Below are 72,089 nucleotides of genomic sequence, written 5' to 3'. Positions count from 1 at the left end.
TCAAACTTTGGTTCAATTTCTATAACTATAACAATCTTATTTCAAGTGATGATCTTACTTGAACTTGTTTTCGTGTCATGATTCTGCTTCAAGAACTTCGAGCCATTCAAGGATCCATTGAAGCTAGATCCATTTTTCTCTTTTCCAGTAGGTTTATCCAAAGAACTTAAGGTAGTAATGATGTTCATAACATCATTCGATTCATACATATAAAGCTATCTTATTCGAAGGTTTAAACTTGTAATCACTAGAACATAGTTTAGTTAATTCTAAACTTGTTCGCAAACAAAAGTTAATCCTTCTAACTTGACTTTTAAAATCAACTAAACACATGTTCTATATCTATATGATATGATAACTTAATGATTTAAAACCTGGAAACACGAAAAACACCGTAAAACCGGATTTACGCCGTCGTAGTAACACCGCGGGCTGTTTTGGGTTAGTTAATTAAAAACTATGATAAACTTTGATTTTAAAGTTGTTATTCTGAGAAAATGATTTTTATTATGAACATGAAACTATATCCAAAAATTATGATTAAACTCAAAGTGGAAGTATGTTTTCTAAAATGGTCATCTAGACGTCGTTCTTTCGACTGAAATGACTACCTTTACAAAAACGACTTGTAACTTATTTTTCCGACTATAAACCTATACTTTTCTGTTTAGATTCATAAAATAGAGTTCAATATGAAACCATAGCAATTTGATTCACTCAAAACGGATTTAAAATGAAGAAGTTATGGGTAAAACAAGATTGGATAATTTTTCTCATTTTAGCTACGTGAAAATTGGTAACAAATCTATTCCAACCATAACTTAATCAACTTGTATTGTATATTATGTAATCTTGAGATACCATAGACACGTATGCAATGTTTCGACCTATCATGTCGACACATCTATATATATTTCGGAACAACCATAGACACTCTATATGTGAATGTTGGAGTTAGCTATACAGGGTTGAGGTTGATTCCAAAATATATATAGTTTGAGTTGTGATCAATACTGAGATACGTATACACTGGGTCGTGGATTGATTCAAGATAATATTTATCGATTTATTTCTGTACATCTAACTGTGGACAACTAGTTGTAGGTTACTAACGAGGACAGCTGACTTAATAAACTTAAAACATCAAAATATATTAAAAGTGTTGTAAATATATTTTGAACATACTTTGATATATATGTATCTATTGTTATAGGTTCGTGAATCAACCAGTGGCCAAGTCTTACTTCCCGACGAAGTAAAAATCTGTGAAAGTGAGTTATAGTCCCACTTTTAAAATCTAATATTTTTGGGATGAGAATACATGCAGGTTTTATAAATGATTTACAAAATAGACACAAGTACGTGAAACTACATTCTATGGTTGAATTATCGAAATCGAATATGCCCCTTTTTATTAAGTCTGGTAATCTAAGAATTAGGGAACAGACACCCTAATTGACGCGAATCCTAAAGATAGATCTATTGGGCCTAACAAACCCCATCCAAAGTACCGGATGCTTTAGTACTTCGAAATTTATATCATATCCGAAGGGTGTCCCGGAATGATGGGGATATTCTTATATATGCATCTTGTTAATGTCGGTTACCAGGTGTTCACCATATGAATGATTTTTATCTCTATGTATGGGATGCGTATTGAAATATGAAATCTTGTGGTCTATTGTTACGATTTGATATATATAGGTTAAACCTATAACTCACCAACATTTTTGTTGACGTTTAAAGCATGTTTATTCTCAGGTGAATATTAAGAGCTTCCGCTGTTGCATACTAAAATAAGGACAAGATTTGGAGTCCATGTTTGTATGATATTGTGTAAAAACTGCATTCAAGAAACTGATTTCGATGTAACATATTTGTATTGTAAACCATTATGTAATGGTCGTGTGTAAACAGGATATTTTAGATTATCATTATTTGATAATCTACGTAAAGCTTTTTAAACCTTTATTTATGAAATAAAGGTTATGGTTTGTTTTAAAAATGAATGCAGTCTTTGAAAAACGTCTCATATAGAGGTCAAAACCTCACAACGAAATCAATTAATATGGAACGTTTTTAATCAATAAGAACGGGACATTTCATTACGGGTCCGGAGATTATACAAGAAACTACCGAGAAGATCATCCAAATTCAACAACGGTTGAAAACCGCCCAAAGTCGACAAAAGAGCTACGCTGACATTAAAAGAAAAGATATAGAATTTGAAATTGGAGAGATGGTCATTCTTAAAGTTGCACCTTGGAAAGGCGTTGTTCGATTTGGTAAACGAGGGAAATTAAATCCAAGGTATATTGGACCATTCAAGATTATTGATCGTGTCGGACCAGTAGCTTACCGACTTGAGTTACCTCAACAACTCGTGGCTGTACATAACACTTTCCACGTCTCGAATTTGAAGAAATGTTTTGCTAAAGAAGATCTCACTATTCCGTTAGATGAAATCCAAATCAACGAAAAACTCCAATTCATCAAAGAACCCGTCGAAATAATGGATCGTGAGGTTAAAAGACTTAAGCAAAACAAGATACCAATTGTTAAGGTTCGATGGAATGCTCGTAGAGGACCCGAGTTCACCTGGGAGCGTGAAGATTAGATGAAAAAGAAATACCCGCATCTATTTCCAGAAGATTCGTCAACACCTTCAACAACTTAAAATTTCGAGACGAAATTTATTTAACGGGTAGGTACTGTAGTGACCCGAACATTTCCATGTTTATATATATTAATTGAGATTGATATTTACATGATTAAATGTTTCCAACATGTTAAGCAATCAAACTTGTTAAGACTTGATTAATTGAAATATGTTTCATATAGACAATTGACCACCCAAGTTGACCGGCGATTCACGAACGTTAAAACTTGTAAAAACGACATGACGATATATATATATATGGATATAAATATGTTAACATGAGATTATGATAAGTAAGTATCTCTATAAGTATATTAACAATGAGTTATATACATATAAACAAGACTACTAACTTAAGGATTTCGAAACGAGACATATATGTAACGATTATCGTTGTAACGACATTTAAATGTATATATATCATATTAAAATATATTAATATATCATAATATCATGATAATATAATAATTTAACATCTCATTAGATATAATAAACAATGGGTTAACAACATTAATTGAGATCGTTAACTTAAAGGTTTCAAAACAACACTTACATGTAACGACTAACGATGACTTAACGACTCAGTTAAAATGTATATACATGTAGTGTATTTAGCTGTATTAAAATACTTTTGGAAGACTTCAAGACATATATCAAAACACTCATACTTAACGAAAATGGTTACAGTTACTTTTCCATTCTTTTCTTTCATCAAGAATTCTAGTCGTATTCTTACCCGTATTATACACAGCTTCAAAACGTACTTACTATGAGTATATACCAATAGGAACTAGCATGGGATTCCACTCTTGATTATGTCATGTATGACTAATCAATTTTAACTTCTACCATGAGCTAGTCAACTAACTAGAACTCCTTTTAACCCCACTCACCACTCACCAATTACCACTCATCATTCACTCCATTTCACTTCCAATTCTCTTTCTAATTCTCTCTCAACACACACACACTATTATGAATGTATTTTTCCAGTAGTTAATCATCATCTTCATCAAAAATCACTTCAAGACTCAAGCTATAATCATCATAGGAAGAACACTTCAAGAACACTTCAAAAATCCCTTCAAGTTTACTAATTTACTTCCAATCTTTCTAATCCATTCCAAGTAATCATCTAAGATCAAGAAACCTTTGTTATATATAGTAGGTTATCTTTCTTATTCAAGGTAATATTCATATTCAAACTTTGATTCAATTTCTATAACTATAGACTATCTTAATTCGAGTAAAAATCTTACTTGAACTTGTTTTTGTGTCATGATCCTACTTCAAGAACTTTCAAGCCATCCAAGATCCTTTGAAGCTAGATCATTTCTTGTCACTTCCAGTAGGTTTACCTACTAAACTTGAGGTAGTAATGATGTTCATAACATCATTCGATTCACATATATAAAACTATCTTATTCGAAGGTATAAACTCGTAATCACTAGAACATAGTTTAGTTAATTCTAAACTTGTTTGCAAACAAAAGTTAATCCTTCTAACTTGACTTTTAAAATTAACTACACACATGTTCTATATCTATATGATATGCTAACTTAATGATTTAAAACCTGGAAACACGAAAAACACCGTAAAACCGGATTTACGCCGTCGTAGTAACACCGCTGGCTGTTTTGGGTTAGTTAATTAAAAACTATGATAAACTTTGATTTAAAAGTTGTTATTCTGAGAAAATGATTTTTATTATGAACATGAAACTATATCTAAAAATTATGGTTAAACTCAAAGTGGAAGTATGTTTTCTAAAATGGTCATCTAGACGTCGTTCTTTCGACTGAAATGACTACCTTTACAAAAATGACTTGTAACTTATTTTTCCGACTATAAACCTATACTTTTCTGTTTAGATTCATAAAATAGAGTTCAATATGAAACCATAGCAATTTGATTCACTCAAAACGGATTTAAATTGAAGAAGTTATGGGTAAAACAAGATTGGATAATTTTTCTCATTTTAGCTACGTGAAAATTGGTAACAAATCTATTCCAACCATAACTTAATCAACTTGTATTGTATATTATGTAATCTTGAGATACCATAGACACGTATACAATGTTTCGACCTATCATGTCGACACATCTATATATATTTCGGAACAACCATAGACACTCTATATGTGAATGTTGGAGTTAGCTATACAGGGTTGAGGTTGATTCCAAAATATATATAGTTTGAGTTGTGATCAATACTGAGATACGTATACACTGGGTCGTGGATTGATTCAAGATAATATTTATCGATTTATTTCTGTACATCTAACTGTGGACAACTAGTTGTAGGTTACTAACGAGGACAGCTGACTTAATAAACTTAAAACATCAAAATATATTAAAAGTGTTGTAAATATATTTTAAACATACTTTGATATATATGTATATATTGTTATAGGTTTGTGAATCAACCAGTGGCCAAGTCTTACTTCCCGACGAAGTAAAAATCTGTGAAAGTGAGTTATAGTCCCACTTTTAAAATCTAATATTTTTGGGATGAGAATACATGCAGGTTTTATAAATGATTTACAAAATAGACACAAGTACGTGAAACTACATTCTATGGTTGAATTATCGAAATCGAATATGCCCCTTTTTATTAAGTCTGGTAATCTAAGAATTAGGAAACAGACACCCTAATTGACGCGAATCCTAAAGATAGATCTATTGGGCCTAACAAACCCCATCCAAAGTACCGGATGCTTTAGTACTTCGAAATTTATATCATATCCGAAGGGTGTCCCGGAATGATGGGGATATTCTTATATATATGCATCTTGTTAATGTCGGTTACCAGGTGTTCACCATATGAATGATTTTTATCTCTATGTATGGGATGTGTATTGAAATATGAAATCTTGTGGTCTATTGTTACGATTTGATGTATATAGGTTAAACCTATAACTCACCAACATTTTTGTTGACGTTTAAAGCATGTTTATTCTCAGGTGAATACTAAGAGCTTCCGCTGTTGCATACTAAAATAAGGACAAGATTTGGAGTCCATGTTTGTATGATATTGTGTAAAAACTGCATTCAAGAAACTGATTTTGATGTAACATATTTGTATTGTAAACCATTATGTAATGGTCGTGTGTAAACAGGATATTTTAGATTATCATTATTTGATAATCTACGTAAAGCTTTTTAAACCTTTATTTATGAAATAAAGGTTATGGTTTGTTTTAAAAATGAATGCAGTCTTTGAAAAACGTCTCATATAGAGGTCAAAACCTCGCAACGAAATCAATTAATATGAAACGTTTTTAATCAATAAGAACGGGACATTTCACCATAGACACGTATGCAAATGTTTTGACATATCATATCGATCTATGTGTATATATTATTTGGAACAACCATAGACACTCTGTATGCAGTAATGTGGGAGTTAGCTATACAGGGTTAGGGTTGATTCCAAAAATATATAAACTTTAAGTTGTGATCCAGCCTGAGATGTGTATACACTGGGTCGTGGATTGATTCAAGATAATATATATCAATTTTTTTCTGTACATCTAACGTTGGACAACTAGTTGTAGGTTACTAACGAGGACAGCTGACTTAATAAACTTAAAACATCAAAATGTATTAAAAGTGTTGTAAATATATTTTGAATATACTTTGATATATATGTACATATTTGTTATAGGTTCGTGAATCGACCAGTGGCCAAGTCTTACTTCCCGACGAAGTAAAAATCTGTGAAAGTGAGTTATAGTCCCACTTTTAAAATCTAATATTTTTGGGATGAGAATAAATGCAGGTTTTATAAATGATTTACAAAATAGACACAAGTACGTGAAACTACATTCTATGGTTGAATTATCGAAATCGAATATGCCCCTTTTTATTAAGTCTGGTAATCTAAGAATTAGGGAACAGACACCCTAATTGACGCGAATCCTAAAGATAGATCAATTGGGCCTAACAAACCCCATCCAAAGTACCAGATGCTTTAGTACTTCGAAATTTATATCATATCCGAAGGGTGTCCCGGAATGATGGGGATATTCTTATATATATGCATCTTGTTAATGTCGGTTACCAGGTGTTCACCATATGAATGATTTTTATCTCTATGTATGGGATGTGTATTGAAATATGAAATCTTGTTGTCTATTGTTACGATTTGATATATATAGGTTAAACCTATAACTCACCAACATTTTTGTTGACGTTTAAAGCATGTTTATTCTCATGTGAATACTAAGAGCTTCCGCTGTTGCATACTAAAATAAGGACAAGATTTGGAGTCCATGTTTGTATGATATTGTGTAAAAACTGCATTCAAGAAACTGATTTCGATGTAACATATTTGTATTGTAAACCATTATGTAATGGTCGTGTGTAAACAGGATATTTTAGATTATCATTATTTGATAATCTACGTAAAGCTTTTTAAACCTTTATTTATGAAATAAAGGTTATGGTTTGTTTTAAAAATGAATGCAGTCTTTGAAAAACGTCTCATATAGAGGTCAAAACCTCGCAACGAAATCAATTAATATGAAACGTTTTTAATCAATAAGAACGGGACATTTCACCATAGACACGTATGCAAATATTTTGACATATCATATCGATCTATGTGTATATATTATTTGGAACAACCATAGACACTCTATATGCAGTAATGTGGGAGTTAGCTATACAGGGTTAGGGTTGATTCCAAAAATATATAAACTTTAAGTTGTGATCTAGCCTGAGATGTGTATACACTGGGTCGTGGATTGATTCAAGATAATATATATCAATTTTTTTCTGTACATCTAACGTTGGACAACTAGTTGTAGGTTACTAACGAGGACAGCTGACTTAATAAACTTAAAACATCAAAATGTATTAAAAGTGTTGTAAATATATTTTGAATATACTTTGATATATATGTACATATTTGTTATAGGTGCGTAAATCGACTAGTGGCCAAGTCTTACTTCCCGACGAAGTAAAAATCTGTGAAAGTGAGTTATAGTCCCACTTTTAAAATCTAATATTTTTGGGATGAGAATACATGCAGGTTTTATAAATGATTTACAAAATAGACACAAGTACGTGAAACTACATTCTATGGTTGAATTATCGAAATCGAATATGCCCCTTTTTATTAAGTCTGGTAATCTAAGAATTAGGGAACAGACACCCTAATTGACACGAATCCTAAAGATAGATCTATTGGGCCTAACAAACCCCATCCAAAGTACCGGATGCTTTAGTACTTCGAAATTTATATCATATCCGAAGGGTGTCCCGGAATGATGGGGATATTCTTATATATGCATCTTGTTAATGTCGATTACCAGGTGTTCACTATATGAATAATTTTTATCTCTATGTATGGGATGTATATTGAAATATGAAATCTTGTGGTCTATTGTTACGATTTGATATATATAGGTTAAACCTATAACTCACCAACATTTTTTTGTTGACGTTTTAAGCATGTTTATTCTCAGGTGATTAATAAGAGATTCCGCTGTCGCATACTTAAATAAGGACAAGATTTGGAGTCCATGCTTGTATGATATTGTGTAAAAATTGAATTCAAGAAATTGATTTCGATGTAACATATTTGTATTGTAAACCATTATGTCATAGTCGTGTGTAAACATGATATTTTAGATTATCATTATTTGATAATCTACGTAAAGCTTTTTAAACCTTTATTGATGAAATAAAGGTTATGGTTTGTTTTAAAATGAATGCAGTCTTTAAAAAACGTCTCATATAGAGGTCAAAACCTCGCAACGAAATCAATTAATATGGAACATTTTTAATCAATAAGAACGGGACATTTCAGATATAACGTGTTCTACATGGTTTTGGCTTGTGCTATATGAAAGATGTTTTGAATTTCTTTAATGCTAATTAACTTGATTTGTTGTTTTGTTTGTTTAGTTTTGTTGTGTTTTTTGTAGACTAGAGCTTCATGATCAAACCCAAAATCAAAGAAGCAAAAAGCCCCGGCAATTGTAGATGAGGAAACAAGTGAAGAAGAACATGTTGGTGAAGAGGAAGAAATGGATATTGACAACCGGCAGTTAAATGTCCGTGGATCCATGGATCAATGCAGTTTTAAGGCATCCGGAATATCATGAACGGATGAAGGCACTTCTACACAAAGACGTATATCTGGGGAAATATATCGATTGGACACCATTAGAAGAAGCCGGCGAATATCAAAATTTTCGCAACCTTTTCCGAGTAACGTATCAAGGCCATCGAATATATGCATGGGAAAACCTGTTCAGAATGCAAGAAAGAGTATACCCACTTTTAGTCAAAGAATTCGTTGGTTCACTTAGGGTTGATTACACGTCACCAACATCCGGTACCTTTATGAGATTTCGTCTTGGAGGGCAAGACCGAACATTAACACTGCTACAATTTGTAAAGGCGTTGGACATCTATGAAGGGTTGCCACATCAATTAATGCAAAATTACTTTAATCAATGTATATACTATGTTTCTTCTTTTAATCATTCAGAAGCATGGGTGGATATGAGCAATAGCACATGTAGTGCAAGCAAGCAAACTTGTAGCAAGCTACGTACCTACGAGCATCGATGCGTCCAAAGATTCATTTCAAGTACCATAAACTGTCGAAAAGACTGTAGCGAAAAAGTTACCAACTTGGATATCTGGTACATTCACGCGATAATGGATCACTCCCATGTTCATATTCCTCAAATGATTCTCACTTTCTTTCTCGAAGAATGGAAAAAGATTACACCAATCATGGGCGGCCATTTTGTAACCAGGATTGCCCAACATTTTCGTATCAATACAAGTGGGTTAGAGGAGAAACATATGATTGCCTTTGATAGAGTAAGCTATACAAGGGAAAACATTTTGACGAGGGGGTCAAACAGCCTTCTAACTAGGTATGTGGATCTCGTGAACAGGCAACCAGAGAAACCACAACCGCAGCCAGATCCACAGCCAAATGTTGGAAGTAGTTCGGGTCCGGGAAATGATTGGAAGGCTTACATGGTGCGACAGTTTTCGGATTTGAGACTCCATAATGATCAAAACACCCAAAAGGTAATTGATCACTACGATACAGGTAACAGGGATATGCAACATTACATTGATGTAGGGAATGATCGGACGTGGTACATTCAAGTGGGGCAGCAAAATCAGCTTAACTGGATACATGAACAGACTGTGTCATATGCTGCAGATCCCGCTAACTATACCCCATCTCCTTGGCCTGCATACGAACCATGGGTTCGAATAGGTGATCCATATCCTGCGCCTTATCCTCCTCCTCCTAACCCGCCTACTGAAGACACCGCTGTCGTCCCTGCTCAAGCAACTTATCAGGGGTACAACCCCTCAATATTTCAGGACGACGACGCGGGAAACCAAAATGAAGGCGGAGCTGGCCCAAGTAACTGTTTTTGGGGATTCTTTTGAAGTTGACATGATTATTGGTGAAGTATGTGAACGGTTTGATTGATGTTGGTTTGTTTCAAAAACAATTTATCTTTATGTTTGGTGTGTAATAACTTGATAGTATTTTGGATGATTGTAATTTGAATAATTTAGATAATTATAAGTGGGGTTTTTAGTACATGGAGTACACCCCCATTTATTTGTGTGAATCATATGTTTGCTTTGTTTGAATTGATACAGGTGAGAATTGTGCAATATGCTGCATTTTTATAAAGACTGGCAGTAAGTTCAGCACATACTTGATTGATGATTGTTTTGTGGTTGCAAGAAGCGGATGATGTTCTTATGCTGGCATTCAGTTCAGCGCCATCATCCCGTGAACTTCGGTTTTAGACCTTGAAAGTAATAAACTCTCTTACACTATTTAACCCTCTTGAATTTAAATTTTTCTGATTTCATGTAACGAGGGCGATACATGAACTCAATTGTGGGGAGGAAGTTATAAATTCTTTCGAGTTTTTGATTTTGGTTAAAAAGGCTTAAAATGGTGAAAAATTTTAAACTTTTATCTTCATAAATTCAAATTTTGTTTAAAATTTGTAGATTTTAAAACTAGGTGTATACACCGAAATTATTATCACAAAACAAATTAAGAAACAACCAAATGATTGAGTTTATTTTGTTAAAAATCATAAAACTAGTAGTCATATAAAAGATATAATCATCATGCTATACCACATTCTGAATGAAAAAGAATTATCAAGTAATTTGTTGTTCTAACAATCTAATCCAATGCTCATCTATGTAAGGATTGTGAAGGAAGTCAAGTCTTCCAATATGACACACTTGCAAACTTATGTTAGAAGATGTAGTCCAGAACAGCTGTAGGTTGACGAAAAATCTTAAAAAGTCATCTCTATCATCGGCTGGAAATCCACCTCACCTCAGCATCAAATTGGGTTTTTGGTGGTCAGACTTATCCTAACCATGAGATGGATCTGTCTCGTACAATGGGGGGGCACATTGCAAATTAGCTTTTAAGACTAATGAATCTAATCCCCAGATGGATGATCTCCAGAAAGATCAACCGCATCTATGTTGACTCCGGCCAACATACATATGCCATAAAAAATTGAGGTGTGCAAACTCATGGTTCACCGATGATATTTGGACATGATATAGTTTCTTCTAAACCTTATGCTATTTTATGAACTATATTGTGTAAAACCATTTTTAGGACATCCGGTTTCAAGTTCCATGATACTTCCATCATGGGGGCGAGTAGCTTGCTAAGCGCCGACTGAGGCTTCGGTTTTCAGTTACCCTCAACCGGACTTTGAGGTTAAAACCGAAAAACTTGTTAGTGTAAAAACTAACATGTCTAATTTTCAAAATATAAAAGGTTTTTCGCAAAGGTCACAATTTCTCTAAGGATCCAAATTTTTAAGAAATGTGGACTTTAAAACCCACCTTTCGACTTTGGTGTGATTTCATTTCGTGTGTGTGTGTATTACATTGTGAAACGCGTGAGTTTGATTCGTGTGTGAAATAAAAGTGTGAGTGTGTATATATTGTGACCCGAGTATGATTCCCATATAGTGTGAGTTATTGTGTTACTAAATAACTTGTGTATCTTTTGTACTATATCGAGTGAGTGTGATTCCCATTTTTATGTTCTCAATTAAATAAGTGTGTTTACTGTAGTAAATTTCGATTTCTTGTAAGTCTTGCTTGAGGACAAGCAAGGTTTAAGTGTGGGGATTTTGATAACGCAAAAATTATACATGTTTATTGCCGTTATTTCGATCCAAAGTTGTTCCATTTGTATGTAATTGTTGTACGTATGTATTGTAACTCGTATATATTTGTAAAAGTCCATTGTGAATGAATAAATGAAGACCAACAGCAAAAATAGAGTTAAAACGAAGATTGAACGCGTAAAACAGCCCGAAACCACTGAGACAGGTCCAAATGCGGCGCATCTATGCACCAAATAACTCCCGACAGTTTCAGATGCAGAGCATGAAGACTTCTGGACCAAAACAGCCTCAGATGCGGCGCATCTGAGATGGATGCAGCGCATCCAAGCCAGATGCGGCGCATCTATCCCAGATGCGGTGCATCTGCTTCCCTGCTGACAGTCCTGAGTGCAGAATCGAGCTGGAATCTACTGAACGTAAACAGATGCGGCGCATCCCAAAGAGATGCGGCGCATCTTGTCAATTTCTGGCCATTTTACCTAACTTTTTAGCCTATTTAAGAGAGCCTTTGGTTACATACTTCATATACCTTCACTACTACGTTCAAGGAAGGCTGCAAGTCAATCTCCACTCTTTCAACATCAAGATTAAGATAGGATCATTCATCACTATTGGTACTTTTGTTCTATATCTTTTAAACATGAATTTAAATTGTATTTACTGTTTCATTAGTTCTACTATGATTATGTTAGGCTAAAAGCTTTGTGTGTTTGCTTCAATGTAAGATTTATGGCTTAGGATTGTTCTATACTTTGATGTTATGCTAGTTACACATATGTTTGATTGATTAAATTATCTAGTTCAACCGTAAGAACCATTGTTATGCTTGTTTGGTCCATGACTTCAATTATATAGATTGCAAACCTATTAATGTGAGTTAACTAAGAAAACAATCTATACTTCAATACACCTAGTAATCTAGATGATAAGATGCATAAACTTAAGTGATTTTGTTATGTGTTTAATTCGGTAATTGAATAAGTTCCAAAGCAACATAGTTATGAAATTACCTCAAGTGATTGCTGTAATTTAGGTTTCACGTGAGTTTAACCAGGTTGAATCTAGTTAGTTAATCAATCTAAATCACCATGTTCTTTCAAAAGATCTATAGTTGTAATCATCCTTGTATCCTAGTTCAATTATGTAAGTTATGACTTGGTTTATGTGAATTTATCAAAGACCATAGCTTATACTTCAACACCTAGTGATCTAGCCACCTATATGTGAGTATAGGATGTTAATTGAACGATATTTAGGATATACAATCATGTAGTTTACTTAGAGTGATTTTAGTAAACTAGGTTTTATGTGAATTCAACCACGAAAGAATCTTGTTGATTAAACATAGCTCTTAAGTTTATAGAAATTGTGAAATTGATATAAACTGCTCTATTGTAACTATTACATAACGGTTTTAATTATAAAAGAACAATCCCTGTCATTTATCAAGCATAGAAGTAAACACCGCATTCTCATTCTTGTTAATTACTATATTTATTTACTGTTTCGTTAAACGAAAATACAACTTCAAACACAAAACATCCCTTTTAGAATAATTAATCGTGGTAAAATCTTAAAAACAAACTTCTCCCTGTGGATCGAACTGGTCAATTTACTTGCTAGTTACTGCATGATCGGGTTTTAGTTGCCTGTATTATGTGTTAATTATTAAGCATATTGTCTTCATTTTAAAGGTTACATCTTGACACATCAATCATCATCTGACACGTGTCCCCGAACAATTCGGAGATCTGTCACTATAAATAGACCCCTTTGGTCGTCATTTTCTACATTCAGACATTCTGATAACTTGTGAGCAGAGACTTCACCTTTCTCTCTCACATAGTACTTTCTCTCACTAGAAGTCATCCGGCTAGCAGCTTTACGCTCAGCGGACAAAAGATTGATTAAGCCACCCCACAAGTTTCTACACTTGTGAACCGGGTCTGCAGGGATTATTTCCCGAAGGTAAACATCAATCGACAACACTCCCCCACTCTTAGCTAGATGCTTCTAGTATTATGCTAACACAATAAGCCTTACCTCATAAGGAAATAGGTGTTAACATTACACTATACATTCGGTATCTTTGATATTTTGTGTGATACTGACTTGTTTCCTTGTGCAGCAAGGTTACAGAATCTAGTTCAAAGGAATTGAATTGTGTTTGAATTCAAATTCATACAGAATCTGACTACCGAGTTAGATACCGAATCAGAATCTCGGTATCACTTAATTCATTGGTTTTAAGTGTTCTAAGGCTACAAATCTTATGGTTACCGAATCTATACTGAATCTGGGTGTGTTACTTGTATTTCTGATCAGTTTCTGATACAGATTCTGGTTTACCGACTCTGCTACAGTACAGAATCTGTACCGAATCTGCTATAGTACCGAATCAGATACCGAATCTGACATTCTTGTTAGATTGTTGTGATTTTTCATTCTAGATTTGTGTAATACCGAATCTTTACCGAATCTACCTCATTTTCAAGATGTCTACTCAAGATACTTTGATCATTGGATCAGATTCCTGTCCTCCAATGTTGTTTGATGGCAAGTACACTCAGTGGCTTCACCGAATCACTCAGTACATAGACTATAAGGGTGAGAAAGCAAAGTACATATGGGCTTCTCTGAGAGATGGTCCAGTTGTAGATTATCATCCGGATACTCGTATGCCAATTCCAGTCTATGAACTTTTTGGTGATAAACGTGAGAGAGCTCAGGGTGACATAGAGGCAAAGAACATTGTTATGCAAGCTATCCCGTATGAGTTGTTTGAAAATGTTGATAGCAACACCACAGCAAAAGATATATGGGATTAGATCAAACAACGGCAAAGAAGTTATGACATGTCAGATGTTACTAAACTGAATAAGGCTATGGGATTTTATGAAGATTTCAAGCAGGAACCTGATGAACCACTCAAGGATACCTACCATCGTTTCAATGGTGTTCTCAATGAGTTGAAAAGGTGCAAGGTCATAAAAGTAAATGCTGAAGTCAACATGAAATTTCTCAAAAAGCTCAATGTTGATTGGCTTTCTTATGGAACCATTGTTCGATCTACCAAAGAGATTGACAAGTTGACTATTCATGAGCTTGTTGGAGTTCTTGTGCATTACCAACCTGAAGTGTCTAAACTTCAAGAAGGAAGGAAAGAGTCATCTCCAAGTGATCCTCTTGCTCTCATTGCCAAAAATAAGAGCAAATCATTTACGACTTCCAAAAGTTTGGCCAAGAAAGTGCTTGTTGAAGAATCAACTAATTCTGAAGAGTTGAATCTTTCTGATGTTGATGATTCTCACCTTGAATTAGTCAAAATGACAGCCATGTTTACAAAAGCCTTGAACAAACACAAATTCAAAGGAAAATCAAGCAATCAACGCAAGAACTCATCGTCTTCCTTGTGACGACCCGGGAATTTCCGACCAAATTTAAACTTGATCTTTATATGATTTCGACACGATAAGCAAAGTCTATTAAACTGAGTCTCGAAAACCCTGAACTGTTTACATAGAATCATTTGACCTTTGACCATTTCCAACGATTCACGAACAGTTATTGGTACATAAAAATGTATATATATATATTATAAACATAAATATAAGAATATATATATATATATATATATATATATATATATATATATATATATATATATAACATAAATATAAGAATATATATATATATATATATATATATATATATATATATATATATATATATATATAATACTTTGATTAAATACATCATACTTTAATAAATGGTATTATTAATACGATTGTTATCATTAATAATATTAATGTTATTAAAACAAATAAAATTTATTATTATTATTTATTTTTATTAGTCTTTATTAATAATATTATTATTACTAATATCATTACTTTTACTTGTATTATTAATAGCATTAATATTATTATTAATAATATCAATATAACCATTATCATAACTATTAGTATAATTACTCAGAATATTATTAAAATTATGATAATTATTATTAACAAGTGTTATTATGTTTTTATTATTAATAATTCCGTATTATTAGTATCAATTATTAACAGAATATTTATTTTTAATATATTTATAATTATTTACTATTAATATTAAATATAATATATTATATATATATTACATAGGAACAGAATCAGATATATCTGATACAAACGCGTAATACCAGATATCCATCCCTTTCATCTATATTTTTCTTTTTTTCTTTCTTCTTTTTCTCGTTTCTGTGTTCCTTCACCTAAAAATCTGTTTTCTTAATTGATGCCAGATCGATATCAACTAGTACTGAATCAAACTAAATTCCAAATTTTGTTAGAAGTCTGTTTCACCTTTATTTTATTTTCTTGTTTCTTCTGCTTGATTTACCTGAACGAATAATTACATGTGAACCTTTAATTATTATAAAGTGTGATTACATCCTGTATTAAATTGATTCTTCAATCCATGATTTGTACGAACCAGGAAGCATTCAACAACATAATCCAAAATCTGTTTAGGGTTGCTATCCTCTTTTAATTATTTTTTTATTTATTTTCTTTTCTTTATGACCCGACTAAACCTTCTGTCGATTGCCACCGCCCACAAATCCCCATCTTGCAAACAAAAACACACTTGATATCATTCTTATTTTTCTGTCTGGAATAACCATCACAAACTAATTTGCAGCCTTCTTCGTTGTTTGCACCATCTCTCTTTTCTTTCGATCAAACATCACCACTTTCATGAACCACGAACCACCAATTCATTTAATTGCTGCTACTTTTATCTTCTGTACAACCAAACTGCTCGACACCTTCTATTTTCTTTCTTTCTGCTACGTAAATTTCCTACTGCAGTTGATATTAAATGTTACTCGAATATTACTACCTTTCTTTTTCACTTTTGGCCGTTGTCAATGTTATTCCCATTCTATGTATTCATTCCAGAATTCAAGATAACAATGAGATAAATAATGATGAAACAAAGCTAGTAAAGGTTTCTGTGTCTTTTTATAATGAACGATGATGATGATGGTTAATAACAATATTTATGTTTAATTGCACACTCCCTTTTCTTTAATTGCCGACACCTATAACATCACATACAACCCACTTACAATTTATATTAGTTTTGCAAAAATTCCTTTACTTTTTCAATTGGCCGACAATATCTATAAAAAAAAAGAAAGATAACTTTACTCGATTAGTATATTAGAGAAGTGGGTATCATGGCATGTTGTGATTAATTAATCTGCTATTGTTTCCTTTTTGAACAAAACACAAAACCCTACGGTATTTACTCGACTGCTAGTGTATGATCCAATTGTTTTTTACTGGATCTTATATTCGTTGGATCTTAAATAAGTTTAGATATTGGGTTGTCAAAGTAATTGGGCTCTTGAAGAAAACTTGGCCCACGAAATACCAATACATCCGTTTCTTGTTCGATGTCTTTTCTTTTTCCTAGTTAACGATGAAGGTGAAAGGTTATTATGATCATGATGGGTATCATGACGAATTTGCGATCAAATAATGATGAATGATGATATACGATAATAATAATAATAATAGATTTGATGATGAAGTGAAAGTGATGAGAGTTATGATGAAACGGAGATGGAACGATGATTTTGTAGATGTTAATGATAAAGATAATGATATATGATGATCCGTGGGTGATGATGAAAATAACGATGATGATGATGATCTAGGTTATGGTAATTGATGATGATGACTCGTTGATGATAATAATGGTGATTGAAGGAAGATGATGAGAATCGAAAATGGGATAAATAGAATTTAAATCGTGTATTAATCAGAAATAAATGGCTAGCACAGGTGGTTTGGTTGAAGTGTCCTGTGGTAGGATGTCGCGGGTTCGATACTCTGTGTTGGCAAAAAAATTTTAGAGCTTGTTTCTAAGGTAGTTTTAATATTATTATTATTATTATTATTATTATTATTATTATTATTATTATTATTATTATTATTATTATTATTATTATTATTATTATTATTATTATTATTATTATTATTATTATTATTGTTGTTGTTATTAATGATAAGTTAATTATTTTTGTTGCCATCATTATCATTAATATAATTAATATTACTATCATTATTGTTATTACTAAGAAATATCATTAAATATTATTAGTATTATTAATATTATTATTATTATTAATTTTATCATTTTAGTATTAATATAAGTATTATTATCATTATTATAATTATGATTATTATTATTATTATTATGAAAATAATAAAATTCATTATTATTATTATTAGTAACATATGTATTATTATAGATATTAGCATTATTATTAACATGATTATTATTATTAATATTGTTATTATTATCATCGTTATTAATATTTCTACTAAAATTATTATTTTGTTTTCATTAAAACTATTATTATTATTGTTATCAGTATTGTCTATATCATTATTATTCAAAATAATTACGATTATGAAAATAAAGGTTTTAAAGATCTTATTGAGATTATAAGTATGTTTTAATTATATTAACAATATTTATATAAATATTCATATATAAAAAAATTAGGTTTCTTTATTAAAATACTAACCAAATATATAATTAATATAACTATATAAATATTAAACATTTTAAATATATACACAAATTAAATGTATATGTTATATATTGTAAAATATAATGTATAAACTTGTCCAAATACAATTATATATTTTAAAATATATACAAATGATATAGGTTCGTGAATCCGAGGCCAACCCTGCATTGTTAAATATCGTCCTATGTATTTTTACTAAAAAATAAAGTATGGTGAGTTCATTTGCTCCCTTTTACTCTTTATATTTTTGGGACTGAGAATACATGCGCTGTTTTTACAACTGCTTTATTTAATGCTTTTGAAATATATTTTGGACTGCGAATACATGAAATGTTTTTTTATAAATGTTTGACGAGATAGACACAAGCAAAACATTCCTCGAATGAATTATTATGCAGACAGAAGTTCTGCGGATTATTATTGAATTATGTGGACATGATAATTGCCACCATTGAATTATGTGGACATGATAATTGCCACCATTGAATTATGTGGACATGATAATTGTCACCATTGAATTATGTGGACATGATAATTGCCTCCATTGAATTATGTGGACATGATAATTGCCACCAGTTGATGTGAATGTTATATATCGAGAGAATGATTTTATACACAGGTTATGTATATGTTATTTTTGTGCACAAGATATGTGTATGGTTACTATGATTTATGAAAATGGTTTCGTACACGAGAAAGATGTACTGTATTTAAAAGATATAGCATGTACATTACATGTGGGTATAGGATTCGGGCCCATTTGTACCATGCAAGATTTAAATTTTGTGATCTATCAAAATGATGAATTTTATTGATTTATGATAAACTTATGAACTCACCAACCTTTTGGTTGACACTTTAAAGTATGTTTATTCTCAGGTATAAAAGAAATCTTCCGCTGTGCATTTGCTCATTTTAAGGACATTACTTGGAGTCGATCATCGCTCCGGGATCAAATGTTGATGACTTCGTCCAGTTGGATTAGGACGGGGCATTTCAGTTGGTATCAGAGCGGTGGTCTTAGCGAACTAGGTCTTGCATTAGTGTGTCTAACTGATAGTTGTTTAGATACATTAGTGAGTCTGGACTTCGACCGCGTCTGCATGTCAAAAGTTTTGCTTATCATTTAGTGTTGAAAAATTATTTGCTTATCATCCTTAAAGTATAGACACATATTACTGCCTTTATTGCATAGACAGTGTATAGATAAATTCATATCTTAGCGTATCTGTTATTGTTGCCTTTGCTTGATAGCTTCCGTATATTCCTCTATAACTTATGGGATTTTAGTATTATATATGCATATGTAAATTATGTATTGCAGGGTACTAATCTACATCCTATAATCTATTTCTTATCAAAAATCCTTCATCTGATTGTACGGGATGAATCCTGAAACCAGTTCGAGTCCCTCAGATTCCGATAGCTATTCCACCAGCTATTCCGACATGGATTTCCACTCGAGCTCTGAAAGAAGTGTAACAGGAATGAATCAACCAATTAGCCATCATCTATTCTGGATGAATTGGATATGGGTTTGTAGTCGACTTAATCAATGGAGACGCGAAGAAGGCGATCCTTTCCACCAACCAAATTACCCTCTTGACGATGAACCTGAAGCACTTACCGGCGAATCTGTTCGAGACACCATTTTCCACACTCATTTTCAGAGTATCTCGTCACGATTATATTCTATCTAAAAATTCTAAACCTTATTCACCCGCTCGTTCCGACCGACAATCATCCCGAAATAATAGAAGAAGTCAACGAACTTCGCACTCGAGTAATCAATTTGGAGAATATGGTGCAAAATTTACCAGCTTCAGCAACAACACCGGCACCAATAGTACCATCAATAACAGTACTAGTACCATCAACAATCCATGTCTCAACATCTCATTCTGTACCTCGAGTATAAACATCGTACTATGTATCGTTCTATCTATTTTATCTTCGTTCGACATGGCGATTATGTAATCTCTATTGTTTTAGAGATTATATATTATTCTTCTAATGGTAAATCAAATGATTTTAATATCATTTTGACTCATTAAATCCATGATTATATCTGAAGGAAATATATATCTATATATCTTTTCATAAAGATTGTAATTAAAAATTCGTTCGTACAAAACTGTTAATGATAAAAATATTTTAACGGGTAGGTAATACCCAAGGAATATTTAGATTTCACATTAATAAGTTACACTGTACATACTTCGAATTTGATTCAACGATCATTTACTATCCGATTTACAACCACCGATATACGTATCCGTTCACCAAAGAATAACTATTTTCATTCAAATTCAATTTCAAATTTGGATTTTGACTTACCAGAATCCAACAAGTGGCATAATGAAGAAAACATTTAACATAATAAAATTTGTTAGAAATAAACAAATTAACTATGAGAAATTTTGTTAAGAATCCACGCTAACAAAATCCTAGCTAACTGTTTCTAGCTAACTGTTAATCCCTTATAACAATTAATTCTCGCAATTTTATTTATCGTCATTTAATTTCTTTTATTTACTTTACGCACTTTATTTATCGTTATTTAATTTCTGTTATTTATTTTACGCACTTTAAATATCGGGACACGTATAGAAAGTTTTGACATATTATATCGACGCATTTATATATATTATTTGGAATAACCATAGACACTCTATATGCATTAATGAACGAGTTCTCTATACAAGGTTGAGGTTGATTCTACAATAATATATATAATTTGAGTTGTGATCGAGTCTGAGACATGTACACGGGTCACGATAAGTATTAATTAATTCGAATATTATATATTAAACTATATATAAATTATTGAATTGCTAACTGTGGACTATCAACTGTGAACTAATAACATTGGACAATTAAAATGAATTAAAATATTGATTATAACATATGAAACTAAATAATTCTTCAAGTTTGCCACTTGGTTTCATCTTAAACCTCATTTGTATCTTGACGATTATAATCTGCGTTCAAACCTTTCATAATTCTTGAAAACAACTCAATCGAGAGGATGAACCAACCGTACTTCATCTACGGAAGAAAAGATTGATACATATAGTTATGCCTCCGAAAACACTCAGAACCTGAGTAAACGTTTAACACGTATCTGTGCTAACTCCTTTGGCATTGTTATTATCGAAAATAACATTGCAATTCTTTTTCAAATTAGCCAAATTTGTCACAGCTTCAACAAATCAATTTCGACTTTGCATTCGAGTAAACTCTACTATAACTTTGATATATAAGTTTACCTTTCATCATCGTTACCGGAGAACCATTTGTATTCCACCACATTAGCGATAAACTTACCAGCAACTTCATCGGTCTTTGACTTTTCGAAAAATCATTACTGTTCTTTGAAACTCTATCATGTACTCATCTACATCTTGTAACAATAATTGCCATACCAATTATCGAGAATCAGCAATCAGTACTTTGAAAACTCACAGCATATCTACATCAACCGTTATATGTATAACATTTATCTCTTAGGATTATGATCTTTCATTCTAAAATTCTGAAAAGCCGTCTACAAAGCAATACTCTGAATGTTGAAAAAGCTGAATGAAGCAGTAGAAACTGTAGACAACCGTAAACGACCTTAACCGTCAGAAGTTTGATGATAAAGAATGGAGTGTTAGGAACGCTCGATAGAAAATTTAGTACCGAAAAGCGGATTATGAGAAACTATGAAAGAAGTTGTGGACAAATCACAAGGAATAAGTTTGACTTCAAAGAATCTAGATGATTCAATGTCTGCTGAAGTCTTTAGAGAATATATTGCTCCGAAGTCATGTTAAAATCTTGCGGAAAATTTTTCATCACCATCCTTCGATATTAGAAATTCCAAGATATCATCGTATCTTTTATTATAAATATCCTCCATATTTCTGAAGATATTTTCATAACTGTTCTTATCTGAAATCATTAATCTCATCGTGCTATCAGTGTTACATCATATAGAAACTGTTAGTTTCTATATTCTGTAAACTTTCGAGTTTAAAATACGAATATTTTGAAGTAGTGTTGGGAACTGATGCATGAGTTAGTATAATATAATGACACTTGATCAACGTGATTATATTACAGTAAGTCATGCTGAGTTTCTAATGAAATGTGATGATGGTTCACAGTAGATTATACCATCATCATGTGTCATATTACATAACTCTTACATTCTGCTTAACTTCTGAACATATCAAGAAAAGGTATTCTTGATGGTTCTATCTTCTGTGATGTTGATAAATTTGAAAAACAAATCGTGCTATTATGTTCTTTCTTAGAACATTAAGTTCATTCGAAACCCTATATCTACAAATTCTGGACCATTATTCGCTTGACTTGAAGTCGGGAAGAGAAAACAAAAGCATAGAGCTTTGAAATATAAGAGAGAATATAAAGCCCGATAACAACACATAAATTACAAACCGTGCATATCAATGTTTATCGCAACATAAAGACATAGGAGAATTAAAAACATTATAATCCTAAAGGCGAAGTAGAAGAAAGCAGATTCCTCTGATAGAAGTTAGAAAAGGAGAATGATTGTTGCGATAGTAAGGATGAGGACAAGGATCAGAACTGGATTGGATTAAGCATTTTCACAATCTTTTGGATGTATGAAACAAGAAGGAAAGTATAGGAATGGTGAGAATAATGGAACAGAGGAGTTTAATTTATAATGGAAATATCAGACAGAGTAATCGAAGCAGATCACCGTATTAAATTAGAGAGATCTTAATTTCCTTATTCGCCGAAGAATCAAATCTTTTAGATTTCGAAGATTTTCTTTATATCCCTTGAATTCCAGAATTCAACCATGACTAGTCAAAAGTTATGATGAAACTTGTCTTTCTCATTTCACTCTTTTGCGATAGTTTCATTCGTATTCTTAGAATAATCGAATTATTTTATCATTATTATTCAATGCTGATAAACCTCTAATTATCAACTCATATTGGTCATAAAAACATTTTTATTGTTAGCCATGACCACCTCACTCAAATTTCGGGACGAAATTTCTTTAACAAGTAGGTACTGTGACGACCCGGGAATTTTCGACCAAATTTAAACTTGATCTTTATATGATTTCGACACGATAAGCAAAGTCTATTAAACTTAGTCTCGAAAACCCTGAACTGTTTACATAGAATCATTTGACCTTTGACCATTTCCAACGATTCACGAATAGTTATTGGTACATAAAAATGTATATATATATATTATAAACATAAATATAAGAATATATATAAATATATATATATATATATATATATATATATATATATATATATATATATATATATATATAAAATACTTTGATTAAATACATCATACTTTAATAAATGGTATTATTAATACGATTGTTATCATTAATAATATTAATGTTATTAAAACAAATAAAATTTATTATTATTATTTATTTTTATTAGTCTTTATTAATAATATTATTATTACTAATATCATTACTTTTACTTGTATTATTAATAGAATTAATATTATTATTAATAATATCAATATAACCATTATCATAACTATTAGTATAATTACTCAGAATATTATTAAAATTATGATAATTATTAGTAACAAGTGTTATTATGTTTTTATTATTAATAATTTCGTATTATTAGTATCAATTATTAACAGAATATTTATTTTTAATATATTTATAATTATTTACTATTAATATTAAATATAATATATTATAGATATATATATTACATAGGAACAGAATCAGATATATCTGATACAAACGCGTAATACCAGATATCCATCCCTTTCATCTATATTTTTCTTTTTTTTTCTTTCTTCTTTTTCTCGTTTCTGTGTTCCTTCACCTAAAAATCTATTTTCTTAATTGATGCCAGATCGATATCAACTAGTACTGAATCAAACTAAATTCCAAATTTTGTTAGAAGTCTGTTTCACCTTTATTTTATTTTCTTGTTTCTTCTGCTTGATTTACCTGAACGAATAATTACATGTGAACCTTTAATTACTATAAAGTGTGATTACATCCTGTATTAAATTGATTCTTCAATCCATGATTTGTACGAACCAGGAAGCATTCAACAACATAATCTAAAATCTGTTTAGGGTTGCTATCCTCTTTTAATTATTTTTTTATTTATTTTCTTTTCTTTATGACCCGACTAAACCTTCTGTCGATTGCCACCGCCCACAAATCCCCATCTTGCGAACAAAAACACACTTGATATCATTCTTATTTTTCTGTCTGGAATAACCATCACAAACCAATTTACAGCCTTCTTCATTGTTTGCACCATCTCTCTTTTCTTTCGATCAAACATCACCACTTTCATGAACCACGAACCACCAATTCATTTAATTGCTGCTACTTCTATCTTCTGTACAACCAAACTGCTCGACACCTTCTGTTTTCTTTCTTTCTGCTACGTAAATTTCCTACTGCAGCTGCTATTAAATGTTACTCGAATATTACTACCTTTCTTTTTCACTTTTGGCCGTTGTCGATGTTATTCCTATTCTATGTATTCGTTCCAGACTGCAAGATAACAAAGAGATAAATAATGATGAAACAAAGCTAGTAAAGGTTTCTGTGTCTTTTTATAATGAACGATGATGATGATGGTTAATAACAATATTTATGTTTGATTGCACACTCCCTTTTCTTTAATTGCCGACACCTATAACATAACATACAACCCACTTGCAATTTATATTAGTTTTGCAAAAATTCCTTTACTTTTTCAATTGGCCGACAATATCTATAAAAAAAAAGAAAGATAACTTTACTTGATTAGTTTATTAGAGAAGTGGGTATCATGGCATGTTGTGATTAATTAATCTGCTATTGCTTCCTTTTTAAACAAAACACAAAACCCTACGGTATTTACTCGACTGCTAGTGTATGATCAAATTGTTTTTACTGGATCTTATATTCGTTGGATCTTAAATAAGTTTAGATATTGGGTTGTCAAAGTAATTGGGCTCTTGAAGAAAAGTTGGCCCACGAAATACCAATACATCCGTTTCCTGTTCGATCTCTTTTCTTTTTCCTAGTTAACGATGAAGGTGAAAGGTTATTATGATCATGATGGGTATCATGACGAATCTGCGATCAAATAATGATGAATGATGATATACGATAATAATAATAATAATAATAGATTTGATGATGAAGTGAAAGTGATGAGAGTTATGATGAAACGGAGATGGAACGATGATGTTGTAGATGTTAATGATAAAGATAATGATATATGATGATCCGTGGGTGATGATGAAAATAACGACGATGATGATGATCTAGGTTATTGTGATGACCCGGAAATTTCCGATCAAATTTAAACTTTAATCTTTATATGTTTCCGACAAGATAAGCAAAATCTCTAATGTTGAGTCTCAAAAACTTTGAACTGTGTTCATGAATTCATTTGACTTCAACCATTTCCAACGATTCACGAACCACTGTGTGTAAATAAATATAAACATATATATATATACAATTATAAGTGTACATATCGCATTTTGAATTTATAAAAGTACACTTAATTAATTGGAATTAAAATATACCATAATAAATAGAATAATTAAATTACTATTATATATATATATATATATATATATATATATGATATTATTGATTTCTATAAATGATTATTATTATATTGTAAGGAATAAATAATAAATATTTAATATATGTTATTATATATATGTAGTATATAATTATTAAATGTTACCTGATTAATAAATTATAATATTATTATATTTAATTACAAATTAAAATATAAATGTTATCGTAATATTAGTACATCTATTTTCATTATTAATATTAGTATTAATATTAATATTAATATTAAAGTTAGTATATTACTATTTGATATAATATATGAAATTGATACAACTAATTTGTTATATCATTATAATTAGTAGTAAGATTTTAATTTTTAGATATGTTGATTATTTATTATCTATTATTATTATCTTTATCAATATTATTATTATTAATAACAGTAGTATTATTATAGTTATAGTTAATAGAAAATAATACAATATATTATGATTATTAGTGTCATTATTATTTATAATTATTATTAGTAATATAATTATTATTATTCGTATTAATATATTTATTAAGTATATAAATTATATAGAAATTTAATATCATACAAACTGGTTGCCTGTATCTAGCCTTCTGTATCTGATGTTGTCTCATGCCTTTGATCTAATCACAAATCGAATATAAACCCAGCTACACAACAAATTTAATTAGACTTTGTAAACAAACTTTATCTATTTTCTTCCTTTACTGTTCTATTCGAACGACTCCTGTCTTCATTCAATTATCCATCGATTTCAATTCACAGTCAAAATCCAAAGTTTGTACAAATCAAATTTCCAGTTTTAATTTTATCTGAATCTGTTAGAAGTCTCATTCAACTTTTATTTATTTTATTTATATTTTTTTTTGTACCTCAACATTCAATCTGTCGACACCAGGATCGCTACAAAACAATATTTATTACTACTCAAATCATTCAATAGATTGTTACACGTTCCTTTCAATCTCGTTCAATCTACTAGTAAACATTTTATCATAAACACACACTTATAAAGATGAAGAAAACAAAATAAAAACACACCCTACAAACCTTTTCATCGATCACCATATCAACCCATATTCCTCAAACGATTGTGTACGTCGAATAATATCTTCGTAAACCCAACACCACTTAAACCCGATACCACTACCAAAAACCAACTAATCTTGCACTGCTACTGCAGCCATCGTTATAGTTTGAAGGATTATTGTTGCTACTTTCTTTTGTTTCTTTTCTCTCTCTCACACTCCCTTTCTTCAATTCATCACAAACCGCCAACCATTAAATTACAACTTCTGCAAATCAGTTTCTGTAAAAGATCATCACGAAACCATCTAACTTGATCACCATAAGACGACCATGAATTGCCATGACCTCAAACCACCTTGAAACCACTAAACCGCCACCTTTATTTGTCTCTTTCTCTATATATCTCTCTACAATTCTTCACCAAAACCGCCATCTACAACTTCTTCAAACCTGCTACAAAACACCTTCAATTATTTCCATCAATTATCTACAATGTTACTTCTATTTTTTTTTGATTGATCAATCACACAATAATCCCATATATGAATGGTAGCTTCTGCCGCTGCTCACTTTAATTCTGCTTATATCCCAGCTTTTGTTACCTCATTTTGTTTTATGAATATAGGCGAATAAGATGATGATGATAAACTTATGGAATTGATAATGATAGAACAATGGAGAAAGAAGATATTCTGTTGTTATGATAAAACAATGTTGCTGTTATAGTGCTCCTACTTTCACTTTATAGCCGACACCTTTATATGAAATTAAGCTACTTGATTGTTTAAAAGAAATAGGGATGACTTGTTCCAACATATTTTGGCCACCGAATATTTTGATGGTGGGGCTACGTTAATATATTTTTTTTTGGTCGAGCAGCCAGCAAGTGGAAACCAAACTGCTCCCAAGATTTTTTTTTGGACTACGAAGCTTAGTTGGGCAGGTGACTTGTTTACTTAGGCCGTTAGGTATTAGGCTTAATTAAAAGAGGTTTAATAATTCTTTGTGGGCCGTTAATGGGTCACTATGTTTCAATTAGATCGAAACCCAATTTAAATTAGATGACAATGATGATGAACGTGCAATGATGATAATATAATAACGATCGTGATTTTAAATGATGATGATATTGGTTCTGTGATGCTACACGACGATGATATGATGTATGATGAAGATATTGATGATGATGGTTAGTTAATGAAGAAGGTGAAGGGATAAGTTAGGTATACGGATTATATATATATTAGCATCCGATAACATAAAAGAAGAAAAACAAATATGGACGATTGGTGAGTAGGGTTTATGTTATACTAGAGGTCGAGGGTTCGAAACTGGGCAGTGGCAGTTTATTTTTCTCTTTTTAGAAGCTTGCTTATCATTTAAGGTATTATTATTATTATTATTATTATTATTATTATTATTATTATTATTATTATTATTATTATTATTATTATTATTATTATTATCATTATTATTATTATTATAACTACTAGTATTATTATTAGTAGTATTATCATTATAATCAAAAACAACTTTCATTACTATCATTGATATTATGTTAATCAAATAAACATTTCGTATATAAAAATATACTTTTAGTAATATTAACTATAAGTAAGCATTAATCACAGTAACATTTTCATATAGATATTCATATATAATAAATTAAATATTTTAATATGATATTAATCAAATATATATTAAATTAGTCATTATAAATATATATATATATATATATATATACACAAATTAAATATATATATAATATATAAAATAAGTTATAATATATGAGATTGTTCAATTACGATCATAGGTATTAATATACCTATAAATGATATAGGTTCGTGAATCCGAGGCCAACCCTATACTTTTTCAATGTCGTTCCATGTATTTTTACTACAAAATACAATAGGTGAGTTTCATTTGATTCCCTTTTTACTCTTTGCATTTTTGGGACTGAGAATACATGCGCTTTTATAAACGTTTGACTCAATAGACACAAGTACCTTAATTGCATTCTATGATAGAATTATCTGGGATTGGGGTTGATTATTATGACACGCATTAGCCCCCGATTCCCGTTAGAGCGTATGAGCTCCCGAGCCGGGTGGATGGTTTATTATTTATGACATTTTGGCACCGGTTGTCCTATATTTTATAAACATGTGTTCAGCCGTGGGGCGTAAAGACCGACACAGAGGTTCTATATTTTGAAGGCACATGTATTCAGCCGTGGGGTGAAAGACCGGCACAGATGGTTACTATTATATTTTGAATCCTCACCAGGTGTTCTTCATATGAAAGATATTTTTTTGTGCAGTTGGAATGGGACTTCTGCACATTTTATAATATTTAAAATCTTGTGGTCTATTAAAAATGATGAAAATGAAATGATTACTATAAATTAATGAACTCACCAACCTTTTGGTTGACACTTGAAAGCATGTTTATTCTCAGGTTTGAAAGAAATCTTCCGCTGTGCATTAGGTCATTTTAAGGATATTACTTGGAGTCATTCATGACATATTTCAAAAGATGTTGCATTCGATTCATTGAAGTTCATTAGAGATTATTAAGTAAATGACGGATTAGGTCATTTATAGTTTGATATTATGAAATGGTATGCATACCTGTCAACTTTCGATGTAATGAAAGTTTATCTTTTAAAAACGAATGCAATGTTTGTAAAATGTATCATTTAGAGGTCAAGTACCTCGCGATGTAATCAACTATTATGAATCGTTTATAATCAATATGGACTTCGTCCGGATGGATTAGGACGGGGCGTTAAAGTTATGGTAATTGATGATGATGACTCATTGATGATAATAATGGTGATTGAAGGAAGATGATGAGAATCGAAAATGGGATAAATAGAATTTAAATCGTGTATTAATCAGAAAAAATGGCTAGCACAGGTGGTTTGGTTGAAGTGTCCTGTGGTAGGATGTCGCGGGTTCGATAATCTGTGTTGGCAAATTTTTTTTAGAGCTTGTTTCTAAGGTAGTTTTAATATTATTATTATTATTATTATTATTATTATTATTATTATTATTATTATTATTATTATTATTATTATTATTATTATTAATGATAAGTTAATTATTTTTGTTGCCATCATTATCATTAATATAATTAATATTACTATCATTATTGTTATTACTAAGAAATATCATTAAATATTATTAGTATTATTAATATTATTATTATTATTATTAATTTTATCATTTTATTATTAATATAAGTATTATTATCATTATTATAATTATGATTATTATTATTATTATGAAAATAATAAAATTCATTAATATTATTATTACTAACATATGTATTATTATAGATATTAGCATTATTATTAACATGATTATTATTATTAATATTGTTATTATTATCATCGTTATTAATATTTCTACTAAAATTATTATTTTGTTTTCATTAAAACTATTATTATTATTGTTATCAGTATTGTCTATATCATTATTATTCAAAATAATTACGATTATGAAAATAAAGGTTTTAAAGATCTTATTGAGATTATAAGTATGTTTTAATTATATTAACAATATTTATATAAATATTCATATATAAAAAAAATTAGGTTTCTTTATTAAAATACTAACCAAATATATAATTAATATAACTATATAAATATTAAACATTTTAAATATATACACAAATTAAATGTATATGTTATATAATGTAAAATATAATGTATAAACTTGTCCAAATACAATTATATATTTTAATATATATACAAATGATATAGGTTCGTGAATCCGAGGCCAACCCTGCATTGTTAAATGTCGTCCTATGTATTTTTACTACAAAATACAGTATGGTGAGTTCATTTGCTCCCTTTTACTCTTTATATTTTTGGGACTGAGAATACATGCGCTGTTTTTACAACTGCTTTATTTAATGCTTTTGAAATATATTTTGGACTGCGAATACATGAAATGTTTTTTATAAATGTTTGACGAGATAGACACAAGCAAAACATTTTTCGAATGAATTATTATGCAGACAGAAGTTCTGTAGATTATTATTGAATTATGTGGACATGATAATTGCCACCATTGAATTATGTGGACATGATAATTGCCACCATTGAATTATGTGGACATGATAATTATCACCATTGAATTATGTGGACATGATAATTGCCACCATTGAATTATGTGGACATGATAATTGCCACCAGTTGATGTGAATTTATATATCGAGAGAATGATTTTATACACTGGTTATGTGTATGTTATTTTTGTGCACAAGATATGTGTATGGTTACTATGATTTATGAAAATGGTTTCGTACACGAGAAAGATGTACTGTATTTAAAAGATATAGCATGTACATTACAGGTGGGTATAGGATTCGGGCCCATTTGTACCATGTAAGATTTAAATTTTGTGATCTATCAAAATGATGAATTTTATTGATTTATGATAAACTTATGAACTCACCAACCTTTTGGTTGACACTTTAAAGTATGTTTATTCTCAGGTATAAAAGAAATCTTCCGCTGTGCATTTGCTCATTTTAAGGACATTACTTGGATTCGATCATCGCTCTGGGATCAAATGTTGATGACTTCGTCCAGTTGCTCCCTTTTACTCTTTATATTTTTGGGACTGAGAATACATGCGCTGTTTTTACAACTGCTTTATTTAATGCTTTTGAAATATATTTTGGACTGCGAATACATGAAATATTTTTTTATAAATGTTTGACGAGATAGACACAAGCAAAACATTCCTCGAATTAATTATTATGCAGACAGAATGTGATGGCCCCGTCAAAACACTTAACGGCTCCGTCACTTGGTCCCACAGCTTGATCGAACTTAAATGAATTTAATAAATGACATTGCATTCTTTTATATCAAAAGTTTCCCAAAAAGGAAAGCATACCAAAATATGCAGTTTAAAAGTAACCCAACATATTAATAATCCAAAGTTGACACAAAAACATTGTCAACAACCCACAAGTATTAATTATTTAAAAACCGAATGCAAGCCAAAGTTTCATAAATTTTTTCATAAAAATCTGCCCAAATGCATGCAGACTCTTCTAAACACAGCGGAAGCATCACATAAACTCAAGTACCTGTGAAAACATGCGAGTAAACTGTCAACACAAAGGTTGAGTGAATTATAGGTTTAAATAATTGAATAAACTTTAGACCACAAGATTTAAAAATGTTAGTAAACATTAAAAATCATTCCATTATCAATGAGCCACCTGGTAATCACTTAACCCTTTATTTACCCTTGCCAAACACAATAAAAATATACACTGGACAGTGTATCTACAACAAAATACGAAGTACTAAACATTTCGATTATAAATTGCTAGCGCGACTAGCTCAAAATGGGGTTGTCAAACCCGATAGATCTATCCGTAGGATTTGCGTTCACCGGTAGAAACCAATGATTACAGTTACCAGACTAGGGAATATTTTTGTCCAACTCACAATGAATAATTTAAATTTAATTGTCACTTGTGTCTAAACATGAAATAAAATGCATGTAATCACATCCCAAAAATATACTTCGAAAAGTATGTAAAAACGGGACTATAACTCACCTTAAAAGTAATGAAGTAACCAACACAATTAAGCGAACATCAAATGTAGTACAGTGATCAGGAATGATCACAACGCCGACCTATAAATAAAGCAGGTCGATATAAATAACTAACTTAGGTCAAGTCTTAGTATGATAGCTATTGTACATGTTGCAAGTAGTCATAGAACAATACTCAATATGCATCGGTTTGATTGGAACAGCTTACGGACACACACTTTCTATTTTTAGAAAGTTTCTATTTTTAGCAGGTTTCCATTTTTGGAAAGTTTCTATTTTTGGAAAGTTTCTATTTTTGGAAAGTTTATAAGTTAGGAAAGTTTCCTTAATTAGAAAGTCAACAAAAGTCAACTGAAAGTCAAAGTCAACCGAAAGTCAACTCAAAAGTCAACCTTGGTCAAACATAGTCAACGTAAATTTTAAAAGTGTAAGTTATAATAATAATATAAGTTATAACGTTTATTAAAGTTAAATCTGTCTAATTATATCATAACATAAGTTTAATTAAATTAAAATGAATTATTAAAGTTAATATAAGTTTAAACGATATAATCAATATAACATAAGTATTTAATGAATTAATTAAATATTAGTCATAATGTAAGTATTATTAATTAATAATAAATTTTAAATCATATCATAAGTATTATTAATTAATAATGAATTATTAATCATATCATAAGTTTCTAATTATAATTATTAAATCATAAGTATTTAATAATTAAATTATAATTAAATAATAACTAAGTCTTATAATAATTAAATAATTATTTAATCCTTATTATAAGTCTTATTATAATAATCTCATAATATAAGTTTAATACTTATCATAAGTATTTTTCCATTAATAATGAAGTATTATTAATCATATGTTTAATTAAAAGGTTAATTAAATCATAAATATTAATTAAATGATATAATAAATATATATCATAAGTTGTAATTAATAATAATTACCCTTTTTTATCATAAATAATTAAATTATAATGAAATCCATTATTTATATCCTAAGTTTAATAATTAGTCAAAAGTTTTAAATCAAAAGTTCATCGGGTCGTATCCTGAGCCCCGGGTGTCGGTTTTCGGCGAGCCTTACATATATCTCCGTCTAAGAAAACCACCCGACACTTTAGTACACTCAAGAACACCCTAATAATAGTCCAAAAGTCATGATGTACAGCCAACACACTACTTGCAACTTCAATTCAATCAAAAACGTGTTTTGGACGTAACGGGTGATTCGTGGCTCGGATTGAGATGACCCGAACATGAAAGTTCACCCCACCATCAGTCCTAACACACTAACACACCCTAAAGTCACCAAATATGGTCACAAAATCGGACCAAACCTGGTTCATACCAAAATCACATTCAATCTTAACAAAATACCATTTTGATCATAATTAGGGTTCCGGGAATCGAAACGACATGAATCCGGAGTCTAAAATTAATGTCTTGATGAGAGGAACTCATTTATATACTTTATTTTATGATCAACATCAGTTACATAGTCAGGAACACACGAACAAGCTGCTGTACAGAATTTAACAAACCGAAAACATGTGATTATGAGTATTTCTATGCATACAAACATCATTACAATAATCCACAAACATCATACTACTAAATAATCATCAAAATACAGAAAATAAATAAAAAAATTGAAAGTTCTAGGGTTAGGGTTTATACCCTAATCAAGAATCAAGAAGTGTAATCGCGTAGAGAACGGAACGAGGAACGCGTTGATGTATAACAATCCTTGATCCAAGCTATGAAAATTGTTGAAGATGATGTTGTTATGGTGTTGAATGGCGACAGCTAGGGAGGGAGGAGGAGAGAAAAAAATGCAATTTAGGTTTTAGGAATTATTTGTGAAATAAAATTGTGAGGAAACAAATGAGAAGCAAGGGGAGTATACTCCCCCTTAGCTTTGGCCGATCCAAAGGGAGTGGTGTGGGCCCCACTATCCCATCTCACTTAATGTATATTTCCTGATGGCCCGAAAGCCCGAACGAGTCCCGAAACGCGAAAACGCACTTACGCGATTAAAAATTCGGAAAGATAACAAACGCGCGACGAAAAATAAATATAAATACACTATATAATAATATGATCTTAAAATATCATATTTAAAATAATTAGGATTTAAATATCCCAAAAACGCGACCGTTGGTTTGAAAACCGAAAAGATTCGCCGGACAGAAATCCGCGATTCGTATAAACGTACGTTTTAAAATATGAATACTTATATTCACATAACACATAATAATTAATATATTATTACTAATATAATAATATAGGTCATGAAATGACGTAACCCAATTAACAGTTAACGGTCATTAAATAATTAATGGTAAAAGATAACGGAAAAAGTAGGGTCGTGACAGTACCTTCCCGTTACGGAAATTTCGTCCCGAAATTTAAGCAGGTGCAGGGGTTGGCTCAGCATCTGGGAACGAATGTGGGTACTTTTGCTTCATCTGATCTTCACGCTCCCAAGTGAACTCGGGACCGCGTCTGGCGTTCCATCTAACCTGGACAATAGGAATTCGGCTCTGCTTAAGAGTCTTTACTTCTCGATCCATAATTTCAATAGGTTCCTCAATAAAGTGTAGTTGCTTATCAACATGAAGTTCCTCCAAAGGAATAGTCTTATCAGCTTCGGCCAAACACTTCTTTAAGTTCGATACATGAAAAACATCGTGAACAGCACTGAGTTCTTGTGGCAACTTCAAACGATAAGCCGCCGGCCCAACTCTCTCAACAATCTCAAACGGTCCAACAAAACGAGGACTTAGCTTTCCCCTTTTTCCAAAACGGATCACACCCTTCCAAGGTGAAATCTTTAACATAACACGATCACCAACTTGAAATTCCACATCTTTCCTTCCCCTATCGGCATAACTCTTTTGCCGACTTCTAGCAGTTCTCAACCTTTCCTTAATCTGTACAATCTTCTCGGTAGTCTCGTGAATAATTTCTGGACCTGTGAGTTGAGCATCCCCAACCTCATTCCAACAGACAGGAGACCTACACTTCCTACCGTACAGAGCTTCAAATGGTGAGGCTTGAATACTTGCGTGATAACTGTTGTTATAGGAAAACTCAGCTAGCGGCAAATATTTATCCCACCCATTTCCAAAATCAATAACACACGCTCGCAACATATCTTCCAACGTCTGAATGGTCCTTTCACTCTGACCATCCGTTTGGGGATGATAAGCGGTACTCATATCTAACCTAGTTCCCAAGGCTTCCTGTAAAGATCGCCAAAACCTCCATACAAATCGACTGTCTCAGTCCGAAATAATGGATACAGGAACACCATGCCTAGAAACAATCTCCTTCAAGTACAAACGAGTGAGCTTCTCCATTGAATCTGTTTCCCTAATCGGCAAAAAGTGAGCCAACTTAGTGAGTCGATCTACAATCACCCAAATAGTGTCATAGCCACCCGCAACTCTCGGTAACTTAGTAATAAAATCCATCGTAATTCCTTCCCACTTCCACTCGGGAATCTCGGGTTGTACCAACTGTCCAGACAGTTTTTGATGTTCAGCTTTAACCTTAGCACAGGTTAAACACTTAGCCACATACGTAGCCACTTCACCTTTCAAATTTGGCCACCAATACAGCTCCTTAAGATCATGATACATCTTTCCTGAACCAGGATGAATAGAGTACCTAGACTTATGAGCCTCATCCAAAACAAGTTGTCGCAGTTCACTAAACTTCAGAACCCAAAGACGTCTTGCAAAGTACCTAGTACCATCTACTCGAATCTCAAATTTCTTAGCCATACCTCTTACATTCTCTTTCACAAAATTCTCTTCCTTTAAGGCTTCTTGTTGTGCCTCAAGAATCTGCCTTGCGAGGTTTGTTCTAATTTTCATATTCAAGGCCCTAAACCTGCGAGGTTCAGCCCTTTCTTTACGACTCAATGCATCAGCCACAACATTGGCCTTACTCGGATGATACAAAAGTTCACAATCGTAATCATTCAACATCTCAATCCATCTTCGTTGTCTCATGTTCAACTGTTTCTGATCGAGGATATGTTGAAGACTTTTGTGATCTGTGTACACAGTACTCTTGACCCCATACAAATAATGTCTCCAAATCTTAAGTGCAAAAACAACGGCCCCCCAACTCTAAATCATGAGTTGTATAGTTCTGCTCGTGAATCTTCAACTAACGTGATGCGTACGCAATAACTTTCTTTCGTTGCATCAAAACACAACCAAAGCCTTGACGCGAAGTGTCACACCCCCAAATAGGGCCTGGGGTATTTGTGACTAATTATATCAAATCACAGTTGTATAAATGAGAACGACTCTATATGAGACGTTTTATTGAGTTTTGCAGCGGAAGATAAATAGATTACATTGTATTTATAACATTAAATGTCTTTAATTGATATGATATGTAATGAAGACTCCAAGTATAGCAAGCAATCATCATCAAAGCAGCAGATATACAGCGGAAGCAATACTTAAGTACCTGAGAATAAACATGCTTAAAAAGTTAACACGAGGTTGAGTGAGTTCATAGGTTTGTCATAAATAATGATTTCAGTAATAGTGTTAGACCACAAGATTTGTTTTCATAAGTAGATCACTTAGATCCAGTCAAGTTGATCTCCCACTGGATCAAAAAGTTATGCCAGTGCGTGATATTTAGACTAAACGTTGTTTGCCCCGTGACAAGTTGTTCTGTCCTTGTCGTTTAATTTCATTATCAAGTAATACAAAGACTTAGTCAAATGTATCGGGGACGTTACTCCCGATAGGCCTATCCCCAATAATTAAGAATGCCGCAGCAATTAAAAATATCACTGTAGAGACTTAGTCGGACATAGCCGGGTATAGCATAGTTTTAACAGTTGGTATTGATATTTAGACTAGACTTTCAAGTTTGCCCCGTAACAAGTTATCGTTTATACTTGTCGGTTGGGGACTTGCTGGTCATAGCCCAACATATCATAGTTTAATAGTTGATACATGTAAAACAGTTATAAAAGTTGCGCATGTATTCTCAGCCCAAAAATGTAAAGAGTAAAAGGGATCATATGAATCTCACATTAAATAGCAGTTGAAGTATTCCACGCAAGAATGAAAGTAAAGCAAGTAAGTGATCTGGATATCAACCTTGAGATATAACGTTTGATTAGTTAATATCTAACTTGACATAAAATATGTTTATTAATATAGCAACTATATTGACAGTGACGGTTTTCGAGAAAAGTTCCTATTTCTCAAAAATTCTATTTTTGGAAACCTACTATTTATGAAAAACTTCCACTTATAGTAAGCTTCTAGTTTAAGAATGTTCGTGTTATAATTCTTAACAAAGATGTGGTACAATCTCGCCCAAACTTCGTCGCTAACATGCAAGTCACTCGAATGATCTATTGTTACCGAGCGGCCCAGGATCTCTTGACCAGAATCTAAGTCTTGGCATTCGAGATCCACAAGCGTCCCATAATGGTAACAAGGATCACCCTAGGCCACAAGTAGCGGTGATGTTTGTAGTATTTGTACGCTATCTTTAATTATAACCTTCACGTTAGGTGCGTATATACATATATATTCATTAATTCGATTTTAATTATAACTCCTATATATTAATTCATAAAAATACTTTTATAATTTTTAGTAACATATATTACTAATTATAACATGTTATTTATTTTAATTTTAATTGCATATAATTAAAACATTATTTACATGTTTCGGTAAAAAAATAATAAACCGAAGTAAATAGTAAAAAGTAAAAAGTAAAAAGTAAGAAAAAAATACTTACTAGTAGTAATTCTTCAAAGAGAGAATGAGAGAAATTTTGGTGTGAGTTTGAATGAGAAATGAGGGGTATTTATACTTGAAAAAATTAGGTAAAAAGAATAAAATAATTAAAAGAAAAAAAAAATATTTTAATTTTTTATGGGATTTTAAAATTCAAAAGTGTTAAATGTTAGGTCATGAGATAATGCACAAAATAAAATAATAAAAGTAGTTTTCCATTATAATTTTAATTAAAAAGTAATTTATTTATTTATTTATTTTATTAAAAAAATCATTTATTTTAAGGATTTTTTTATATATATTTTTTTAAAAATAAACAAATTGATTTACTACTTTTCCAAGAATATTTGTCAATATTTTTTTATTCATAATAACAATACTGATAATAAAGATATTAATTATTGATATCTTGTTTAAAAAGGATATTAATAATAATAATAATATTAATATATCAAATTAATGCGTAATTATTTACGAATAATTGTTCGTGGATCGTCGGAATTAGTCGAGGTTAAATGAAATCATATAAAGATTTTTGTTTAAATTTTGCCGGAAATTTACGGGTTGTCACACGAAGCATCACAATAAACAACAAAATCATCATTACCCTCAGGTAGTGACAATATCGGAGCGGTAGTCAACTTCTTCTTCAAAATCTGAAAAACAGTCTCTTGTTCATCCTTCCACTCGTACTTCTTCCCTTTATGCGTTAAAGCAGTCAAAGGTTTTGCGATACGAGAGAAATCTTGAATAAACCTTCGATAGTAACCTGCCAATCCTAGGAACTGACGAATCTGAGTAGGAGTTTTCGGAGTTTCCCACTTTTCAATTGCCTCAATCTTAGCAGGATCAACTTCAATCCCTTACTTACTAATAATGTGTCCAAGGAATTGAACTTCTCGTAACCAGAATGCACACTTAGAGAACTTAGCGTACAACTCTTCTTCTCTCAACAGATCAAGCACTAACTTCAAATGTTCCTCGTGCTCTTCATGACTCTTCGAATAAATAAGGATGTCGTTGATGAACACAGTAACGAACTTGTCCAGATAGGGTCTACACACACGGTTCATGAGGTCCATGAACACAGCAGGTGCATTCGTCAATCCGAACGGCATAACAAGAAACTCAAAGTGACCGTAACGGGTGCGAAAAGCAGTTTTCGAAACATCATATTCTTTAACACGCAACTGATGATAGCCGGAACGAAGATCGATTTTTGAATAAACAGATGAACCCTGAAGTTGATCGAACAGATCATCAATTCTCGGAAGAGGATAACGGTTTTTAATAGTAAGCTTGTTCAACTCACGATAATCAATGCACAAACGAAAAGAACCATCCTTCTTCTTAACAAACAGAACAGGAGCTCCCCAAGGGGACGAACTAGGACGAATAAAACCTTTGTCTAACAACTCACGGAGTTGACTTGACAATTCTTGAAGTTCAGAAAGCGCAAGACGATAAGGAGCACGTGCTACATGAGCAGCACCGGGAACAAGATCAATTTGAAATTCTACCGCGCGTTACGGCGGAAGGCCAGGTAAATCTTCGGGAAATACCTCGGGAAAATATCTAACAACATGAACATCTCTAACACTCTTCGTTTCTCTTTCGAAATCAACAACATGGGCTAGAATAGCATGACAGCCTTTGCGAAGATGTTTAAGAACCTTCAGACAGCTAATAAGATTTAACTGTTGGCACCTCTTATCTCCAAGAACCATCAGCGGCTCTTCAACCACATTAGTAATACGAATAGCTTTATCATAACACACAAACTCAGCACGATTCGCAGATAACCAATCCATCCCAATAACAACATCAAAACTACCAAATTCAACCGGTACCAAATCTATCTCAAAATCTCTACCAGCTAAACTAATGTTACACTTACGATGCACAATCTTAGCAGTGAGTACCTTACCATTAGCTATTTCAACAACATAAGTATTGTCTAAAGGTGTTAACGGTGTTTTGATTGTTGGACTTAATCTACTCGACACAAAACTCAAATCAGCCCCTGAATCAAATAGTACATAAACAGATAAATCGTTGACCGAGAACGTACCAGTAACAAGTTTAGGATCTTCCTCAGCATCCCTGGCGTTAATGTTGAACGCTCTACCACGCGCAGTCTCTGCAGTCTTCTTGTTGGGACAGGCATCACGGAAATGCCCCGGCTTCCCACACTCGTAACAAAATTTCGGATTACCACCATTATTCGACTTTCCATTACCATTACCATTACCACCTCTATTACCAGTATTATTACCACCTGCAGCAGGAGTAGCAGAACCCGGCAGAAGCACCGTACAATCCTTAGCAAAGTGTCCCTGTTTGGAACACCTCTTGCAAGTCACGTTACAGAAACCATCATGAGCCTTGTAACAACGTAGACACACACGCTGACTGCGGTTATTCGAACCAGAAGTATCCTACTTTTTCTGCTGATTCTGGTTTTGATTGCGGTTATTATCCCATTATCAGCTTTCTTAACAGCCTCTACACTGGGTTCGGTTACAGCAGCCTTGCTTCTTCTCAAGATCTTATCATTCAACTTATGAGCCATTGACATCGCGGCCTCAATAGTCTAGGGCTCACTAGATTCAACTCCATGTTCAATTTTCTCAGACAACCCATCAATGTAAGCTTCAATCTTAAGATTCTCATCGGCATAAACATTAGGGCACAACAAAGTCAACTCAAAGAATCTCTGCTCGTAGGCATCTAATTCGGTGCCCTTCATTTTCAAGTTTTTAAGTTCAACCTCTAACTTCTTAAGCTCACCCTAGGTCGGTAGCGGGTGATCATTCTTTCCTTGAAATTATTCCAAGTTAAACCATACGCCACATCATTTCCCAAACTGTTAACCAAGTTGTTCCACCTGGTCAATGCACTATCCTTCAAAGTGCAGCTAGCAAAACTAACCTTGTCCTCCTCTCAGACTCGACTAACCCTGAAAATAGACTCGATTTTCTAGAACCAGTGGGTAAGTCCTATGGGTCCTTCTGTACCACTGAATTCCTGTGGGTGACTAGCCATGAACGTTTTGTGGGAGCATCCCACCTGATTGTTGTTCGCATTAGCATTCGCTGCCATAGCAACAGCTATCCCTTCGGTAACAAGACGTTGGCCCCGTCAAAACACTTAACGGCTCCGTCACTTGGTCCCACAGCTTGATCGAACTTAAATGAATTTAATAAATGACATTGCATTCTTTTATATCAAAAGTTTCCCAAAAAGGAAAGCATACCAAAATAAGTAGTTTAAAAGTAACCCAACATATTAATAATCCAAAGTTGACACAAAAACATTGTCAACAACCCACAAGTATTAATTATTCAAAAACCGAATGCAAGCCAAAGTTTCATAAATTTTTTCATAAAAAACTGCCCAAATGCATGCAGATTCTCTAGGAGGCATGATCTTCAAAACAGAATAACACAATCGTTAGTACTAAGAAAAATACCAGTGTTATAAAGGAATAGATCGAACACGAAAAGATTAACCATTAAAATAATAGTCAGTAACCACTATGAGTAATAACATGACAGTTATGATTGTTATAGAAATAACCACCACATGCATACATATTTTATGATAACGTCATACAACATACATAACACCTAACATACATGATCTATATTACGCATAATATTGTTGGAATTCATCATATAAACAAGTTTCATGAACATATATGTCAAAACCCGATTTCAAGATTAAGCGGAAGCATATTTATAAACTAATTAATATGAAGTTTAACCTTTTAAACATGAATTCCAAAACCATATCAAGTCTAGAAAATATGCTTACAAAGTAAAAGAGCTAGTAAAGAGGATATACCTTCTCCAAGTTAGGAGGTTAATAAGTGATGATGAAGATGATGAACAAGTGTGTAAAACCCAATCCTTTGATACACCAACACCACCCTTTAAGTTAGTTAAAATTTAGACACTTAACTAACTAATTAACCAAGCTCAATACTCTTTTATTTGCACTTGAAAAACTGGACAGCAGCAACTAGAAAGATGATGAGAATGCAAGCTTCAAAAGCATGAAACCTCAAGAGATAATACCCCAAACTTTGCCCAACACCTAATACTATAGTTAGGATTTGTTGACACTTGAAGATAAGCTTTCAAACAAACTCAAGCACACTCCTTTTTACCTAAAAAATTCGGCCAGAATGCTGTATCAAGAAGAAGAGAGTGTTTTTCACTTGTTTTCTAGGCTTTAGTCAAAGAATACTTTGGTATTTGAATGACCCATGCATATATGAACTTGTGCCAACACAAGTAACAAGGAAACAAGCATGGGAGGACCTTGGAGACTCCCCAAAACCGTCCACCATGTGGGGTGGGTTTAGTTTTATTTTATAAAACTTGTATTTTTGTTTTATAAAAGCTTGTTACAAAATGCCAAATATTTTGTAAGTTACTTGCATATTTTATAAACCATTTACAAAATATAACACAATATAATTATTTAAACCTATAAATAATTAAATTCATAATGTATATAAATTATCCAAATAATTTATCTCAAGTGATTATATTTTAGAAAACCGATTTTCTAAAGTTCAAGTGTCGCGTATTTATTTAACGAGCCAATCGTCAATATTAAATACGTTTAAGGTGTCGGTAAGTTTGTTATTGGGTATGACCCGACTTGGATCATAACATATTAGCCACATTGATTTAATATGTCTCTCGGGCACACGAAATACCTTCAATCTCCCACTTGCACGAGAAACATAAGAAATTAATGCAAGTGATGGATACCACCTAACAACCGTCCATCACTCCCAATATGTTATGACTTTGTGCCATTCAATAACATCATCCCTTTCGAGTTCCCATCTCGAATATGAATAGGTGAATCTTTCATCACATCCTTTTGTCCTAGATGTCATGTTAAATCCAAGAGACACAGAGTGATCACTCTCTTCTAGATTTAACTTTATCAGGCCTTAGACATCTGACTCTCAACGAATAACAGGGACAAATTCCATCTTGACTACACACGTCCTAAATATATACCTTGCATTATACCTGAGCTCTTCCTTATGAACTACCATATTTCAGAATAGCGAAGGAAAGAATCAAGGCACAATATTTGGTAAATATCCGAACCCAATATGTATCTCAGGTCAGAGGATACAATGATATTCGCCTTTACTCAAGATTACATGCGATCAACCACAAAGGCTCTATTTAGTAAATCTTGAGGGCGGGTCTTCCAATATTTGTATCCCACAAATATCTATGAACCTTGGTTGCAACCTTGCCCCATATTCATCCCGTGAATTTATACCAATCCAAGTTCATAATAGTCTAAACCTCACACTTGTTCCCACAAATGTGATCGACTACGGAATTTAGAATAATTACTTATTCATGGATAAAATATGCAAAATAGGAACATAACTCAAAATAAATTAATGCCATAATTATATTAATGAGTTTGAACAATTTCGTTCCGTTACAATACTTAAAACAGATCATGACCAATCACTAGAATATCGAAGCCCTAAAGCACAAACATGTCCTGCATGTTTTGATCCATGTAAGAGCTTCGTGAGTGGATCCGCTATGTTAAGATCTGTGTGAACTTTGCGAATACATATCTTTCCCTTTTCAACTTCATCCCTTATGTAGTTGAATCTCCGCTCAATGTGACGGGTCTTTTGGTGAGCACGAGGTTCTTTGATTTGAGCAATCGCACCCTCGTTATCACAAAAGATCTCAAGAGGGTCCTGAATGGAAGGGACTACTCCTAAGTCGTCGATGAATTTCTTCATCCATGCAGCTTCCTGAGCTGCCAATGATGCGGCGATGTACTCCGACTCTGTAGTGGATAAAGCAACAACATCCTGTTTTGAACTCTTCCAAGAGACTGCACCTCCATTTAACGTGAAGACATAACCGGATTGTGATCGAGAATCATCTCGATCAGTTTGGAAACTTGCATCTACGTAACCTTTTACAGCGAGTTCCTCCTCACCAGACCCGTATATAAGAAACATATCCTTAGTCCTCCTAAGGTATTTCAATATACTTTTGACAGCAATCCAATGACTATTTCCTGGGTTATTCTGGTATCTACTTGTCAGGCTAAGAGCGCATGACACATCCGGTCTAGTGCATATCATTGCATACATGATTGACCCAATAGCAGACGCATATGGGACTTTCTTCATTCTCTCATGTTCATCTTTCGTGGTGGGGCACTGAGATGAACTGAGAAGTGTTCCCTTTTGAATAGGTACCAAACCTTTCTTAGAGTTCTCCATCTTGAACCTTTTCAAGATCTTTTCAATGTATGCACTTTGATTCAAACCTATCAGCTTCTTGGATCTATCCCTGTAGATCCCAATCCCCAAAACGTATTGTTCTTCTCCAAGATCCTTAATGGAGAAGCATTTACTTAACCAAGTTTTAACTCCTTGCATTGCCGGAACATCATTTCCAAATAGTAATATATCATCCACATATAATACAAGGAACATGATAGTGCTCCCACTAGCTTTCTTGTATACACAAGCTTCATCACCATTTTTAATGAAGCCAAATTTCTTGGCCTCCTCATTAAAACGATGATTCCACATTCTAGATGCTTGTTTCAATCCGTAGATTGACTTCTTTAACTTGCATACCTTCTTAGGATATTTCGGATCAACAAAACCTTCAGGCTGAACCATGTAGACATCTTCCTCAAGATGTCCGTTTAGGAAAGCGGTCTTGACATCCATTTGCCATATTTCATAATCATAATGAGCAGCAATGGCAAGTAATATCCTAATAGACTTTAGCATTGCCACAGGCGAAAAAGTTTCATCATAGTCAACCCCTTGAGTTTGAGTGAAACCTTTTGCTACAAGTCTAGCTTTATATGTATCCAAGTTTCCATGTATGTCGGTTTTCATTTTGAAAAGCCATTTACAATCAACTAGCCTTGAGCCAGTAGGTTGTTCAACAAGTTCCCAAACTTGGTTGTCATACATGGATTGCATCTCAGCGTTTATGGCTTCCTGCCATTTATCCTTATCAATCCTTGATAAAGCATCTTGGTAGTTTATTGGTTCATCCAAATCAACCACATAGCAACCATCCATGAGAAACCCATATCTCTCAGGAGGATTACTAATCCTACCAGATCTGCGAACGTCTTGTGTATTTTGATCATCCATTTGATCACTCTCAACATTTTCATGTTGAGTGCTAGTGTCAACCAATTGTGTATCATCTACTTGATCTTGAACCTCTTCAAGATCTATCTTCCTTTCACTGTTTCCTTCCATTAGGAACTTAGTTTCAAGGAATTCAGCCTTTCGAGCAACAAATACATTTTGCTCGGATAGATCATAGAAATAATATCCCATATCATCCTTGGGATATCCTATGAAGATACACTTCGTGGATCGAGCATTCAACTTATTAGGGACGTAACGCTTAGGATAAGCTTCACATCCCCATACCTTTAAGTATGATAGAGATGGAGGTTTTCCAAACCACATCTCATGAGGAGTTCGTTCCACTTTCTTGGCTGGGGCCATATTTAAAATACGAGCCGCGGAGCATAGACAATAACCCCAAAATGACAGAGGTAACAAGCTTCTAGCCATCATTGATCGAACCATATCTATTAGGGTTCGGTTCCTCCTTTCGGATACACCATTAAGCTGTGGTGTCCCAGGTGGAGTAAGTTGCGAGATAATCCCACAACTTCTAAGATGATCTTGGAAGACATCGCTTAGGTATTCACCTCCTCTATCGGTACGGAGTACCTTGATTGTCTTATTGAGTTGATTTTGTACTTCGTTTTGATACTCTTTGAATGCTTCAAAAGTTTCGTCCTTATGTCTTAACAAGTAGACATATCCGAAACGACTGAAGTCATCAATGAAAGTAACGAAGTATCTTTCACCATTCCTAGTTATGGGCTTAAAGGGTCCACATACATCCGAATGTATTAATCCCAATAAGTTCTTAGCCCTTTCGTAGGTCCCTTTGAAAGGTGCTTTAGTCATTTTGCCTTGTAAACAAGATTCACATACATCAAATGAGTCTAGTTCATTTGATTTCAAAAGGCCATTCTTTTGAAGTGTATGCATTCGATTCTTGTTTATGTGACCAAGGCGACAATGCCATAAGTAGGAATCACTCAAATCCCTTTTGAGTTTCTTGGTGCTAGTATGGTATATTGAGCTACTAGATGATGTGTTATCATGAATCAATTCATAAATTCCATTTGAAGGCGAGGCCTTAAAATAGAATACATTATCTAAATAAACGTGGATATCATCATTAACAAAATTAAGATAAAAACCACATTGTTTTAAACGGGAAACTGAAATAATGTTTCGACATAAATCCGGTGCATACAAAACATTGTTCAAAATAAGTTCCAAACCACTTGGAAGCTTTAATACAAAGTCTCCTTGAGCCTTCACTTGCACTTTGGCTCCATTACCCATAAAGAGACTTGATGTTCCCGTTTGCTTGCTACTTCTTTTGAACCCCTGCAAAGAATTGCAAATGTGAGTTCCACATCCAGTGTCTAATACCCATGTATTAGAAGAAGTAATACTAAGCTCTATATATACCATATATATATTACCTGAGGTTTGCCCCGCATCCCTCTTTTCCTTCAACTCCTTAAGGTAGACCGGGCAGTTGCGTTTCCAGTGACCCATTTCACCGCAACCGAAGCACGGGTCTTCCTTGGGGTTTGCTTGTCCGACAACCTTTTGCTTCTTGTTCTTGTTTTTGGTTGGGGTAACCATCCTCCCCTTTCCCTTACCTTGATGGGCGGGTCCTTTCCTCTTAGCCACCTTTGGCTTAGAGGTGTTGTTACCTTTGGACCCACCATCATTGATCATTAGCACGGGTGAAGCCCTCTTACCCATGCTAGTTTCCGCCGTCCTAAGCATGCCATGAAGTTCGCCAATGGTCTTATCCATCCCATTCATATTGTAATTAATTACAAATTGGTCAAACCTCTTTGACAAGGAGTTTAGGATAAGATCCGTGGCTAGCTCATTGGATATGTTGAGATTAAGACGGTTTGCGCGATCAATGAGGCTTTTCATCTTAAGGACATAAGATGAAACGGATTGGGAGTCGTCCATACGACATGCATGAAGCGCTCGAACGGTCTCGAAGCGCTCGACACGTGCTTGTTGAAGGAACATCTCCTTCAATTGCGTGATCATGTCGTATGCAGTATGATGCTCGAAATCCTTTTGGAGTTCGGGAATCATAGTCCCAAGCATTAGGCAAGCGACTTGCACCGAATCGGTGCAATACTTATCCCAATAAGCCATGCCTTCCGTATCATCCTCGTTGGGTTGATCGGGAATGGGGTCCTCCAACACATACGCCTTATCCTCGAGTTTGAGGACAATCCTAAGATTGCGGAACCAATCCATAAAGTTCGTATGGTTGAGTTTGTCTTTCTCGAGGAGAGACCTTAATGATAGGTTGTGTAAGTTAATTGGTGCATTTTGCGTGTTGTTGATGTTATTAGCGGCCATCTACAAAATTTAACAAAGTTCATTTAAGTATTGATTTTAAATTTAATAAACAATACCCTTTTATATTTTAATTGACATATTAAATATTAGAATCCAACGGTAAATCAAATTTCGGTTAGGTGACCTTTATCCCGTTATTTGATTTAGCTAGGTAGTCATAATGACAATTGCAATCCTTTTGCAACTTCTAAATTATGGGATCATGCAATCCTTTTGCATGGCATATTTATCCCATCAACGCCTATTTGTTCCTCATGCTTCGGTGACCCTAAGTTCATGATTCCCAAATCAAGTCGTCCTACTTGTGTAAACTTGTAAATTTAACAAACAAGCGGTTAGGTGACCTTTATCCCACTTGTATGCGAAATTTACCTTAATCATATTAGTTTGCTCATAATGGTTAGGTGACCTTTATCCCATCATGAGTTCCCTAATATGCCTAAGTGTCACACAAAAGGATGGCGTTTAACTTGTTTGCCTTGTTTTAGTATTAAAGGGATTTTTAAAGTTTTCTTTATTCTAGTATAAGAAAACACAATTTCCATACACTAACATGCATTTAGTGTGTGGTCCATTTGAAAATCCATTTTTCATGTCAAGTTTCATATCCAATAGACTTGTATAAACCATTTTATATGTTATCCTTTTGTTGTTCTTAATAACCATTTATTAAGTCCTTATGTTGTTTCTAATATAACCAATTATAATGTCATTTTGCAAGTTGTTAACATGTGATTTTACTTGTATCATCCAAACATACAAACACAATAATCATACAAGCATGCATAACAACAATGTTCACAATCAAGCCAAAGTGGTGAACACTTGTTTAGCCGAAAACAAGTGTTACCGGTAAGGGTTAAAACACAAAGTAAGAGATTTCAAATCTCCCACTAACTCTTGCATCTATATGCTCCATCTTGTGTTCTTCATTCATCTTGAATCTTCATTTCTTTTTACAAAAAATATACAACCTAATACATTTTTTTCTAGGAAAAAGAAATTACAACCTAATCTATTTTACATACCAAAATAAAATAAATTACATTGCCAAATTACAAGATTATTACAAACCAAATGAATGAAAAAATATTACAAACCATAAGAATGAATAAATCAACCAAACATACACACATGAAACCACAAGGCCAAGGCTTGATTGTGAACAACAACTAACAATAAAACATGACCAAACTTGAAGTTCCAAACCCCTTTTTGGAACCCCAAAATTCGGCCAAAATATATCCCACCCAAAACCCAAAAATTTTACATTCTAGTTTCATACATGATACTAGATTGTAATCTAAATGGGTTTTCAAGCCAAATACAAGAAGCATATTTCTATGACCTCGGCTCTAGATACCATTGTTGGAATTCATCATATAAACAAGTTTCATGAACATATATGTCAAAACCCGATTTCAAGATTAAGCGGAAGCATATTTATAAACTAATTAATATGAAGTTTAACCTTTTAAACATGAATTCCAAAACCATATCAAGTCTAGAAAATATGCTTACAAAGTAAAAGAGCTAGTAAAGAGGATATACCTTCTCCAAGTTAGGAGGTTAATAAGTGATGATGAAGATGATGAACAAGTGTGTAAAACCCAATCCTTTGATACACCAACACCACCCTTTAAGTTAGTTAAAATTTAGACACTTAACTAACTAATTAACCAAGCTCAATACTCTTTTATTTGCACTTGAAAAACTGGACAGCAGCAACTAGAAAGATGATGAGAATGCAAGCTTCAAAAGCATGAAACCTCAAGAGATAATACCCCAAACTTTGCCCAACACCTAATACTATAGTTAGGATTTGTTGACACTTGAAGATAAGCTTTCAAACAAACTCAAGCACACTCCTTTTTACCTAAAAAATTCGGCCAGAATGCTGTATCAAGAAGAAGAGAGTGTTTTTCACTTGTTTTCTAGGCTTTAGTCAAAGAATACTTTGGTATTTGAATGACCCATGCATATATGAACTTGTGCCAACACAAGTAACAAGGAAACAAGCATGGGAGGACCTTGGAGACTCCCCAAAACCGTCCACCATGTGGGGTGGGTTTAGTTTTATTTTATAAAAACTTGTATTTTTGTTTTATAAAAGCTTGTTACAAAATGCCAAATATTTTGTAAGTTACTTGCATATTTTATAAACCATTTACAAAATATAACACAATATAATTATTTAAACCTATAAATAATTAAATTCATAATGTATATAAATTATCCAAATAATTTATCTCAAGTGATTATATTTTAGAAAACCGATTTTCTAAAGTTCAAGTGTCGCGTATTTATTTAACGAGCCAATCGTCAATATTAAATACGTTTAAGGTGTCGGTAAGTTTGTTATTGGGTATGACCCGACTTGGATCATAACATATTAGCCACATTGATTTAATATGTCTCTCGGGCACACGAAATACCTTCAAATATAACATGCCAAGAGTCACAACATCAGAAATAAAATGTGATAATGATAATAGATTTCATAAAAATAACCATCCATACATAATGAAAAACATCCCATAACAAAATCTTAATAAAATCCTCGGCAAAACGCCGTACATAACCCAAAAATGTATGTATGAAAGGACATTAAGTCTTATGAAATAAATTATCAATCATGAATCATCATATCACATTTGCTTAGAGCGGGTGTGATAAGCTGGGCCAGCATGAGTCTCAGCAGAAGGCTCATACTTCCGCAACTTTCCTTTCACTTCTTCCAACTCTTCCTTCAAACCACAAACTGTGCTCTCTAGAGCCTCAAACCTAGCATCAACTTCACGGTTACGCTTACGACTCTCGATCCCAACATTGTTCTTGAAGCTAACAAACGAATCCATACTAGCTCGTATCTGGTCCATCATCTCGTTATGTGGTAAAGTACGCATACAATCACTAAGAGCATTAATACGCATCACTTCATTGTAAGCCCTGTTCATATGGGTAAGGGTGGAAAAGTAGTAGTGAACAGGATCATCGATCTCTGGTTGACCAGCACGGTGTCTGGCAGCAGCCGGAGGAGTAGGAGCAGCAATTGAGTTATCGCTCGAAGTCAACATCTGCAAACAGTAAAACTGCAAACCACATACCAAAAGATATAAATGCTAATGATATAACACATCCGAAATGAAATGCATAATAATGCTATAGCAAAAGGGTCGGGCTGTAGACTAGACTCTAATGCACCCTAAGAACCACGGGTTGACCACATTAAGACCGCCTAGTTCCCTACAACCAGAGCTCTGATACCAACTGTGATGGCCCCATCAAAACACTTAACGGCTCCGTCACTTAGTCCCACAGCTTGATCGAACTTAAATGAATTTAATAAATGACATTGCATTCTTTTATATCAAAAGTTTCCCAAAAAGGAAAGCATACCAAAATATGTGGTTTAAAAGTAACCCAACATATTAATAATCCAAAGTTGACACAAAAACATTGTCAACAACCCACAAGTATTAATTATTCAAAAACCGAATGCAAGCCAAAGTTTCATAAATTGTTTCATAAAAATCTGCCCAAATGCATGCAGACTCTTCTAAACACAGCGGAAGCATCACATAAACTCAAGTACCTGACAAAACATGCGAGTAAACTGTCAACACAAAGGTTGAGTGAATTATAAGTTTAAATAATTGAATAAACTTTAGACCACAAGATTTAAAAATGTTAGAAAACATTAAACATCATTCCATTATCAATGAGCCACCTGGTAACCACTTAACCCTTTATTTACCCTTGTCAAACACAATAAAAATATAAACTGGACAGTGTATCTATAACAAAATATGAAGTACTAAACATTACGATTATAAATTGCTAGCGCGACTAGCTCGAAATGGGGTTGTCAAACCCGATAGATCTATCCGTAGGATTCGCGTTCATCGGTAGAAACCAATGATTACAGTTACCAGACTAGGGAATATTTTTGTCCAACTCACAATGAATAATTTAAATTTAATTGTCACTTGTGTCTAAATGTGAAATAAAATGCATGCAATCACATCCCAAAAATATACTTTGAAAAGTATGTAAAAACGGGACTATAACTCACCTTAAAAGTAATGAAGTAACCAACACAATTAAGCGAACAGCAAATGTAATACAGTGATCAGGAATGATCACAACGCCGACCTATAAATAAAGCAGGTCGATATAAATAACTAACTTAGGTCAAGTCTTAGTATGATAACTATTGTACATGTTGCAAGTAGTCATAGAACAATACTCAATATGCATCGGTTTGATTGGAACAGCTTACGGACACACACTTTCTATTTTTAGAAAGTTTCTATTTTTAGCAGGTTTCCATTTTTGGAAAGTTTCAATTTTTGAAAAGTTTCTATTTTTGGAAAGTTTCTATTTTTAGAAAGTTTATAAGTTAGGAAAGTTTCCTTAATTAGAAAGTCAACAAAAGTCAACTAAAAGTCAAAGTCAACCGAAAGTCAACTCAAAAGTCAACCTTAGTCAAACATAGTCAACGTAAATTTTAAAAGTGTAAGTTATAATAATAATATAAGTTATAACGTTTATTAAAGTTAAATATGTCTAATAATGTCATAACATAAGTTTAATTAAATTAAAATGAATTATTAAAGTTAATATAAGTTTAAAGGATATAATTAATATAACATAAGTATTTAATTAATTAATTTAATATTAGTCATAATGTAAGTATTATTAATTAATAATAAATTTTAAATCATATCATAAGTATTATTAATTAATAATGAATTATTAATCATATCATAAGTTTCTAATTATAATTATTAAATCATAAGTATTTAATAATTAAATTATAATTAAATAATAACTAAGTCTTATAATAATTAAATAATTATTTAATCCTTATTATAAGTCTTATTATAATAATCTCATAATATAAGTTTAATACTTATCATAAGTATTTTTCCATTAATAATGAAGTATTATTAATTTAATCATATGTTTAATTAAAAAGTTAATTAAATCATAAATATTAATTAAATGACATAATAAATATATATCATAAGTTGTAATTAATAATAATTACCCTTTTTTATCATAAATAATTAAATTATAATGAAATCCATTATTTATATACTAAGTTTAATAATTAGTCAAAAGTTTTAAATCAAAAGTTCATCGGGTCGTATCCTGAGCCCCGGGTGTCGATTTTCGGCGAGCCTTACATATATCTCCGCCTAAGAAAACCACCCGACACTTTGGTACACTCAATAACACCCCAAGAACAGTCCACAAGTAGTGATGTACAGCCAACACACTACTTGCAACTTCAATTCAATTAAAAACGTGTTTTGGACGTAACGGGTGGTTCGTGGCTCGGATTGAGATGACCCAAACATGAAAGTTCGCCCCACCATCAGTAATAACACACTAACACACCCTAAAGTCACCAAATATGGTCACAAAGTCGGACCAAACCTGGTTCATACCAAAATCGCATTCAATCTTAACAAAATACCATTTTGATCATAATTAGGGTTCCGGGAATCGAAACGACATGAATCCGGAGTCTAAAATTAATGTTTTGATGAGAGGAACTCATTTATATACTTTATTTTATGATTAACATCAGTTACAAAGTCAGAAACACATGAACAAGCTGCTGTCCAGAATTTAACAAACCGAAAACATGTGTTTATGAGTATTTCTATGCATACAAACATCATTACAATATTCCACAAACATCATACTACTAAATAATCATCAAAATACAGAAAATAAATGAAAAAATTGAAAGTTCTAGGGTTAGGGTTTATACCCTAATCAAGAATCAAAAAGTGTAATCGCGTAGAGAACGGAACGAGGAACGCGTTGATGTATAACAATCCTTGATCCAAGATATGAAAATTGTTGAAGATGATGATGTTATGGTGATGAATGGCGACGGCTAGGGAGGGAGGAGGAGAGAAAAAAATGTAATTTAGGTTTTAGGAATTATTTGTGAAATAAAATTGTGAGGAAACAAATGAGAAGCAAGGGGAGTATACTCCCCGTTAGCTTCTGCCAATCCAAAGGGAGTGGGGTGGGCCCCACTAGCCCATCTCACTTAATGTATATTTCCTGATGGCCCGAAAGCCCGAACGAGTCCCGAAACGCGAAAACGCACTTACGCGATTAAAAATTCGGAAAGATAACAAACGCGCGACGAAAAATAAATATAAATACGCTATATAATAATATGATCTTAAAATATCATATTTAAAATAATTAGGATTTAAATATCCCAAAAACGCGACCGTTGGTTTGAAAACCGAAAAGATTCGCCGGACAGAAATCCGCGATTCGTATAAACGTACGTTTTAAAATATGAATACTTATATTCACATAACACATAATAATTAATATATTATTACTAATATAATAATATAGGTCATGAAATGATGTAACCCAATTAACAGTTAACGGTCGTTAAATAATTAACGGTAAAAAATAATGGAAAAAGTAGGGTCGTGACACAGAAGTTCTGCGGATTATTATTGAATTATGTGGACATGATAATTGCCACCATTGAATTATGTAGACATGATAATTGCCACCATTGAATTATGTGGAAATGATAATTGTAACCATTGAATTATGTGGACATGATAATTGCCACCATTGAATTATGTGGACATGATAATTGCCACCAGTTGATGTGAATGTTATATATCGAGAGAATGATTTTATACACAGGTTAAGTGTATGTTATTTTTGTGCACAAGATATGTGTACGGTTACTATGATTTATGAAAATGGTTTCGTACACGAGAAAGATGTACTGTATTTAAAAGATATAGCATGTACATTACAGGTGGGTATAGGATTCGGGCCCATTTGTACCATGCAAGATTTAAATTTTGTGGTCTATCAAAATGATGAATTTTATTGATTTATGATAAACTTATGAACTCACCAACCTTTTGGTTGACACTTTAAAGTATGTTTATTCTCAGGTATAAAAGAAATATTCCGTTGTGCATTTGCTCATTTTAAGGACATTACTTGGAGTCGATCATCGCTCTGGGATCAAATGTTGATGACTTCGTCCAGTTGGATTAGGACGGGGCATTTCATTCCTCGTACTACAAGAAAGCTGATCACTCAAAACAGCAAAAATGTGCTGATGATTCCAAGAAGGATGAATCAATCTGTTTCAATTGTGGCAAAGCTGGTCATTACTATCGTGAGTGCAAGATGCCTAAGAAGAAGGATGCAGCTTACTACAAGAAGAAAATGTTAATGGCTAAGATTGTAGAAACTGGGGGAGACCTGAAACCGGTTGATGATACTTGGTTTAACTGGACTGATGATTCAGATTCAGAGGTGGAACATGCAAATGTTTGCAAGGTGACTAAGCTCATCAAAGCTAAGGAAGCAATGGAGAATTCTGACTCAGCCTCTGATGATGATGAGGTACAATCATCTGAAATTCCACCTGATTTTATAAAAGTGTAAAATGATATGATGAAGAATTTGGTCTCAATGTCAAAAGAAGTCAAAGGTTTAAAATCCGAAAACAAGGTTTTAAAAGATAAAATCAAACTTTCTGAGACCAAACCATCTTCATCTAAATTACAATCAGAATTGCAAAGATTGACTATCCAACTCAGCTCCACGGAAACTGAGTTGGAAGATCTTAAAAAATCAATTCATCCGATTAAGGTCGAAAGGACAGATTATCATCTAAAATAGGAACGACTTGTAGAAAAAGTTCAATTTTTAGAAAAAGATCTTTCTGATTTGAAAACTCAACATGAACCCACACTTTCAAAGCTAAACAAGAAAATTATTCAATTGGAAAACACCATAATTAAAAAGAACTCTGAAATGTCTTCATTGTCAAAAGAGTCTTTTCAAATGAAAGCACAACTTGCTCGATATGAGGAAAAACTCTATCGAACAGATCAATCCAAAGCTATCATGAATATAGAACTTTCAAAACAAACGATTTTCATGAATAGACCAAAAATAATTCATGGTGAAAAGTGGGGGTTGGGTTATGAAGATCCTAAGATCTTTGATAATGCTTCCAAAAAGATTCCAGGATTATATCATTCTGATTACTTTCAAGCAGGTTTACCATCTCATTTTGTGCATGCTTCTGATGCTGATTTTGATGATATTATTGTTAATTGCAAATCTAGGAAATACCATCAAATTAGCTTAATGTATGAGAAAATCAATGCTGAAATGGGTAAATCAAATCCTGATTTCTTGAAGGAATTTGTTGAAACTGAAAAGAATATGCAACGTGAAAATTATGTGCCTAAGCGTAGACTGGTTTATATCCCAACACTCATGCTAGAGAAATACATTTTAATACTTGAGAATGAAGTGTTTAACAAACCTAGTTCTAGCATTATTGCCATAGATGAGGTGTTTGATGAACCAACTTTTGATGTGAAACCAATTCTACCGGCCTTACCTGCATGTTCTGATAATGTTTTCTGTGAAGACCTAGCATAAGAACTAACTGCCTTCTTTGAGACAGAATCCCTAGGTCAAACTGATTTACATGTAAAGGTAGAACCTCGAGATGAACCAACTATTGAAAACTTGATAGACTTTGACACAACAATTGATCCTTTGAATGAATTTTACGCAAACATACCTGTTATACGAAACTTGAAACGTATATTAGGTATAGTTGAACAGGAAAATGTTGATTTGCAACTTAAGTGTCAATCATTAGAACAAATGCTTGCTTTGTGTGATAAGTTGCCTCCACTTCCTAAGAAAGAATGTACTTATGATTTTAAGGAAGGTGAAGTGCTAGTTTCTGTAGAGGAATTATGTCTTGAGATTAAGAGCTTAAAATAAAAAATAATTCAACTGAAACAGGCTAACACACTTAAGCAATCATCTACTGTTGAAACCAATGTGCCTAAATGTGTTGGTGGGATTAATAAGAAAGGGAAGGGAACAACAACATCTACAGATGCAAAACCCATTACTATTCTTCAAAACCCACTACGTTCTCAATTTGGTAAACGTGTTTCAAAAGTTGCACCTTCAACCCAATTTATTGTCAAGAGAGTTCATTCTCAAAATGGTTTCATGTTAACTGAAAAGATTCCTATGATTCCAATGTCAAATCAATCAAAGGAAAGTCTTTTAACGAAATCAGTCAAGTCAACACAACACACGAGTCCAAAACCTAATTTGAGTGAGTATGATGCAAAGGAACGTAAAATCAAATTGGAAATTTTGTAAAATCAATCATCTCATGTGTCAACTGAAAAGTTTGGACGTCTAACTAACAGAGGTGTATTTCGTGCCACATGTCATAATCCAAATTTGACTTACAAGTCTGTATGGGTTCCTAAGTCCATGACTAAGAAAGTAGCAACCAAACCAAAGCAATCTGCTAGTCGACCTAGGAAATCATCTCATGTCTTTCAATTTTCGTCTGTGAACAAAACATCTGCTTGGAATAAGTTGTGTGTTAAGACTTCTGATAATGATGTAAAACTTGATATTGTGTACGATGCTTCATGTAATGTGGTTTTAAATGATGTGTTATTGTCTAAATTGCATGATGCTTTACGTGATTATCTCATTGTATATCCAAAGTTTATTGTTGGTACTAACCGTAGAGGACCCAAGATACTTTGGGTACCTAAACTCTAGGAAATTAACATTTTCAGGGTTTCGACTTCTGTATTTGGTATATCAATTCCGGTTGCTCTCGACACATGACGGACGATAAATCCTTGCTTGTCAATTTCGTTGACAAATTCCTAGGAACGGTTACTTTTAGAAACGATGAGATTGCAGCAATAACGAGTTATGGAGATTTTGTGAAAAATGGCATAACGATCGAACGGGTCTCATATGTTGAGGGTTTGGGGTGCAGTTTATTTAGTGTTATGGAGATTTTGTTTGAACGTCGTCAATGCTCGGTGCAATCCACCGATGGAAACGATCTCCTTGTTGGTAAACATTGTGCTTCACTTTATACTATTGATCTCAATGATGCACCATCACATACAACCATGTGCTTGGTTACTCGTTCAATAATGGTGTATCCTATCGTATACACACATAAAAGGTATAATGGTTGCATAAAAGTAGCATCAGGAAGGCTGGAAACAACAGTTTTGTGGAGTTAACCGTCCAGCGTTCTCCGCTGAACAGGCTGCTCCGTCATGCGTAAGCCCTGAAGGCCACCTAGCGCGTAAGCCCTGGCCGGAGAATGCCACCTTCAGCGTAAATATCGGATCACGAGTAACAGAACATATCATCATCTGACACGTGTCCCCAAGCAATCTGGTGGATCTGACACTATAAATAGACCCCTTGGGTCGTCATTTTACACAGTTCAGATATTCTGATAGCTTTGAGAGCTGAGACTTCACTTCTCTCTCTCTACTTTCTCTCACTAGAAGTCATCCGGCTAGCACTTTTAAGCTCTACGGACGACAGATTGATTAAGCCACCCCACAAGTGTAAAGACCCGTCCTTATCCTCCCGGACGATATCATCAACAGTTGGTCCCATCGCGATGATCGACTCCAAGTAATGTCCTTAATATGAGCTAATGCACAGCGGAAGACTTAATTCGTACCTGAGAATAACATGCTTTAAAAAGTCAACATAAAGTTGGTGAGATATATAGGTTTGATGCTAGCAGCGTTATAACAATGGACCACAAGATTTCATATGTAAACATTTTAATAAAAATATTCTAAGTGGTTGAGCACTTGGTAACCATACTTAACATTTAATCACGTCGCATATTCCCTTTATTATGAAATCTTACTACACTGTACCATGTGTAGTCACGAAACGAAGTACTGTGCAACCGTTGAATACTGGTCGTCCAGTCCGGTTGGGGTTGTCAGGCCCGATAGATCTATCAACAGGATTCGCGTTTACAATACCGCTGTAAATATTAGTTACCAAGCTACAGGGAAGTATGCCAGTGGTACAACTCAACGTAGAATATATTTTTCAGTTACTTGTGTCCATAACGTAAAACATAAAATACATGTATTCTCATCCCGAAATATTTAGAGTTTAAAAGTGGGACTATATACTCACCTAATGTATTTTGTAGTAAAAATACATATAACATCATTGATCAATTATAAGGTTGGCCTCGGATTCACGAACCTATATCATTTATATATATATATATATTAATACATATACTTGTAATCAAACAATTTCATGTATTATATATATATTTAATTTGTGTATATATTCAAAAGGTTGATATTTGTATGATTTTATTAATATAACTTATTATTTTAAAATACCTAATTTGTTGTATATAAATATTTATATATAGATTGTTAATATGATTAATACATATTTATATGTAATATTACTTTTAAGTATAGTTTTATATAAATAGAATTTATATGGTAAAATAATGTTTATATTAGTAATAAAAATCGTATTTGATTATAATGATAACCATACTAATAATAATAATAATAAAAATAATTATAATACTACCTTAAAGCTTTTCCCAAAAATAATGCTTCGGACAAGACTTGAACTTGAGACCCCTCACTCACAAAACCACTAACACCTCAAACATCTGGGATATCCAACTTTTCTGATTTAATCTCCAACTTAAATCTATGTATAACTTGTTTTCTTTGTGTTTATAATATTTTTTTTTTTTTTTCTCTTCTTCAACTTCATAAAACCTATCTGACTAGTCCCATAGTTTACGGTTTAAGAGGCATTCACCTGACCCAACACTAAATGGAAGACTTCGGCCCAATAGCAATTGAATCTCGGCCCAATACCTCACTTTTGCCAACAGCCCAGCTTTCTTAAAAAAATATATATTCGCCTAAGACGTGTTTCGAACCAGGGACCTCTCGTATAACATAAACAATCCTCACCATTCCGCTATTACTTACTTTCTGTTTTGAATTCCTAAACCAACGACTTTATCTCTAATCTTATCCTCATTATTAATTCCAATGGCTCGATTATTGTTGGGAGAATCGGCCCACATAAGAAAGTAATATGATTGCCTACAATCACGTTTTTCCCTTAAGATATAACAGAGAATAATACCGACACCTTTAATAAAGTTGAGAATTTAATAATCAAAAGGAATGGGTGAGGTATCGGTTTTGACTTATAAATATTTACTAGATCATCATCTATCGTTTCATCACCAACTCCATCATCTCCATCGTTCATTCTCATCGTCACCATTCTTGTGACATCATCATCTTCATCATTGAGTCGTTACTGTAACAACAGCAGTTTACAGCGAATAGAGTGGTGTTTTGGGCTGGACGGGTCGAAACAGCAACATAAAAAAAAAAAAACATTTGTAGCTTACGGTGGTGGTGGTTATTAGGGTGTCGGTTGTTGATGGATGAAAGAGAAGGTGGGTGGCTCACGATGGAAAACAGTATCGAGAAATAACAAATGGTGGTTTGTGAAGGTGAATCAAGGTGACGAATTACTGTAGTAAAGGTGGCGGTTTAAACAACTAGAGTGAGGGTGACTTACGGTTGATGCAGGTGAGTTAAGTTTTGGGTTTCGGTTTAATACAAAAGGAAACATATATCAGTCGTATATATGTATATGAAACGATAATAAATGATGGTAGTCGATGGTTCAAGGGTGTTAAATGTTGGTCTTTTTGGTGATCGAATAGAAGCTCAAATAACAGTAGTAGCGAAAAAGGTGTTGAGGGTTTTTGGGTGATCGTTGCAAGTGAAAACCACCAAAGGTGGTGATGTGTGTTCGATTATGGTTTGTTCATTTAGAAGAGAATTTGGAAGGTATGTATATAATACGTGAGTGAACACATGAGTTAACACCCTGATTGTAATTGATTCATTTATATTGAGGAATGGATAGCAGTCATTTTCGATGCCAGAAGGAAGAAAACAAACAGGTCAATTAATGCATAGGGCAAGTGTGACTTTGGAAGACAGAATATCACGGACACAACTAATATCAGAAGTATATAAGTGAATCGGACAAGCAAAGCATATAACAGATAGCGAAATTTTAACAACTCTCAATTCTATCTACTGTATTTATAAATATAATTAGGCGAAATTATACATACATGTATATCTATTTAACTGTGTACGTATCTGTATGTATGTATAGATATCTGTATCTTATTTTGGTACATATATTTATATAAACTCAAATATATATCATTAATTATTTATCTACCTTTATATTCTTATTAGTATTTCTTTTATATATATATATATAAGTTATGATTAATCTTTTAATAAATATAATAATAATATCTTTAATATTTTTATCTAATAGTAATACAAATATGATGATAATGTTATTACTAATGATATTTGTAATAATTTTTATGAAATATATAACTATAATGTCATTAATAAAAATGATACTAATTATTCTAATATTATTAATGATAATAATATTTATAATAATAATTTATTAATTTATATATATCAAATTTCCACATTCATATGTACGCACATATTTTAACAATTGTTCGTGAATTGCCAGGCATAGTCAGAGGGTAACTTATTATCTGAATATAGATTTCAAACTTCCTAGACTCAACATTACAGATTTTGCTTATCGTGTCGGAAACATATAAAGATTATAGTTTAAATTTGGTCGGAAATTTCCGGGTCATTACAGTACCTACCCGTTAAAGAAATTTCGTCCCCGAAATTTGATAGAGGTCGTCATGGATAACAATAAGAATGTTTTCATGACGCATATGAGGTGATAATGGAGTTTTATCATCATTGAGTAATGTAGATAAAACGATTCAATCATGTGAAGCGTACGAGTGAAGCTATCACATAAGAGTGAAAATGAATAAATGCAGATTTGACTTAACCGGTGATGTAGTCAAGGTTGATTTCTGGAATTCAAGGGATTTAGGGAAAATCTTACGGAATAAGATTTGGCTCTTCGGCAATTTAGGAAAAACGGGATCTTCTTTGATTTAATGTGGCAATCTGTTTTGATTTCTCTGTCGGATATTTCACTATAAATCTACCTCCTCCGTTTCCTTATTCTCCACACCTTCTATTCTTTCTTCCTCTACTTATTCCTTAATATGCTTCATCCAATCCTGATTCTTATTATACTTCTAACTTTCATATCTTTCATTCTTCTATTTCATCTGCCGCCAGAAGAATCTATTCACTTTTATGATTTTCTTGGAATTATAATGTTTCTAATTCTCCCGTGCCTTTACGTTGCAATACGTATTGATATACACGGTTTGTAATTTCTGAGTGGTTGTTGAGTTTGATATCTTCCCTTATACTTCGATGTTCCTGCTTCTGTCTTCTATAATCATTGTCATCCACAGTTAATACTCTCTTCTATTTGCTGCGATTTATACTCCAATTTCTATTTCGGGACTTTGTCCCTTCGTTTCTTCTTCCCGTCCTCAAGTCAAGCGAGTAATGATCTGAAATTCGTAGGTATAGCTAATGCTCTTAAAAAAAATGGTAATGGCACGATTTTGATTTGTCCAACTACCAGAATATCTTGAAAAAGATCGAACTATCAAGACGATATGTTCCTAATACGTTTGGGGATTAGATAGAATGTAAGGGCCATGTAACATGGCACATGATGATGGTACTGTGAATCATCACATTCCATTAGAAACTCAACATGACTTACTGTAATATAATGACGTTGATCAAGTGTCATTAGATTATACTAATTCATGCATCAGTTCCCAACACTACTTCAAAACATTCATATTTTAAACTTGAAGATTTCAGAATCTAGAAACTAACACAGTTTCTTTTATGTTGTAACGCAGATATTACGGGGAGATAGATGATTGCAGATAGGAATAGTTGTGAAAATATCTTTAGAAATATGGAGAATATGTATAGCGGAAAATATGAAGATATCTTATAATATCTAAGATAAGATGATGATGAATAATATCATCTGAAAAAGTTTAGAATAAGGAGTAGGGTTCATACTGACGGTTTCAACAGACACTGAATCATTTGCATTATTTGAAGGCAGGTTCATTCCTTGTATTTGTTCTTTGTTTCCTTCACAGTTAGCTCAATCCATTTTTCAGCACTAAATTTTCTATCGAGCGTTCCTAACATTCCCTTATTTATCATCAAACTTTTGGCCATTTAGGCCATCTAAAATTTTACTGTTTCCTCTGCATTTAATGCAGTCATATCTGAATCGTCGATTATCAATCCGAGGTGTTTTTGGGCGAATTGTGTTTTTAGATGATTAAATGCTGATGATAACATGGCGGAGTATGAAAGGTTCCCCGGTAACGATGAGGAAAACCAATCGTAGATATCAAAGTTATAATAAGACTTATTCGAATGAAAGGTCGAAGTTGTTCTGTTGAAGCTGTGACAAAATTGGCTACTTTGAAAAGAAATCGTAAGGTTGTTTTTGCTAATAAATGCTAAAGAATTTGTCGCGGTACGTGTTAAACTATGACTTTGGGTTCAAGAGGTTTTTATGTGTATAGATCTTTTCTTCTGTAGATGAAGTGCGGTCGGTTCAACTTCTCGATTGAGGTATTTTCAAGAATCCTGATAGGTTTGTACGCGGATTGTAAACGTCGAGATACAAATGAGGTTTAGGATGAAATCAAGTGGCAAGCTTGAAGAATTATTTAATTTCATATGTTATAATCAATATTTTAATTTAATTCATTTTAATTGTCCAAAGTTAGCAGTCCAATAGTCTGATGGTTCAATGATTCATATATAATTTAATATAAAATATTCGAATTAAATAATACATATCGTGACCCGTGTACCGGTCTCAGTGTCGATCACAACTCAAAGTATATATATATTTGGAATCAACTCCGACCCTGTATAGCCAACTCCCACCTTCACATATAGAGTGTCTACGGTTGTTCCGAAATATATATATAGATGGGTCGATATGATAAGTCGAAACCTTGCATACGTGTCTCGTTATTTATAGTGCGTAAAAGTAAATAACAGAAATTAAATGACGATAAATTAAATGCGTAAAGTAAATAACAGAAATTAAATGACGATAAATAAAATTGCGATAATTAAATTGCGATAAATAAAATGTAATCAGTTAGCTAGGAACAGTTAGCTGGAACAGTTAGCGTGAATTCTTAACAAAATTTCAATTAGTTAATTCGTTTGTTTCTAACAAATTTTATTTTGTCCAATGTTTTCTTTATTATGCCACTTGGTGGATTCTGATAGGTAAAAATCCAAATATGAAATTGAACGAAAATGGATTCTGTGGTGAACGGATACGTATATCTATGGATACAAGTAGGATAGTGACTGACTGTTGAATCAGAGTCGAAGAATGTACAGTGTAACTTATTAGTGTGAATTCTAAATATTTCTCGGGTACTACCCACCCGTTAAAATATTTTCATCATTAACAGTTTGTACGAAAGAAATTTTTTTTTAATTACGATCTTTATGAAAATATACTTGCATATATATTTTCTTCAGATGTAATTATGGATTTAATGAGTCAATAAGATTTTATACTCATTTGATTTATTGTTAGCACTTGATTACATGATCTCTAAAACTTTAGAGATTACATAATTGCCATGCCGGACGAAAGTAAATGAGATAGAACAATACGTAGAACGAAATTAATCGATGTAGAACGATATGTAAAACAAGGAGTATACTTGAAGTACAGATGATGATATCGAAGCGTGTGATATTGATATCCGAGGTACAGATCGTGACGTTGAGATTTATGACGTGATTGTGGTTGGGGTGATAAGGGTATTGTCGGCGTTGATGATGGTGGTACGGATTATGCTGCTGGTGCTGCTGCTGGTGTCTCCACACCAGATTCTCCAAAGCCATTACTCGATCACGTAGTTCGTTAACTTCTTATTTTATATCGGGATGATTGACGATTGAAACGAGCGGGTGAGTAAGATTCGAATTATAGGATAATATATAATCGTAACGGGATATTTCTAGAAATGAGAGGTTAAATGGTTTCTCGAACAGGTTCGCCGGTAAGTGCTTTCAGGTTCATCGTCAAACGAGCAGTTTGGTGGATGGAAGGGATCGTCGATGTGAAATGATTTTCGGATATCGGATGATATTCTAGCTATATAGAATATCTATAATAACAAAGATTTCGTAGACTACAGAAGAACCTACGGCATACATCAGACAAGTCTACAGATGCGCTAAGATATGAATTCTAGTCTATACACTATCAATGCACTAAATGCAATAAGACGTGTCTAGACTTAAGATTGATGAGCAGGCAATTCCCTAAGGATGATAAGCAGATGGTTTCTGACTAAAAATGATAAGCAAAACTTTTTGACAAATAGACACGGTCAAAGTCCAGACTCACTAATGTATCCTAACAACTACTAGTCAGACACACTAATGCAAGACCTGGTTCACTAAGACCAACGCTCTGATACCACCTGTAAAGACCCGTCCTTATCCTCCCGGACGATATCATCAACAGTTGGTCCCATCGCGATGATCGACTCCAAGTAATGTCCTTAATATGAGCTAATGCACAGCGGAAGACTTAATTCGTACCTGAGAATAACATGCTTTAAAAAGTCAACATAAATTTGGTGAGATATATAGGTTTGATGCTAGCAGCGTTATAACAATGGACCACAAGATTTCATATGTAAACATTTTAATAAAAATATTCTAAGTGGTTGAGCACTTGGTAACCATACTTAACATTTAATCACGTCGCATATTCCCTTTATTATGAAATCTTACTACACTGTACCATGTGTAGTCACGAAACGAAGTACTGTGCAACCGTTGAATACTGGTCGTCCAGTCCGGTTGGGGTTGTCAGGCCCGATAGATCTATCAACAGGATTCGCGTTTACAATACCGCTGTAAATATTAGTTACCAAGCTACAGGGAAGTATGCCAGTGGTACAACTCAACGTAGAATATATTTTTCAGTTACTTGTGTCCATAACGTAAAACATAAAATACATGTATTCTCATCCCGAAATATTTAGAGTTTAAAAGTGGGACTATATACTCACCTAATGTATTTTGTAGTAAAAATACATATAACATCATTGATCAATTATAAGGTTGGCCTCGGATTCACGAACCTATATCATTTATATATATATATATATTAATACATATACTTGTAATCAAACAATTTCATGTATTATATATATATTTAATTTGTGTATATATTCAAAAGGTTGATATTTGTATGATTTTATTAATATAACTTATTATTTTAAAATACCTAATTTGTTGTATATAAATATTTATATATAGATTGTTAATATGATTAATACATATTTATATGTAATATTACTTTTAAGTATAGTTTTATATAAATAGAATTTATATGGTAAAATAATGTTTATATTAGTAATAAAAATCGTATTTGATTATAATGATAACCATACTAATAATAATAATAATAAAAATAATTATAATACTACCTTAAAGCTTTTCCCAAAAATAATGCTTCGGACAAGACTTGAACTTGAGACCCCTCACTCACAAAACCACTAACACCTCAAACATCTGGGATATCCAACTTTTCTGATTTAATCTCCAACTTAAATCTATGTATAACTTGTTTTCTTTGTGTTTATAATATTTTTTTTTTCTTTTTCTCTTCTTCAACTTCATAAAACCTATCTGACTAGTCCCATAGTTTACGGTTTAAGAGGCATTCACCTGACCCAACACTAAATGGAAGACTTCGGCCCAATAGCAATTGAATCTCGGCCCAATACCTCACTTTTGCCAACAGCCCAGCTTTCTTAAAAAAATATATATTCGCCTAAGACGTGTTTCGAACCAGGGACCTCTCGTATAACATAAACAATCCTCACCATTCCGCTATTACTTACTTTCTGTTTTGAATTCCTAAACCAACGACTTTATCTCTAATCTTATCCTCATTATTAATTCCAATGGCTCGATTATTGTTGGGAGAATCGGCCCACATAAGAAAGTAATATGATTGCCTACAATCACGTTTTTCCCTTAAGATATAACAGAGAATAATACCGACACCTTTAATAAAGTTGAGAATTTAATAATCAAAAGGAATGGGTGAGGTATCGGTTTTGACTTATAAATATTTACTAGATCATCATCTATCGTTTCATCACCAACTCCATCATCTCCATCGTTCATTCTCATCGTCACCATTCTTGTGACATCATCATCTTCATCATTGAGTCGTTACTGTAACAACAGCAGTTTACAGCGAATAGAGTGGTGTTTTGGGCTGGACGGGTCGAAACAGCAACATAAAAAAAAAAAAACATTTGTAGCTTACGGTGGTGGTGGTTATTAGGGTGTCGGTTGTTGATGGATGAAAGAGAAGGTGGGTGGCTCACGATGGAAAACAGTATCGAGAAATAACAAATGGTGGTTTGTGAAGGTGAATCAAGGTGACGAATTACTGTAGTAAAGGTGGCGGTTTAAACAACTAGAGTGAGGGTGACTTACGGTTGATGCAGGTGAGTTAAGTTTTGGGTTTCGGTTTAATACAAAAGGAAACATATATCAGTCGTATATATGTATATGAAACGATAATAAATGATGGTAGTCGATGGTTCAAGGGTGTTAAATGTTGGTCTTTTTGGTGATCGAATAGAAGCTCAAATAACAGTAGTAGCGAAAAAGGTGTTGAGGGTTTTTGGGTGATCGTTGCAAGTGAAAACCACCAAAGGTGGTGATGTGTGTTCGATTATGGTTTGTTCATTTAGAAGAGAATTTGGAAGGTATGTATATAATACGTGAGTGAACACATGAGTTAACACCCTGATTGTAATTGATTCATTTATATTGAGGAATGGATAGCAGTCATTTTCGATGCCAGAAGGAAGAAAACAAACAGGTCAATTAATGCATAGGGCAAGTGTGACTTTGGAAGACAGAATATCACGGACACAACTAATATCAGAAGTATATAAGTGAATCGGACAAGCAAAGCATATAACAGATAGCGAAATTTTAACAACTCTCAATTCTATCTACTGTATTTATAAATATAATTAGGCGAAATTATACATACATGTATATCTATTTAACTGTGTACGTATCTGTATGTATGTATAGATATCTGTATCTTATTTTGGTACATATATTTATATAAACTCAAATATATATCATTAATTATTTATCTACCTTTATATTCTTATTAGTATTTCTTTTATATATATATATATAAGTTATGATTAATCTTTTAATAAATATAATAATAATATCTTTAATATTTTTATCTAATAGTAATACAAATATGATGATAATGTTATTACTAATGATATTTGTAATAATTTTTATGAAATATATAACTATAATGTCATTAATAAAAATGATACTAATTATTCTAATATTATTAATGATAATAATATTTATAATAATAATTTATTAATTTATATATATCAAATTTCCACATTCATATGTACGCACATATTTTAACAATTGTTCGTGAATTGCCAGGCATAGTCAGAGGGTAACTTATTATCTGAATATAGATTTCAAACTTCCTAGACTCAACATTACAGATTTTGCTTATCGTGTCGGAAACATATAAAGATTATAGTTTAAATTTGGTCGGAAATTTCCGGGTCATTACACAAGTTTCTACACTTGTGAATCGGGTCTGCAGGGATTATCTCCCGAGGGTAAAAATCAATCGGCAACACTCCACCCTCCTAAAACTAGATTACTTCTAGTATCTTGTTGACATACTAAGCCTTACCTCATAAGGAAATAGGTGTTAGCAATGGTGCCATCCACTAATGCAAACAACACATGAAACGGAAAAGGAACAAAAACAACTGAAGCTCCATTTGTACTTGAAGCAGTCAATAATCAATCAACTGATGATATGATAACTATTGAGGATGTACCTGTTCCACCACTAAATGGTACGTTTGAAGAAACAGTTGCTGAAACTGCAGAAAGGCTCAAACATTTGGCAACTAATTCGGAGAAAAGGCCAGTAATCGAAGAAACAACAACCAAAAGTGCAGAAAGACTTCCAAATTTTGTTACTAATACAGAGCGACGACCATTGATGCAACCACGGCGATGTCCATCATTTATACCTTTTCGGCGGGTGGCAGATGGCAAAGACAAGCAAATAATGAAAAGGCAATCTATGTCAAAATACAAGTTATCCAGGCTACTTGACAAGCTGGGCAGTCTTATTGATGATTCTGGGGATGATAACGACCTGAGCTATGATAATAATGACTCTGATGATGAAATTGACAAAGATGAGTTCATGTCAGAAAAGTAGGCAGAGTTGCTTTTAAATGACATTCTTAAGCAGACAGCTCCTGCAAAGTATAAGCAACGCTTAGCGCAGCCCGCCGTCCGTGCTATGGCCGTGGACAATTTCTTTGCCCTTATTACTGGAGAGCAAGCCACCAAGCCACCAGCCATGGCTGAATCTACACATTGTTTCATTGAGCGAATTGCTAATTATCCATTACCCAGAAATCTTGCTATACCAACAATTGGAGTTTATGATGGCACAACGAATCCGGAAGATTTTTTGACTATGTTTGAAGGTGTTATGAGGTTGCAGCATTGGGAGGATGAAACTGCGTGCCATATGTTTCCTATGGTACTGCTGAAAATGGCACGCAAATGGTTTGCTAGTTTGCCACCAAGGAGTATTACTAGTTTTCTTGATTTGAGAGCAAAATTTGTGATGCAATACCAAAATCTACGGAGCTGTACTCTGACACATCTTGATGCACACGAGATCACAATGCATCATAACGAATCTTTGAGCAATTTTATGAAGCGTTATACACTTGAAGCACAGAAGATTCCTGATTGTCCAGAATCACAGCTTGTATCTGGTTTCATTTTCTGTTTGGACAAGTGACGGTTTAGTGCACTTGTTCATGCATTACGGTATGACTTTCCAAAAACATTGCATCAGGTGTTGGAGATTGCACAGAGGCATGTCCGAGCTGGTGAGCGTGGGTTGAACAAGTTTGATAATGGCAGTAGTAGCAAGCCGCACAACGGAGGACGGTATTTTGACAGAAATCAGAGAAGGAATGACAATTCAAATGGAGGATGTAGAGGAAACAATCACCCTAATGATTTTTACCACAACAGGAGGCCAATAGAAAGGCATCCGTTGATAATGGCGCTTACCAAAACTCCGAAAGAGATCCTCTTCACTGAACCAATTCGGACCACTTTCAATGCTCCAGAACCTATGGAAGAAAGGGAGGGTCCAAAGAGTGAGTTGTGGTGCGATTTCCATGAGGCTTGGGGCCATGATACGGACAATTGTAAATATTTGATGAGAGAAATCATAGCGAAAATCAAGGCAGGAGAACTGAATCATTTGTTGCCTGGCAAACAGTACAGGAGGAATGATCCTCGCAGGAAATTTGCGTGGCAAAGGAATGATGGTAACAGAGGACGCCATGGAGAGAACAGAAGAGCGCAGCATGGTGGAAGAGATAATCGGAACCAACCGCAGTACGGAGATCGGATCACAGAGCGTGACACAACTCCAGAAGTTGTAATCAGGATGGTTTGGATCAACGACAGTCATTATGAAGATGGTGAATCATCAAACAGCAATTTGGACAGCTAGAGATATGCTCCAATTATCTTTCAGCCAATTCAGAATTGGGCGTTGTCCGTCCAACTAGTGATCATTTCAGCAGAGATAGCAAATAAGTTTGTCAACTAATCTACACAGATACGGAAAGTGAAGCTGACATCATTTACTGGCATTGCTTGAAGACTTTTCCAAGGCATGTGCAGAGCAGAGCTAGGCAAACGAGGTTGAAAGTTTCTGGATTAACGGGAGCACCGATAAATTTCATGGGGTAGATTCGTTTGGAAGTTGTTATGGGCACATTCCCATTGTTGAGAACAGAAACAATCAATTTAACAATCATAGATGGCAATTCTCGATTTAATGTCCTTTTTGGAAGGGCAGCGTTGGCTAAATTCGAAGCGATAACATCGACAGCTCATGCAGAGATCAGGTTCCCAACTCCTAACGGAGTAGCCGCCATACATTCACAGTATGTGGCACCAGCTAGGGAGAGATCCACATTTGTGAACTTACCAAAGGGCAACGTAAACTGGAGAAAGCATGATCGGTTGTTTAGTGATGATGAAGTTCAGGAGTTTTTCATTCCATAATCAAGTGTGTAGGCCGGATAGCGTTGGGCGCTCGGCGTGTGAAGAAGCAAATCTCAGCATGTTATCAAGAGCAAAAGTTTATTATCAGAGCAGTTTTTTAGCATTGTCTTTTACAATCATTGTATTCATGCCAAAATACACGTGTTTGGCATTTGAAGAACATATTGTCGCATTATATGAAGAGCAATGTTTATCAATTTACTATGAACCATTGTGGTTATTTTACAGTGCATATGTTAGCAATTGCATACATTAAACATTCATGGCGTACTAATTAGGCTTGATCCACCTAAATTCGTCATCAATCGTTTATGTACTGCACAGTACCGAACAATAAATTTTATATTTTTCATAAACAAAGTGCTGCCCGTGACAAATGTAAAACATTACATTTATAACCTGCCCACAGAAGGAGTGTATTTTTAAAATACCTCCGATGGCGGAAGCTTTTATGCCGGCCAGTAAAGGCACAAGGGATCGGCTAGAAAATGTTTAAGTTTTACTAGAACGCACCGAGGCATGATACAAAACTCAGATACTTGCCATGACAAACATTATAAAAAACTTACTTCACATAATGAAGTTCTATATTTTATGTATGAAGGCAAAATAATTAGCAATTATTCCTCATATATTTTATGACGGAAGACGTAAGACGGAGAGTCTATTGATTTGTAATCATTCTTCTAAAACACTTCATAATTCTTCCTCATTAATTTTATGACGGAAAGCGTGTAACAGAATTCAGACATCATATTCATTTAGCAAAACTTAATACTACAAGGCGACTACATATGAATTACCTTATACACTTTTCAAAATGATTTGCTCAATTATACACTGCACAATTGTGTATAGAAATTTTATGCTCAGGTGCATAATCGATTGGTTTTATAGCATTAAGCATCAAAATATTTGCAACAAGCATGTAAACACACGTAGTCATCACAATAAAGTCAGTATGTATATAATGTC

The sequence above is a fragment of the Rutidosis leptorrhynchoides genome, chromosome 9 (assembly GCF_046630445.1).
Source record: "Rutidosis leptorrhynchoides isolate AG116_Rl617_1_P2 chromosome 9, CSIRO_AGI_Rlap_v1, whole genome shotgun sequence".
In the NCBI taxonomy this organism is placed as follows: Eukaryota; Viridiplantae; Streptophyta; class Magnoliopsida; order Asterales; family Asteraceae; genus Rutidosis; species Rutidosis leptorrhynchoides.
This window is presented reverse-complemented; position numbering follows the sequence as displayed.